This window comes from Saccostrea cucullata, unplaced genomic scaffold, assembly GCF_032062105.1.
Source record: "Saccostrea cucullata isolate Sc308-1 unplaced genomic scaffold, CSIRO_AGI_Scuc_v1 ctg154, whole genome shotgun sequence".
NCBI classification, from domain to species: domain Eukaryota; kingdom Metazoa; phylum Mollusca; class Bivalvia; order Ostreida; family Ostreidae; genus Saccostrea; species Saccostrea cuccullata.
Genome location: NW_026926909.1, coordinates 5,402 through 77,490, shown reverse-complemented (window position 1 = coordinate 77,490; position 72,089 = coordinate 5,402). Strand labels below are relative to the sequence as shown.

The window sequence follows — 72,089 nt, the reverse complement described above, 5'->3', positions numbered from 1 at the left end:
TTTTTTTTGACAGCCCACATTGATTTAATTAATCTTTGGTAGAAAAAAAAAAACAACTAATTACATATGCAGTTTTGCGGAACACTATCGGGGCATTTTATTAGGATATAAATATTGCTGTTGTTCTCTCTCAGATCACGTTCTCATACACATTGTATTTTGCTGACATAACAAATCCATTATCACTACTACCACCTCACAATGATCTTGGGGATATTTTTGAATTTTTTTACTCTGTGTTTGCTACTTACATTTGTTTCAAGATTAAAGTGTTTGCAGTGGACATATTTTCCACACTACCCTGTATCTGAATATCTGGATCCAAGATTTCTTCATCAGAAAGACATAAATGCCACTTCCGGTTCAATCCAGTCAATCGCATTTTACCCCCAACTTCCGGGATTTCCTGTAATATCTCTGCCAGACAATGCAAGGGACAGTTGTTTCCCAAGAATAAAAGCCGCATTTGACCGAGCGTTTCCGGAAATACCCAGGGCAAACCTAAGGACTTCTGATAGTGTAGGTGCTCAACCCAACCCTCGCTTCCTCTCTCAGTTACCAGCGTCCGTACAACCAGTGTATGCAAGGGAAACGGGACCAAACTTTGTTCCTTACAAACTCCCAACTAGCCAATTCCCAATGTATGTTGCTCTCGACAGGGAAACAAATCGACTGCTTTATCCCCAGCTTAAAGTTTTGCTTCCATATGCAAAATTAGCAACCACACAATGGCCATATGGAAGAAAATATGTCATTTACCTTCCATTCCAGCCAGATCCTTTCCGGAACTCTTCATGTGGAGAACCCATTTATATTCCTTTTCCGAGTAGAGATGGAGAATTTTTTATTTATCGCCAATATTCTTTGGATACGACGCAGGCAAATAAACACTTTGGAGGAAGCACATCGATTTCGTCCTATCTTGGTACAATGAAGCACTGACTGTTAGTACCCTAGAATCGACCTCCAAAATACCACTTTACTATATTTCAAGTAAGTTTCCGTTTTCAGATCAGTTCACTCAGATCCTAAGTTTATTCTTTTTCCAAGATTTTCCACGGTGATTAAAAACATTATTTGACAAACCTCTGACTTCTTTATTCCGTAGCCGAGATTGTAGAAGTGTGAATACGGAAAAAATCTCGCATATTTCTGCAACTTAACCTTCTGTTTGTAACTCAATGAATGTGAAAAAAAGAGTGACAGGTTTCCAGCTTACCAACCTGGATTTACTCACATCTGCCATTGGACAACGGAGTGTACGTTTGGTTTTAGAGCAGTCTTGTGAAATAGAATATTGTTACATTGAAGTTTTCAATTTAAGAAATTCCTAATTATCTAGATTGTTATCGATGAAATATGAGAAGATAACGAATAATATTTAAGCTCAAAAGCCCATTCAAGCAGTACAAATCAGGAGCAGAGCAAACGCGGACAGGCATCCCCTGCCGAACGGTCACACCTAACGTGTGCTTCTCGTCATGATCGTGAAATAACGGGAAAATCCGTCAACAATTCACTGTGTTAATAATGGCCTAACAATTCGTATAAAAAAAAATGTCAGCATTCTATCTAATGATAATTTGTATTTGCTGATAATGTCTTTGTATCGACCATATAGCTAACGAAATGACGACTTAAGACGAGACTGCTGATATTCTTGTTTCATCAACTTGTTTGTAAATATTTACCTCTTTTTAGGAATTGTTCATTTGTAGAGCATGCTCTTGCGTATCGAATCAACTGAGATATATAAACTCCGTATAGTAGTGTAACAGTAAACATTTTCCTTTAAAACTTATTAATTAAACTTAGTTTTTTCCCTGCACTTTTAGTCAATCCATATTAACCATTATTCCCAAATCCAAATTAAAAGCTATTTTCTATATATATATGAAAAAGGTCTATTATTTTATTAATGTAGTTTATTACAAAAAGTAGTGTTAGTAAATGTTGTATTGGCAAAAAAAAAAACCCAATCAAACAAACAAGAACTTCTGCAAAGACAAAAGTCAGCATTTTATACAATAGGACAGAATAAATCACGTAGGCTCGAAACTCCCACAAGGCGAGATAGAAATACTAATTTATTGCTGCTTACTTTAAGCTGGTTATGGCGACCAATAAAACACGGTTAAATTGTTTTATTTGAAAGATTTGATTGACGACAATGCGTTCCTGTTGATCTACTTTTTTTTAGTATGAAAGGATTTACAGCAATTCTGTACTTGCATTTAAGACAAAAAATTTTTGCAAAATACCAATGAACTGAACATGAGAACCAAAAAGTAACGTCATAATAATACTTGCAGGGCAAAGTATTGTATGCAATTTCAAGACAAATATCATAATAAATGGGGTTATTTGCATTTGAACTTTTTAGGGATTCTGAAGGCAGTTATGGATCACCATAATTATTGTTAAATAGACCCTCAACAGTAATGAATCTTATAATGACTTTCTTTTATTTTCAGATCATGGGACTTTTGGATATTAATGATACTGCCTAAAAAAAAAGGGGGGGGAAGAAATATTAGCAATTTTATGGAATTGCATCTCAATTGATTTTTTAAATTTTTGAAAATATTATTACATGTAGTTTATTTTAAATCATATGTCAAAATGTTAAAGTTGATAAAGAATAAAGCAATGGAAATATTCATGTTCTCCATCGTTTGTTATTTGGCGGTTTGTTGCCTTGCCTATGTCAGTATTGATCTTCAGGTGTCTACTGATACTGACTGATTTCCATATAGTTACTTGTACTATTAAGTTTTTGTTATGTACTAGCATTCTTAACCTGAACTAGGGTTCCTCTGGCTTTAACTAACCTTGCTTTAATTTCCTTGTTAGCACCGCCATCTGATGTCACTACAAACTTCAGATATGCAAAGTATCACACACACCTTCTATATCTTGTCCATTCAGCTGTATTTTGGGAATTTTTTTCATTCAGGGGCATTATACATCTGTTTTTTAAAGTTGCTGTTTAAACTATTTTTGCTGACTTTTTTGTACCTTGGATGATTTTCTTTGTGACTCCGGATGAGATAGTGGGACCTGGTCATCTGCAAAACCTAAGTCTAGATTGCTGAGAAGAGTTCATCCGATGCCTGTGTTATCTGCCTTACTCATGATTTCACTAAAACAAAACTCATGTGTGAAGAACTACTAAAGGAACATTTCAATTCTGCATAGAATAAAAACCTTAAATATAATTTAAGATATCATTTATTGTTTGGGAAAACAATCATAAATTCGCCTAATTATTGATCTTTACATTATTAAACTGCTCTCGACATTGAAATTGAAATATTTCATTTTGCTATAAAAAGTAAATGTAGATAAAATTACCGTTATAATTTAATGGCATTCTTGAATAATTAAATTGATTCCTAACTTCCAAATTGTTAACATGATAATTACAATTTTTTTCATCTTTTATACTTTTTCCAAACCTAAGAATCCCCATTTTTTTGTAGATTTACAGTTCCCCTCCTTTATGTAGCTATAAAGTGAGTTTGAAATTTTGTTTCATTTTTCAACTGAATCTACAATTTGAACGTTATGATCTGCCCAATAATTAAAAACAAATTAATAATTTGAAGTTCAATTGAAACTCGACCATTTTCAATAAAATATCTTCCAATATAATTCAGATACATTGAGAATAATATTGGAGATAATGTTCCCCCTTGTAGAACACCAGCTGAGTTACGAAATGTATCCTTCAACATTCCCTCATATTTTATACAAGCTCTATCATTCTTATATAGATACTTGATAATACATAAAAAATTTTCTAGTATATCCTTTGCTTGTAAATTGAACATAACTTGTATCTGTTAAATAAATCAAAAACATTTGAATCTACAAAGCGACAGTTTATTTCTTTTTATTTCTCAGGTTAATGCTCTACTTAATGAATTTTGTAGAATGAAACATATGGAGATAACGAACAATAATAAAGATCAAAGTCCATAAAATAATACAAAAGAGGAGCAGAGCAAACACAGACCTCCAAAACATCAGAGGTGGGTTCTAAGCCATGTAGGAATGATCATCCCCTGTCCACCCGCCGTGTGCTCCTTGTCATGATCGGGAAATAACGAGAAAAAAAAACGTCCTCAATTCAGTGTTTTTAAAATAAGGGACTAACAATTAGTATGAAAAACGCCTGTCAGCATTTCACTCAATGATAAATTGTTTTTGCCGACAAGGTCATTGCATCGATTAATATTGCGTCAACTGTACTAAAATTTGGCTTAAAATCAAAATGAGCGTCCTTCATAATCTTAATTTAACAATATATTTTTTCAAAACACACGTAAACAGTTTTGTTTAAAAATTTCAAGCCGCATTAGAAAAATATGAATTATAATCAGAACTACTCAGTATATCCGATTGAAACCAAAAAAAAAAGGAGCAATAGTAATGTGTCTGAATAATTCATGATTTATAGCTAAATTCGCGATACTTTATGGAAATAATCATTAATGTCTTCTTTTTCGCGCCAGGTACACCTCTCTCGTTATCATAAACCGCTGTAATTGACATGTGGTCAAACCGGAACTGCACGATTTTGTCAGGTAGAAGGTTTGTATGACATGCTCACATTTGCTCATACATGTATACATTTTGAATACAAATGTATGTCTGATTCTAACAAAGAATTGTGGGGAAAATTACTGGTAGACATTTCAATTTGATAAAGTGTATTTAGTTTAATAAACCTACCCAAATACTAAGTATAAATTTATATATACATATGGTTTTGAAATCTAAGCAGGAAAGAAAGATTATACCACAAAGTAGAAATTTATTTGGACCTAGTGATTAAAAATAATGTAATACTTCCCCGAAAAAGGAAGTGTCCAATTTGTTTAACTTATATCATTAATTGTTCCACCATTCAAAATTTCGGTGTTGGATTTGGAATCTTTTTTTACGCTGAAATCTTCCATAAATCATTAGTATGGACCCGAAGAACTTATGAAATGATGACTTCAAAGGAGACTGCTGACTGATATCCTTGTTTTATCAACTTGCCAGACAATAAACTACCTTGTTTTAGAAATTGATTATACGTAGAGCATGATCTTGCATATCAAATCGAGAATTACCCGGTATAAACTTCGCATGCAGCTGATGAAGGTACATTGCTGCATACGCAATTATAGGGAAGTTGACGATTGAAAAATTAAAGCCAATTAAACCATCTCGGTTATCATAAAGCTTGGTTCTTTTGCTTTTCAAGAAATTATAATTTCGTTGTGCTGAAGTAAATGTTCTTATCTTGATGTGATATTGCAATGTAAATGTTTATGTATTTGGACTAATGTCGATTAAATACATTTAGAACCCTTTTTGACAGAATTTTTAATGGAAGGAAGTAGGAGTTTGTGAATAAAATCCAATAAAGCCATATCTCTTCAATAAAAGCAGAGACAAATGACAAGATTGTGGTCCAAAAATTTGGGTAATTTCAGTGTTAATGTTTCAACCGTAAAAAAGGCTATAACCCATCTTCGCTAGCCAAGGGTTTCTGATACACTACTCTCCTCATGAACCCTTGGCATACGGTGAAATCAAAAGACGGGATTGTTTTCGTCACATGATCTCGAATCTATCAGGTACGGCACAGATTGCGTCATCTACAGAAATAAAGACGCGTGTTTAAAAAAATTAAATCAAAGTTTTTTTCAAGAATAATTAAGAAGCAATAATTGAGTTATGTTTATTTATTATTTACAGTACAAATCTGAAGCTTCAATATAGGTTCTTAATCACATATTTAGAATATATAGGATGACACCATAGCTATTCATAGAATTGCATGTTATCTTACGGATCGTTGTTTACTTGCATTTTTCATTTCCGAGATTAAAGAATCAAGAAGTATCCCGAACGCAAATATCGTCATTTACAAAAAAAAAAAAAAAAAAAAAAAAAATTGCTGATTGGTCGACCGGGTGTACCGAATCCCAATTAGAACTCGAGGAAAAAAACCTAACTTCTATCAACACCGTATGCCAAGGGATTATGAGGAGAGTAGCGTATCAGAAACCCTTGGCTAGCGAAGATGGCTATAACCGGATAAATGGGAATGGGATTCCATGTTTCATATTCCACCTCATGTTTCTTTGAAGAAAATAATTCAATCTGCAAATTTTCTATCATACATCGAATAGAAGTAATATTTGACCTCCTTCCTCCCTTCAATAGTATTCCTGGAGAGCAACAAGATTTAGATGAAAATACATGATATTTCTTTCCCTGCTTTATAACAGGACCTTAACTCTTCTTAAATAAAATTGTTTTTGTAAATGGGAAAAACGATTTCAAAAGTTCCAATTCTTAGTTATTAAACAGACATATAATTGAAAAATTTAACCAAATCTTTTTGATAATAGATTAAAAAAAAACATGTAGCAACACCACTGTGTCTTTTTATACATATTTTACGATAAAACGCGCTATTGACTGTAATGGTAATGAATTCGTCAATTTCTTTGCCGAGAAATGCGACTCGTGATGGCACGAACCTATGACATTTGACAGATGGTCGAATTGGACGTGGGCTCTGAAGATCAGCGAGTCTTTGCAGTCGGGAATTGCCAGGCATCGTGCAACAGGTAGGGTCTCTTTGTTTCTTAATTCCGTGTGTACTTCCTGCATTAGTTAGCAGGGATGTTAAATCCTCATGGAATTTATTCTAGAATCCAGATAAAATAGCTTTTTGTTAAATTCATCAGGAATTCGTCAGAAACGCCATTGTTTCCGTAAAGAATCACTAGAATAGATTACTTCATCGTTCAAGTTTTATAAATCTGTAATAAAGATGCTGACTTTTTAGAATACACATTATCTTTTCGTATCAAGCAGCTATTGATTAACATATTTTCTGCTTAGGTGAAACAGAAGTCCACAAGCATGTTGGTAGGACTTTTTTGTTCCTTGGCTCTTGGTGTCTTGGGAATTCATGGGATTCCTCGAGGCGATGTAAAAGGGGGACCACCGTTCGTTCTTCCTGAATCATTTGGACATTACAAGACTGGATTTGGAGCTTCTTTTGGAGAATTCATTGCACCTGGTCATAAGCCTGGTCAAGGTCATGGAGCTGCGGCACCTGAACCGGAGCCAGAACCCGAACCATATGCGACAGGGTTTGGTGGAAAATTTGGGGCGTTAGGCGGCGGCGGATTCGGCGCCGGAGGAGGAGATGGTTTTGGCGGCGGTGGGTTCGGTGCCGGAGGAGGAGGATTTGGAGCAGGCGGTGGATTTGGAGCTGGAGGCGGTGGAGGAGGTGGTGGTGGTGGTGGCGGTGGATTTGGAGCCGGAGGAGGATTCGGGGCTGGTGGCGGTGGAGGAGGTGGTGGAGGAGGAGGTGGTGGGGGAGGAGGAGGTGGCGGTGGAGGAGGCGGTGGAGGAGGATTTGGGGCTGGTGGCGGAGGTGGTGGCGGTGGAGGAGGTGGTGGAGGAGGAGGAGGAGGTGGTGGTGGAGGTGGATTTGGAGCCGGAGGAGGATTTGGGGCTGGTGGCGGAGGTGGTGGAGGAGGTGGTGGTGGCGGTGGAGGAGGCGGTGGAGGTGGAGGAGGATTTGGGGCAGGTGGCGGTGGAGGTGGTGGTGGCGGTGGTGGAGGAGGAGGTGGCGGAGGAGGTGGTGGCGGCGCAGGTCTTGCATTTCCTTATATAGGAGTGAATACATTTACAGGAAGAAAAGCATACCAACCCATGTTAAAAAAATTTCCTGAAGTGAGCATCCCTGATCATATTGTTGATCCTTGTTTTGCAAGAACTAAAGCAGCCTTTGCCAAAGCATATCCATCATTACCTAGCAAGCTTTATACACCAAGAGATGTAGTATCAATGCCAGAACCACGATATGTTAAGCAGCTGCCATTATTCGCTTTTCCTACTTATGTAGCAAATGGAATTGCTTACGTTCCTTACAGACTTCCAACTTCAAATTTCCCAATGGGCGTTCCCTTTGTTTATTCAACGGGTAAACTTGCTCTTGATCGGTTCCCTCTGTTGCTACCTTTCCCACAACTCACAGCGAGTCAACATAAATATGATCGGGAATACCCAATTTATCTTCCGTTTATGGGGAGAGAATATAGAGAAAAATCTGGATTTGCTTGTGGGCAAGGTATCTATCTTCCCTTCCCTGGTGGCAAAAAAGAATTTTTCCGATACAGACTCTTTAGTCTGGATCTTCCTGCACCGCGACATGCTCCTGAACCAGCCCCTGGACCTGAACCAGAACCCATTGTCGCCAAAATTGAACCACGCGTCTTTAAACCACTACCTGCACCACTCCCAATTATACCTGAACCCATTCCAATCATGCCTGTGGTTTTACCTCAACCGAAAGTTGTCCCTGTCATACCACAACCAATGCCAGTTATTTCAATGAGCCATCCGATTTCTCTGATAGAGTCTGATTCAGTTTATAGCGCACCTGGAGGGTTTTCATATAAAGGAGAACCTGAAGGGTATGCGCATATGCCGGAGACAATTGTATCCAGACCAGCAATTACATCCGGATCATATGCAGCACCTGCGTTTATGGATTCGGGACCAAGTGTAAATTTTGGAAATCATGGAGCATTTTCATTCGAAGCAGCAGTAGCCCCAATTTCAGACGTAAAATCAGCTCCAATCATAAATATAAATTCCTACGCTTCTGTTTCAACGCCTATATCATCACCTGCCTTATCTAAAGGTAAGAAATTTGAAAGTACTAGTTGTCTGACGTAACGACTTGGTGGATGAGTCGCTCAAGGAAATTTTTATGATTCTTGATCTTAAATATTTCATACTCAGTATATTCCTAATTATCAAATAGTCAGTGCAAGGATTATAGGAATATGCTCACACCCAATAGAGATAAAAGCAAGGAACATCCGGTCCTGCCAACAACCCGAATAACATGTTCATTTATTCACCGCTCGGAATTCAAAATTTCACTGTAACTTGCGGATCAGGCCCATGCTAGCTGCAATAATGTAGCCCTCTCCTTTTTTTGTGTGGAGAGGGCTACAACTCCTTAGGATCTCCGTAATGGTGCAATGCGGCAGCGATTCACTCCCGCACGGATTTCGGCTCAAATTGTCAGTAAACAGCTATTTTATTAATATGTCTTACCTGGACTTCCAAAATGTAGGTATCCCAGACATAGATCGATCCTAAAATATACAGAACAATCCATATATTCGTACTTTCCGAGCATGTCAACATCACAACTTAAATTTATCAGCCATGTTTACTGACCTTGACAGATTTTATTTTGGAACAGCCAATGAGATTAAGGATCTATAAGGAGCGGATTTCTTTGGAATTACCTCATTTTAAGCCTAAATATCGCTGTATACGAAAAAACACATGGAATGATTTTATTTATCGATGTTTTGTGTTACTATTCATCACAGTTATTTATAAACATCGACATTTGCTTTATTGAGTTATTCTAAATTTCAAGCGCAAGTCTCGGTACGTCACGCGTGAACTGTCATGGCTGCTGATAATTAAGGCACACAGATTTATTTTTACATGGTTTTTCGCGTTTAACGGGCTATGGTGTCGACAGTGAATAAAAATTTCGTCTTTTTAGAAGTAAATTGAATGTAAAAACAATTTATTCTGCCTGCAGTCGCCCGTATCTAAAAAATATTTTTGCACCATTACAGAGATGCTGTGGAATTGTAGCCCTCTCCAGAAAACATCAGATAAAAAAATTGGAGAGGGCTACATTATTGCAGCTAGGCCCATGCTTACTTTATTTATAATAAATACATCTTATTTAGATTAATTTTTTATAAAAGAAAGCATTAATGTTTATTTTTTTCAATTTGCAGCGCACTCAATGGCCCCTTTATAGATTATTTGTTTTTCAACAGTGTATTGGTAACTGTATTGATGAAATCCTAGATTTTATCAAAGAAATAAATTTGGATATGGGATGAATATACATGTATCTATATCTAGATCTACCTTTCGAATAAAGACTTTGTTTCTTTCTTGACTGTAATAACGTGGTTCGGCGTTCACATAAACGGTTTTCAGGTCAGCGGGCTATCTGATTCTATAGTTATTTTTTCTCCATATAACGTACATATGTCAATCATATTACTAACTGTATAAGCAGTTTTACGCTTCGGTTATCATAATTACAAATTAATTCAGTATTTGAGGACTGAGATAATTTATGTCCCATATTCATGTTGGAACAAATCGTATTTTTGTGATCATGTGGCTGGCATATGAATTTTTTATTATTCATAAATGATAGACTCACAAATATCAAAGAAGATGGGGGAACAAGGCGGGCAGAATGCCTATAGCCTCCGATATTAAGAAATCATATTCAATATGTGAATTGAGTATTTCAATTAACTTCTAATTATTGAAATTATGAGAAAAAAAACTTTTCTGAGAGAAAAAAAAAATCTCGTAAAAAAATTTTCTTCCATAAAATCAATAGATGGTATTCGTGGGATTCGAACCCCTAGCAAAACAAAAACCCTGACGTATCAATAGCTTACTGCTTTGAGACTAACGCGTTAACCACTATGCTACATCACCCATTACATCACCCATGGTGATTTTGAGCATTTAAATCTTGTTTGTGATATAACCCGCGACTTAATGGACTTGAAGTATTTCTCGGAAAGATGCGAATGTTGTGTCATAAAAGTGTACTTTTAAGGTAAAGTGGGTCTTCGCTCCATGTTTTTGTAAACCAAAAAATGTGTATTTTATTGCAAACTTTTAGGATCATCTTTCAAAAAAATGAAGCGAAGACCCACTCAAATTGGAAAATTTTGTTAAAGTACAAGAGAATGATCGTTTTTGTTCTTTTTAGTGTGTGTAAGCTTTTTCATAGGCAAATATTTTCTGTTTTTGTGAGATTTTTGTAAATTGTAGAGATTTTACATAAAGAATATTTTAATATTAGATGAAATATCAAATAATATTTGGATTTGAGATTAAAATTTTCACTTCTTATCTGTCGCACTATAAGCACCCCCCCCCCCCATTCCTCTTTCTTTTAGCAACTATTCTGATGAAATCTTAGTACCGGGTATTTAAGAATAACATTGTCTCTTTTTTATTATAACAGGAGGCGGGTATTACTAAAATATATCAAGAAAGCTCTGAGATAGACTTCTGTTTGATACACACCCATGTATCTGATTGGCCCATCGAGATGCATCAAAGGAGAAAACATTCATCACGTGATCTTATTTTCAACGTCATGTAATTTATGGCCAGAAAATTGTTGGTTATCTAATAAATTATTTCAAAATGTTGAGTTTTTTTTAATCATATAGGGAAATATTTTAGAATGGCTTTCCTATAAATCGAGTAAATGTTAATGTACAGTATTTAAAATGGATTTCATCGAATCACAAATGAAAGGTGTACTGGATCCGGGCCTCAACAAGAAGGTGAAGGTCAGCAGGCCAACATGTCAACGTGCTAAATGTAGTGAATAGAGGGAATTCACACGCCTAACTTTATTTGACAATGGTAAAAACAGTCAATGTTAAATTATGCATAGAAATGTGTATCAAGAAGATAGGAGCTAATTTGGTTATCTTAAACTATACAAGCAGATTGAGAGCTATTCCGAGAAGGGTTGTTCAAAAGTTTGTGGACATTACTCAAAATTTAAAACAAGCACATTATAATATGTAAAAATATTTGTTTTGTTGATGTTTGAACTTTCCGTCCATTCGATTTAACACAAATAAATTTACTTCATTTTAAAATCAACATGTTTCATGGCGTCAAAGGTCATTTTAAATAACCAAGGACAACGACTTTCAATAACCTCAAGGAATGAATTGAAAAGCAAAGCGGTTTATAAAAAAGAGTAAACTGCTCCAACCCAGGTTATAAGAGTATAGCTTGAATTGCTATTTAATTCATTACTTATAATTTATTTTCTATCATTAAGTATACAAAACAAGACAATTTCTCCCTTACATATGCCTTCAAATTATTCCTATTTTAAACGTAACGTCAAGCAGATTTTTGAAGTAAGTTATTGTGAATGAAGCCAAACCAGGACTGAGGTTATTAATTTAAACAATATTTTATTATGAATTAACATAATAGGATCTGACAGCAGACACTTCCTATATAAGTCCTCTCCATAATACAAAGATCAAAGTCATGCATGTACAAGTAAATATTAGCTACAAAACATTGAAAAATATAAATATATACATACATATATTCAATAGAAATGTATATAAAAAGGCAATTTAAGAAGAAAAAAAATTATAAATGAGCTAGTGATATAATTTAAATTTGTATTCTAACATATATGACTGGCAATTATATCAATGTGTATAAATTTGAAAAATTAATAAGAAAACATAAATAGGTTTTGGTTCTGTGGTTTGACAACTGAAAAACAAAAGAAGAAAACAATATCATGCAAGTCTCTTTGTAGTTGCAATAAATTCTTGAACAAGTTTAAATACTGCAATATTTTGGTTGTAAGTAAGATTATTGTCTCCATTTAAAATAAGTTGTAAAGATAAAGGCAGTGGTACATGTAATTGCAAATTATTAAAGTTTTGCATAAGGTTCTGTCTTTGCATACAGTATTTTGGACATTTCATAAAAAAGTGATATGATGTTTCTGAACTTTATCAGCACATGTCACAACTTTTATCTTCCTTTAAAAAATGATTACATAAGGACTGAGGTTTTACAATATAGATTAATTTTTTATCAAATCAAATGATGCGTTACAACCAAAATTAAATTAATCGTATTCAAATATGAATATCAAGGATGGATTTTGTCTCGTTTCTGGTTAATGCAATTCTCAAAGTTGGGTAAATATTTGCAAAAGTGGGTCAAACTCAAAAGTCAAGGCCAAAAGGTCAAAATGTTGATACCCAAAGAAAGTCTTGTCACAAGAAATATACATGTGATATATGAAAGTCATGACTAACCAATCAAAAGTTATGGATGGGATTTTGTTTTCAAAAAAAAAAAACCCAGACAGACAGATAGACGAACGAACAGGGCTAAACCCCTGAATCTTCGATTACGGGTTTTCTCTACTTTGTTTAAAACAACGTGTTAAAATAGGGGGCATATTTTTATTAATCACAAGTTCAAAATCCCCACAAATGCTGTTTATACCCTCAATTTCGAAAATAAGGGGTATATAATTTTTTGTCCTGTTCATCTGTCTGTCCTTAACTTTGCCCATAACCTTTAAATAGGTGGGGCTCTGTCTTACATATTTTAAAGGTGTGTTGGAAGACCTTTTTTGGGGGGTTTCATCAAATTTGACCCCTTGACCTTGGAAATTCACCCACATTTACCTATTTTAACCTTGGCTATAATTTTTGTACAGTTGATTCTTGGACTTTCATACTTCACAAGTGTAATATTTTTGACAAGACCTGTGTAATTATTGTGACAAGACCTATCAAAAGTATTAATATTTTTACTCTTTCACCTTGATCTGAGAGTTTGACCCACTTTGATAAAAACCTTAACATTGGCCATTACTTCTGTACAGTAAGCACTAGGGCCTTCATATTTCACAGGTGTATTCCTTGTGGCAAGACCTTCTTTTGGATATTAACAATTATGACCTTTTGACCTTGACCTTTGGAGTTTGACTTGCATTTAAGAAACTTTAGACCTCACCATAAGCTGCCATATGGGGACATCAGTGTTTCACAAACACATCTTGTTTATGACTAACATCATCAATGATTAAATCATTATTATAATATGTACTCATTATATCACACTATTTGATGACCTGAGTAAACAATGGAGATCCTTGGTGGCTGCAGGGTCCTGGTGGTAACGCTCTATGGTATAGACAGACCATAAATTTACACTGGTTCAGCTTGTCAATCCCTCTGTGTCCCTTTGACGCTTACTTTTCCTTCAATGACAAAATAAACCTTAAACTCCCTTAAACCGGACCAGGCATTTATGAAGGTAAGACGGATCGGATAATTTTGACTTTTATATCATCTTACATACGTTCAGTAGAGGCACTGTTGATATCTATAAATAAACAAACTTAATTGTTATAGTAATGGACAATATATGACATATAAGATGAATTTCTACTACTTTCTTCTTGTTTTTTTTTTATATACGTGTTACGTGTTCATCATACTTCATTGTGAGATTATTGAATAAGACTTCATAATTTAAAAAAAAAGTCTCCACAACATGCATAAACTAGTCTCACGATCGTTTCGAAGAAAGTGGTTCTTCAAACCTTAAACTGGTCACTGGCCATTTTATAAATGTCCGTCAAAGAAACCCTTGCATCAGAAAATTAAATTAAACTGTACTTTAAATTCTATCTTTCTCTCGATTGGACCTAATAATTGTTTTACGTAGTACCTTTCTTCGAAAATTAGAAAGTTCCTTCCATTGTAAGTTTTATACATTCTATATACATATGTATTTCAATTCATTTATTGTCAACCATTTGATTGTTTTTACAAAACGTTATAAATGAATCTTATAAGAAATGGTACATGTAAATCGCTGTATGTGCAAAGCGGACGAAAAGGGCACAACAAGAAGAAAGCACAACAGCACATAAATCAACCAATGTCATCAAAATGGCCAACAATGAACAGTTTAATGCCTCATGTGGTAAAATATTACAGTAAAATTACGCTGATCTGACCATATTCTTCTGCATATAAAATCACACAAGAGTATGTGGATCTAATGTTCATGATTATTATCCAAGCTCTGATCTTTCCCGCATTGTAAAAATTTCATGCAAAGAAAAAGTTAGTTTTTTTCGTATATTAATTTATATTTTCTGTAAATATTCATATTGTTATTTTCTTTCAAAAATATAATGTAAAATCATCAAAAGTAAACGTAACATAACCTCATTAAAGTTGCTTGACCCCTCTGTCTTTTGGTTGTCTTAACCGAACTTTTTTCCCCTTTATGTTAATCATGCAGTTCAACTTCTGTAGCCAACTGCTCTAAAGACAAAAATCAGACTGGCTTGCTGCAAGTCACTTTGAAACTTGTTCTGATATTTTTTTGTTTATTTCAACAGGAAACATGCGACCGTTAGCTTACTTTGTCTTGGTTATCAGCATATTCCATGTGTGCATCTCTCAGACAGACATTAGAACGATCGAATGGACATCAAGTGGATCTTCTTCCAGACAAAGGTCAGGGATTGTCTCGGACTCCATTGTACCTTATAGAATTTTAAACAGTGAAGTGATAGAAACGCCAATACAAATTGAGTCACTACCGGACGTGTTAGCAAATGAAGCACGTGGTACAAATAGAATCCAAAACGAGGCACTTGCATCTTTGTTAAATTTAAGACAAACAAACGGAGATCGGAATTCGGTGTTTTATTCTCAGTATCAGGGATTTCAGCCCGTTAGTTTGTCATTGACAGGTGCAGACTCTTGCTATACAAGGATAAAGGCAGAATTTGATCGAGCATATCCCAGACTTCCATCTCTTGTGCCGGATATTACGTCAGTAAATACCATGTTTGACCCAGTGCCACAACGTATATCCGAGCTTCCTCGGGGGATATCTCCAATATATGTACTATCTAGACGAACAGACCCTATTGCCTATGTCCCGTACAGACTTGACGGTACTGGGGCTCCCTTGAGGGTTCCCTTCCACAGGCGAACAAGGAGACTGGCCTATCCTGATTTTCCCCTCCTCATACCCTACACGCAACTTTCAATCAATAATCGGCCTAGAAACAGAAATTACGTCATTTTTATTCCATTTCAACCAGACGTCAATAGGATTCAGAACAATTGTCTACCTGTTTCAGTTCCCGTCACCTCTAGGAGGGAGAATTTCCCGAAATATGTTCCCTACCGAGTCAGATTTAGCAGAATGCAACCAACCAGTGTGACAATTCAGTTTTAGGAACATCGAGAGTGTTATGTATTTTGAGGACTTAAAAATACTTTTGCTTCAGCTTTCGTCTTTTAAACTGAAGCTTAAACTAAATGACTAAATGAATTAGTTATTTCCACATTTCCAGTAGATTTTTTAATCCGTGAGCCACGTCTCCATAAAATGTTTAAAAAGTCAATAGACGTTGTACTTTTGAGGAAAAGTTTCATAAACCTTATTTCCTTAAATAAATATCTACAAAATCTGAAATGTTCAACTCTTTGAACGTTTTTGATACTGAAATGTATTGAAATGTTCCATCCCAGAGATATAAAGTGTTGGGGATACATGTTTTGTTGAAACATTAACTGATGAGTCCATTTCTTCAACTGCATTAACAAGCAAATTCAAAAGAATTGTGGTCCCCCGCTTTCGGTGTCTTTGTGGGTGAGATGTTATTTTTCATTACAAATTGTGTCTAATATGAGCACCCTATTATATGTCATTTATTTAGAAATCATCACTGAAGTTGATTTTTTTTTTTAAAATAAGGTCAATCGTGAAGGTCAAGGTCAAGGGGTAAGAAATCATAGCATGCTCGGAATTATCTTGTCACAGGTAATGCACATGTCAAATATGAAAGCCCTATCTTTTCTCAATATAAGGAACAAGATGTGTTTGTGAAACACTGATGACCCCGTATGGCAACTTTTCTTAAATGCAAATTAAAATTATTATTACCCAGAGTAGGGTTTTTCTCACAAGAAATACGATTGTGAAATAAAAAATCCCTAGCACGCATGTTCAAAAGCTAAAGCCGAGGATAAATATTTGAAAGGTAGGTCAAACTCCAAGGTGAAAGGGTCTGAGTTTTTGGTTTCTTAAGAAAGGTCTTATCACAAGTAATACATATGTGAAGGATGAAAACCCTAACCCTAACCGTTCAAAAGTTATGACCAAGGTGTTAAAGTTTTTCAAAAGTAGGTCAACTCCAAAATCAAGGTCAAAGGGTTAAAGTTCTTTGTATTCAATGAAAGATTTTCTCACAAGAATTGCATATGTAAAGTATGAAAGCCCTAGTCCTTACCTTTCAAAAGTTATGTCCAAAGTTAAAGTTTTTTCATAAGTACGGAAATCTCCAAGGTCAAGGTCAAAAGGTCAAAGTTGTTGGTATCAATGAAAGGTCTTGCTACAAAGAATGCATATGTGAAATTTGAAAGTCCTAGTACCTACCATTCAAAAGTTATGGCCAAATTTAAAGTTTGGAATTTTTGTGTAAAAGTGGGCAAACTCCAAGGTCAAGGTCAAAAGGTCAAATTTGGTGGTACCCAAAGAAAGGTCTTGTCACAAGGAATACACATGTGAAATATGAAAGTCATAGCTCCACTAAATCAAAAGTTATGGGCAAGGTTAAAGTTTTTGTGACGAACGGACAGACTGACGGACAGATGAATGAGATTTAATGTTCCCTCGCTTTCGCCAAAGCGGGGGACAATAAGGAATGAGTTTTAGTTCCACATCTCGTAATCTACATTTGCTAGTCAAGGGTTTTTGATACGCTACTCTTCTTATGAGAAGAGTATCGTATCAAAAACCCTTGGCTAGCGAAGATGCTCGTAATCCAACCTATACTCTCAGTCCCCTTCAATAGATGCAATACTCAAAGCTAGTTATTATGCGCCCGAATCGAAAGATCCGAGGCGTATATTGTTTTTGTCCTGTCTGTCCGTCTGTCTGTCTGTTTGTCTGCAAACTTTAACCTTTGCCATAACTTTTGAATCATGAATGTTTGAGACTTCATATTTGGTATGCATACTTTACTAATTAAGCTCTTTCAAATGACCTTGTGACCCTGACTGTGACCTATATGCTAAAAATAGTTTTTTCTGCAAACTTTAACCTTCGCCTTAACTTTTGAACTGTAAAAGATAGAGACTTCATATTTGGTATGCATACACCACCGATTAAGCTCTTTTAAATGATACCATGGTCAATGGCCTTGTTACCTTGACTGTGACCTATACGCTAAATATAGCTTTTTTGTCGGCAAACTTTAACCTTTGCCATAACTTTTTGAAAGAAGAAAGATAGAGACTTAATATTTGGCATATATTCTCCACTTATTAAGCTCGTTCACATGACACCAAGGTCAATGACCTTGTGACCTTGACTGTGTCCTATATGCTAAAATAGCTTTTTAGAACCTTCACCATAACTATTGAACCATGAGAGAGAGAGACTTAATATTTGGTATGCATACTTCACTACTTAAGTTCTTTCAAGTGACACAAAGATAAATGACCTTGTGACCTTGACTGTGACCTATATGCTAAAAATATGGTTTTTTTTAAATTTTGTTGCCGCCGGGTGCATAGTGTTTCTCAAACACATCTTGTTATAAATACGTTTATCATTCCAATCAACGGAGTTTTATTTTACGTACATGTGTACTCTGGATTTTCAAATCTTCGAAGAATTCATTGCAAAGATATTATTAGGGTCCAGTAAATGTTCAACAAAGCCCTTATTCTTACTTACTCTTAAAATATTATAGTGCACCCAGGAATTATTGAGAATTTCATCGTAAAATGTTTTGGTTTTTTTATGTTTAAACAAGATGTGTTTGTGAAACACTGATGCCCCTGTATGGCAATATAGTGAAGATTAAACTTTTCTTAAATGCAAATTTATATATTGGTACCCAAAGTAGGGTCTCCTAAGTGGAAATTCAATTGAGAAATATGAAAGCCCTATCACCATCTGTTCCCGAGTTATGGTTAGGTTAAAGTTTTTTCATAAGTACAGAAATCTTGAATATCAATGTCAGAAGGTCAAGGTTATTGGTATCCAATGAAAGGTCTTGCCACAAAGAATACATCTGTGAAGTATGGAAGCCATAGCCCTAACCGTTAAAAAATTATGGCCAAGGTTAAAAAAGATTTTAAAAGTAGGTCAAACTCCAAGATCAAGGTCAGAAGGTCAAGGTTATTGGTATTCAATGGAAGGTCTTGTCACATGGATTACATATGTGAAGTATGAAAGCCCAAGCCCTTACCGTTCAAAAATTATTGCCAAGGTTAATGGTTTTTTTTATAAATCCGGAAATCTCTAAGTCAAGGTTATTGGTATCCAGTAAAAGGTCTTGCCACCAAGAATACAAATGTGAAGTATGCAAGCACTAGCCCTAAGTGTTAAAAAGTAATTGCCAAGGTTAACGTTTTCGAACTGACACCATGATGCATATTTTGTACCCCTAAGACAGCTGTGGCGTTCCATAGAAAAATATTTGGAATTCCCTTGGGTGCCAATTGCACCCCGTTACAAACAGACTTATTTTTGTATTCAAATAAAGCAAAATTTATTCAAAACTTATCCAGGGGAAGAAAAAATGCTTGCTTTAGCCATCAACTCGACATTTAGATGCAACTACTACTGATTTTTGTTGTTTCAATCGGCTCCTGAATTTTTTTATAAGCTTATTGGTCTTTATCTCCATATTTCGTGCTTTAATTTCTCATTTACAATATATTAATAGTTTGGGTTTTTTAAAAACATGTATGAATAATAATTATCCATTGTGCACGTGCAACCTAGAAGAGCATATACATTTTAAGAAACTATATATATCTAATAAAAGCCCAATCTTTTTGCTAAGTGCAAAATTTGTTTCAATTAATTAAAAAAAATTTTATTTCCAATCTGAAAAATACTTTGCTGCAGATCTGTAGCTTTCTACTTTATCAGGTACTCTCGTAGTTGACATCTGCACGAAGCGTGTTAGACCGAATTATCTTGCAAACCAAAATGGCAGAATAAGTAGACGAAATTTTCGATGATCTCGATTTCAGGCCCAGGTGGGCTATTAACAACAGTTATAAGGAATGTTTTCTTGTCGAAACAGTGAAAGAATATGTTAGAAACACACCGTTAGTAATATTTTGAGGGAGAGTTTTAAAAACATGGAGAAATAAATCGAGAAACAGCGCACTTTTTTGTGCGCAATAAATACTAGTATACAGTTTTTTTTCAATGGGTGGCACTGTAGCTCTCCGGTCTGTCAATATTTTTTTTTTTCGGAGAACTACAGTTCTGCAGCTAAAAAATACTTTAATATTCTTTTTGTTATTATTTTTCTAAATCCTGTATGTCATTGTTATACAATTCAGATTAATTTGTTATTTAGGTAAAATTATACTTCCTGTTTATATATTTCCTTTTGTAGAATTTCTTTCTTTCTTTTTCTATTTTTCATTGATATTTTTGATATGAGTTTTATTGCCAACTGCAAAAAAGTGTTACATAGTCTTCGACAAAATATATGTGAGAGCACTGCACTTCATCATTGTACAGACTTTTAAAAATTTGATATCGCCATTTATTGTAGAGTACAATCTAATTAGATTTAGATCCTTGATCCGCCCCGACTAGATCGCTACACAAAGTTTAGCGATCTAGTTGGAGCGGATCAAAGATCTAATTTTAATAAGATTGCAGTAGAATACTACGAAAAATAATCCAAACTATTTCTTTAAGACATACTTAGGGAATAGAATTATCTATGAATGGAAAAAAATCTTTGGGCTACTTTCTATGATTACACGTGTCACTTTAAATTAACTTAAAATTGGTTACATATTTTTTTTAATGTCGTTGCAATTCAATTTACACATAAAGAATTTGAATAAATTTAAGAATTAAAAAAAAAAAACTAGATGTACTGTGAGCAATGAGCTCACTAAATGATATCCCCCCCCGCTTCCCATATGATTATAATGGCAAAGTCCATGTTTTGCTGTGGCCAGGAAACCCAAAATATGTGTCGGATCAAAAAGTAAAATAGGAGGTGCACAATATGTAATAAAAATTCTCTGAAAGTTTCATTAAATTTCACTCAGTGGTATAAGAGGAGTTGCGGATAAGAGATGGGTACCCCAAAGCGTAACAGACAGACGGACGGACAGACGGACATACTGAATACAGTATACCCTCCCACTTTTCAAGCGGGGGTGTAATAATCTGTCCTGACCTCGCTAATTGTTGGACTGTGGTCAGAGTTACTCCGCTTTGGTCAATTCAGCCAGTGTTCTTGAGCGTTAACCATAAATGGTAAATGAACGCATGCTATCAATGATCAGAATCAATGGGTTTATATTTCTCCATTGATTTGATACGCAAGTGCTTCGAGTGTGATCAATTTCTAAATGAGGTAATTTATTGACAAACAAGTTGATGAAACAAGAATATCAACAGTTTCGTTTAAAGTGAAACTGGAAAGGGAGAAAAATATATATGGCTGGACCGGGAATTGAACCCAGGGCCCAAACCATTACAAAAGTCAACATTTCATAAATTATATCGTCGATACACAATGATCTTGTCAGCAAATAGAACCTTTCATTTAGTAAAATGCTGACTGGCGTTTTAGACCATTATTTATACACTGAATTGTCATCGGATTTTTTCAATGTCTTCATAACGTTACATGGAGGGGAAAAAAAAACAACGAAGAATATTTCAAGCACTTATAAGTTTTGTCTGGTTCTTCTGACCGATATTTTGTTATTGTGTACATAATATTTACAGACATAATTATTATTGTAGTGGTCTTTTCCGCTACTTAAAATCACTGAGTAACAAATAACAAAAAGTAGCTCACATCAGGCCGCGATCAGGAAAAGGTGCAAGATGCTAAACTGTATCTGAGAACTTCCTGTACGCTCACTGGCGTATTTCAGCAATGTTGTAAGGTGAGGCCAAAGTCAACATAGCTGATCTGACAATGAAGTGGCCAGATCCACATGCTCACTCTGAAATAATTCATTGTCATATTCCATTGTATGTCAGATACACCATTCAGATGAATCCTGAGTACCAGTAGTAACCAATTAAAATGTCTGAAATTATCCCAACCATTCTTCCGAACATTTTCTGCCCAACAATTTAAGAATTTTGTGCCAGATTGTTGTAAAGATACATGTACTTTAAAATCCTATTTAGGTCTAAGGTACACCAATCACTAACTGAGAACAACACAATGATAATTTGGCATGATGATTGATGGAACATTCGGATTGAATTTAGGATAAAAAAAAAACTAGCTAATCAGAGTAATTGTTCCTTGCTTACTTGAGGATAGAGTGGAAAGACATATGCATATGGACAGAAAAAAGTCAACATTAACCTTTCCTCTATTAACTTTAAGTCATGAGGAGTCTCTTTAAAGTTTAATGTTCAAAGCAAAATTCAAGACCTAGGAAACACTGATAAAATTATTACTGTGACCGAGATTTTGGAATACTACTTTTGTGTAGTAAAAATAAAATTTTCAGATGTGTAGTCCTTTTTATGCCCCCGTAAACGAAGTTTCGGAGGCATATAGTCCGTCTGTCTTGCTGTCTCTCTGTCTGTCTGTCTGCAAAAACTTTAACCTTGCCCATAAATTTTGATTTAGTGAAGCTATGACTTTCATATTTCAAATGTGTAATCCTTGTGGGAAGACCTTTCTTTGGGTACCACCAAATTTGACCTTTTGACCTTAGAGTTTGACCTACTTTTACACAAAAATTCAAAACTTTTACTTTGGCCACATCTTTTGAACGGCAGATACTAGGACTTTTATACTTCATATATGTATTTTTTGTGGCAGGATCTATCATTGGATACCAACAGCTTTGACCTTTTGACCTTGACCCTGGAGATTTCGGTACTTATGGAAAAACTTTAATCTTGGCCATAATTTTGAACTGTAAGGGCTAGGGCTTTCATACTTCATATATGCAATTCTTATGACAAGACCATTCTTAAGAAACCAACAACTTTGACCCTTTGACCTTGGAGTTTGACCTACTTTTAAAAAACACCTTGACAATAACTTTTGAATGGTTACGGCTGGGGCTTTCATACTTCATATATTTAATCCTTGTGACAAGACCTTTCATTGGATTGCAAGAACTTTGACCCTTTGACCTTGCCCTTGGAGTTTGACCTACTTTTAAAAAGCAAACCTTGACCATACCATTACTTTTAAAGGGTTAGGGCTCGTGCTTTCATACTTTATATATTTCATTTCTTGTGAAAAAACATTTTCTTTGATATAAATAATTTTGACCCTTTGACCTTGACATTGGAGTTTGACGTTCTTTTTAATAGTTTTTACCTTGGCCATTACTTTTGAAGGATTAGGGCTAGGGCTTCCATACTTCACATATGTATTTTTTGGCACGAACTTTAATTGGATACCAATTACCTTGACCTTTTAACCTTGACATTGGAGATTTCTGTACTTGGGTATAACTTTTGAATTATAAAGCTTATACTTCACATATGTAATCCTTGTGAAAAGACCCTTAATTGGATGCCAAAAACTTTTACCCTTTGACCTTGACCTTGGATTTTTGACTTATTAAAAAAAAACAAATCTTGACCATAACTTTTGAAGGGTTAGGTCTAGTGCTTTTATACTTTTTATATTTAATCCCCTTGACAAGACCTTCATTAGATATCAAGAATTTGATCTTTTGACCTTTGAGTCTGACCTACTTTTCGAAAATTTTAATCTTGGCCATAACTTTTGAAGGGTTAGGGATAGTGCTTTCATACTTTTTATAAATCCTTGTGACAAGACCTTTCATTCGATATCAAGAATTTTGACCCTTTGGCCTTGACGTTTGACCTAATTTTCAAAAATTTTAATCTTGGCCATAACTTTTGAAGGATTAGGGCTAGTGCTTCCATACTTCATATATGTATTTTTTGTAGCACGATCTTTCATTGTTTTTGACCTTGAAGATTTCAGTACTTCAGTTTGACCTACTTTTAAAAGACACCTTGACCAAAACTTTTGAAGGGTTATGGCTAGGGCTTTCATACTTCATATATTTAATCCTTGTGACAAGGTCTTTTATTGGATGGCAACAACTTAGACCCTTTGACCTTGCCCTTGGAGTTTGACCTACTTTTTAAAAACCTTAACCTTGGCCATAACTTTTAAACGGCAAGGGCTAGGGCTTTCATATATGTAATTTCTTGTGAGAAGATCTTTCATCGGATACTAAAAACTTTTACCCTTTCACATTGGAGTTTGACCTACTTTTAAAAAATACCTTGACCATAAGTTTTGAACGGTAAGGGCTAGGGCTTTCATACTTCACATATGTAATACTTATGACAAGACCTTTCCTAAGAAACCAACAACCTAGACCCTTTGACCTTGGAGTTTGGCCTACCTTTCAAAAACTTAACATATGAACAGGTGGTGCTAGGGCTTACATATTTCAAAATCGTATTTCTTGTGAGAAAACCTTACTTTGGGTAGCAATATATTAAAATTGCATTTAAGAAAAGTTTAATCTTTGCTTCATGTACATGTATGTTGCCATACAGTGTCATCAGTGTTTCACAAACACATCTTGTTCCTTATAACATTTTAATGAGAAGAAATAGGGCTTTCATATTTGACATGTACATTACTGACAAGATATATCCGAGCATGCTTTAATTTCTGACCCCTTGACCTGACCTTCACGATTGACCTTCTTTTTGAAAATTTAAATTCTGGCAATAATTTCTAAATGACATATGATAGGGCGTTCATATTTGAGACAATATGTCATAAAAAAAATTACATCTCACCCACAAAGACACCGAAAGCGGTGGATCACAATGCTTTAAATTTGCTTGTTTATTCTTTGTTTAATAATACATTTTCTGAATGTCGGATATTTGACACTTTAAGATCTTTGAATATCCTACCAATGGGCAGTTGAACATTTTTGAAATATCCTACTGATGGAAGTAAAATCTTTACATATCCATTTAGTACTATTTGAATAAGCAAAATATATTAAATATATAATTTTGTTAATATTGTTTTAAAAATTTTCGCAACAGTGGACTTATTTTTAAAAGTTTTTAACGGAATTTTCCAGAGCAAAACATGGACTCTGCCATAATACTCAAATGGAAGCGGGGTTTAATTTTGTTTGCTCAGATATCTTGTTTTTCTTCCATAAGTAAACGTCAGGTCATATTGAATGTCTAATTTTACAATTTTTCTTCCATATAAACTTCTTTATCTAAATTCTTTTTCTTCCTTTTTTTTTTATCTTTTTTTATGTACATGATTCCGTCTGAACATTACACGTTTTTATCTTTTAAGCTTCCTGTAATTACATGCTTTTCCATTTGTGGGACTGTGTTCGATTTTGTGTGATCGGTTCACCATATGCATTACATCGTTATCTTCTGTATTTGGTGTTAATGTTTCTGAACTTATTCAATACTCACGCTCTGAGTACGATCAATTTTTAAACCGAAACAAAAGGGGATCCTTACTTCACCCAGGCACCTGATCCCACCTCTGAAATTCCCGAAAGTCCATTAAGATATAAGGCTAAAATATTTTGATTATTGAATGTAATAAAAAAAATCACTCAGTTTTCCATTATTTCAATTTTGAAGTCCGTTTTGTATAAATTATCCCACGTTTCCAACTATCGCTGAAGTCTCGTCATAAGTAAATAAAAAATGCCTATATTAATTTTTCTATTAAGGTTATTCCATCTTCGCATGTCAATGGTTCATAACAAAAGGCCCATGGGCCACAGCGCTCACCTGAGTAACTTTGACCATGCTGTTCTTCCGCATCCCCCCTTTGTGTTACCTTATGTGACCCAAATAAATATGCATTGGGGGGGGGTCATGATTTAAAAATTAAGAATCTACACTACCCCAGGATGTTTTCTGGCCCAATGGTTCTTGAGAAGAAAAGTTTTTAAAGATTTTCCTTTATATTTCAATGTAAAACTTGGATTCCCTAGGTGGTCCCGCCCTACCCGTGTGGGGCCTGACTTGGACAATGTAGAATCTACATTCCCACACTATGCATCCACTTAAGTTTCAGCTTTAATGGTACAATGTTTTTTGAAAAGAATTTTAAAAGATTTTTCCTGTTTATTTTAATGTAAAACTTGGATTCCCTACTGTAGCCCCGCCCTACCTCCAGGGGCCATGATTTGAACAAAATAAGAACCTACACTTCCTCAGGATGCTTCCTCATAAGTTTCAGCTTTCCTGGTCCAGGGGCTCTTAAGAAGAAGATTTTTAAAAAATTGTTCCCATATATTTCAATGTCAGATTTTGATTCCCTATTGTGGTCCCCGCTCTACTCCCGTGTGGCATGACTTGAACAATTTAGACTCTACACTACCCCAGGATGCTTCCACTTAAGTTTCAGCTTTCCTGGAACAGTGGTTCTTGAGAAAAAAATTCCTATTTATCTCAATATAAAACTTGGATTCTCTATTGTGCCCTACCTCTGCGGTCATGATTTGAAAAATTAATAAGAATCTACACTTCCCTAGGATGCTTTCACCTAAGTTTCAGCTTTCCTGGTCTAGTGGTTCTGGAGAAGAAGATTTGTTAATGACCCCTCCCTATTTTCGTCTTTTATTGGTTATATCCCTTGGAAGGGGGCTTGGTCCTACATTTTATTAATTCAAACGTTCCTTTACCAAGTATGATTTATGCCAAGTTTGGTTTAAATTGACCTAGTGGTTCTTAAGAAGAAGTTGAAAATGTGAAAAGTTTACCGACGGACAGACAGACGGAAAGAACTATATGCGGTATATTGCATAAGTTTGCCCCCACAAAAGTCAAATTTTGAAAACTTCCTGAAATGTGCTGAATTCAATAAATTGTACGAGAAATATAAGTTAACAGAAAATATTATAGTTCCAGAGCAGTGTATTCACAATTTCTGTTTTTATGACGTCACAAACTATTTTTATATCCTTTTTCAAAAGAGGACAAAATGGACAAAATTTCAACAATTTAAGCTTTAGAATTTATAGAGCGCATGTGTGTTCAGGAACAATATTGACATATTTCATTGATATTATCATTCTACACATTATATCAAAATATTAATCCTGAACACACATGCGCTCGGTGACTTTTATTTAAAATATCGAGAAATATGTACATTTTTCTGCAAAATTCATAAAAAACTGAAATTTACGTCATATTTGTGACGTCATTACGTACATATGACGTCATTACTTATGAAATTATTCAGTGCTTTGAAGTCAGCATATACGCCCCTGTTTAAGGACTTAATTAAATATTACTCCATCAAAGTTTGATTTTGGGGGGCAAATGTTGGTTAATACCGCATATAGTTCTTTGGTGATCAGAAAAGCTCACTAAAGCTTTCATCTCAGGTGAGCCAAAACTGCATTTTTTTCACTGAATACATATGTATACTTAATATTAATTAAAAAATAGCAACAAATGTATAGGTTGTCATATTTTTTAGAAGTAAGAGAAAATATTAATAGAAGTGTTTGTTAGCATTAAAAATTGTTCATTTTAGTAAACATTATAAAGTTTGAGTTGATTAAAATGACTCTGATGTTCCACAGTAATTGCTCCTTTATAAAATACAAGAATTGTGAAAATCATGGAGAGCATTTTACACAATATATACTATTAAGAAAATGTCTGAATACATGAGTTACTGTCCTTGGCATTGTTTGATTGAATAATTATTCAATAAAGAAAATATGCATTGTACATTTTTATACTTTTTTAACTTAACAATTATTTGCATCACACCATATTTCAAGTTAAAGACTACGCCTTGTATTTCCTACAAATATACATCGACCATTGCTTCCAAACTTTTCAATTACAAAAACACTTTACATGGCCTGGATATCGACTATCTGAAAAATAATCCCCCTTCGTGTTCATGTTCTTCTTCGCCCTATAACTATAGTCCTGCTGGACACATTATTACAGGTGACGTTAAAATAGTTCGTAATGAGAACCTTAGATCACTTATTTTAAAAGGTCCTAAATATAGGAAACCCCGATCCTTCAACTGGCGACGGAATTTCATAAATATTATGGATTCTGTTGAAAATTACGCCAGACGATGGGCTAGATATGAAAAAGAAGATATTGACACCTTGTCAGAATGGATTAAATGTATCAGATCCATGTTAAAGTCACGTATTAAAAGATTGAGGGGCAAAATGAAAACCATCTATCCTTCTGTGTTCAATAAACCAGAAGTGAAAAAGGAATTAGATAGATTACACGTTCAGTACGTACTTGTTCCTGCCGACAAAGCAGGTAACAACATTCATTATATGAATTGCATTCTAGAAGAACTTGGATTTAATTCTACAAGTGGTAATCCTACTTATACATATACTTCTCTTTCTAAGGAAGAAATTCTTCAAAATCAGCTGTCAGTTTTGAATACTTTTAATATTCCACAGAGCCAAAATGAATTTGAACTACCTTATATATATTGGATTCCGAAACTTCATAAGAATCCTTACAAAGATACATTGCAGGTTCCAGTAAATGTTCAACCAAGCCTCTTTCGTTACTTCTCACTAAAATATTGACAGAAGTGAAGGAAAAACTTCAAGAGTACTGTACAACTATATATTCAAGAAGTGGTGTAAATCAGATGTGGATCCAAATTCTAAAGAACTTTTGGACAATTTGAAATCACAAGACTTAACAAAAATCAACAGCATAAAAACTTACGACTTTTCAACTTTATACACAACAATTCCCCACGACAAATTAAAATCCAGGCTTTTTGATATCATTGACAGCTGCTTCTTCAACAAAAATGGAACTCGTAAGTTTACTTACCTCGTCATTGGTCATTTGAAAAATTATTTTGTTAAAACAGATTCTGATTGCACACATAAGTACTCTGAAGTTGACATCAAGAAGATGCTTGAGTTTCTGATTGACAATATCTATGTGGTTTTTGGAGACCAGGTATTCCAACAATCTATTGGAATTCCCATGGGTACAAATTGCGCTCCGTTATTAGCAGACTTATTTTTATATTCATATGAAGCAGAATTTATGCAAAATCTTTTGCGTGAAAAGAAGAAAACACTTGCTGTGGCCTTCAACTCGACATTTAGATATATCGACGACGTATTGTCAATTAATAATGATAATTTCCATTCCTACGTCGACACGATATATCCTGGTGAGCTTGAGATAAAAGATACCACAGAGTCCGACACTTCTGCTTCATACTTGGATATTTTACTTGAAAAAGACACTAATGGTAATCTAACAACCAAGCTATATGATAAACGTGATGACTTTAACTTTTCTATCGTCAACTTCCCTTACTTATGCAGCAATATACCTTCATCACCTGCATACGGAGTATTTATATCTCAGTTGATTCGATACGCAAGAGCATGCTCTACGTATGAACAATTTCTTAAACGAGGTAAATTATTGACAAGCAAGTTGATGAAACAAGAATATCAACAGTCTCGTTTAAAGTCATCATTTCGTAAATTCTATGGTCGATACAATGACCTTGTCAGCAAATACAATTTATCATTGAATGAAATGCTGACTGACGTTTTTCATACCAATTGTTAGTCCATTATTTATACACTGAATTGACCACGGATTTTTTCCGTTATTTCCTGATTATGACAACGAGCACACGGCGGGTGATGCTCACTCCTCCATGGCACCTGATCCCACCTCTGATGTTTCGGAGGTCCGTGTTTGCTCTGCTCTTATTTTGTATATTTGTTTAAAGGACGTTGAGATTGAATACTGTTCGTTATTTCCATATCCTTCTTCATCACACCTATTGAAAAGCATTCATCCAAAAGATATTTTTAAGAGCATTTTTTGGCAAAAACCTATGACGCTAAAACTTGTACATTTCATATGTTCAAAACTATTATTTATTAAAAAAAAACCCTCTTTTGAAAGTGTATATACCAACAGAATTAATCACGTTGACCTTTAACCTCAAGATCAATGTAGCGGTCTCCTATAGGCCATAGGGAGTCGTTATGTAAAATTTCATTTTAAACGCTTGGGACCTACCTGGTATATCTTGCGAAACGAAAGTGTGACAGACAGAAAGACAGACGGACGGACAGACAGGCCGAAATTAATATCCCCTACTTCCCTGAAAGAGAGCCGAGGGGCCGAGAGTGCTATGTGAAAAGTTATATTTTAAAAATAGAAAAGCTAAGTTCTTAAAACCAATTTCAGTAAATGAGTGTATGTTATGATATTAATGCATATTTTATATCAAAGATATTCTTATCTATGAAGGACTTCCTAAAAAAAATGCCTTATTGCTTCCTTCCAAATCATCAGGATGCAGAAAGTATATTATTTCCTCTTAGTCAACATAAGTGCTAAGATTATTCCTTTTTTATATCTCTTAATTATTTTCCTTAAATCACTAATGATAGAACGACACGATTTTCAGGCAACAAAAATCCACCGCGCCTCTTTATCTTCACTTGCACACTTTGCTCCAACAAGAGCGCTTTGTCTTTAGCCGTTTTTTATAGTCTCGATATATTGAATACTTATTGCATACAAGCTGATTTGTCAACGCCATCATGCACTCATGGCATATTAATCATATTTACCTATCAATATTTAAGACAAAAATCATAAATAAAGCGCCACTGTCGGAGACATTAGGCCTATATGTGGCTTGTCAAATGAGGTGGACCTTAAAAGTGACAGAAATTGCAGGTAACACGTGCGCATTTCATCACAAAACCCCCTAGATGCCCCACTATAAACTGCATGTCAAAGGAGGCCGGTTCTTTTCAGATTCGCTATAGGTTCCCAGTAAGGTAAGACTTGCAAATGACCTTTGCTTCATTATACTCACTGCAACATCTGCAGACATTAATGAGTCTCTTGAGAGTTTCGGAAACTTTTTACCTACATTTATTTCCTTTATATTGAAATGCATTCTCTTTTGCAGAAAATGGACTTATTTTGGCTTGCAACCTTTGCTCTGTGCATTCATTGTGGATTTACACAGAATATTGGAGCAAACCAGATAAGGTTCGGAAGACCTCGGCCGTTTCCGATGGGTCCTGGCCCTGTCCGATTTTCAAGGACACCATTTGTTAGACCAATTCCACCCAACAGACAAATGAACTTTATTCCTCAACCGTTACCCTCCCGTCGACAAATTCTCTTCCCAAATGCTGCAAACTCATTTGCACCAGCGATGCCAACAACTTCAACCCTTTTGTCTGGGTCAGTGTCAAATCTAAACTTCGGCAGCGTTAACTCACAAGGTCAAGGTCTTGTGACCGAGCCAAGCGTTTCAGTGGATGTAGGAAATTTGGATTTTGGAGCCGTTGCGGAATCTGTGATGACGGATATGTTTAGAGAAACGATGGCTGGGGACAATCCCTTGAGGAACAACAACGGGCTGAATACAAACGGTCAGGCATTCAGTCAAGGACAAACAAATTCAGTGTTGCCTCCAGTTAACAGCGGCTCCTCCTTGGGAAGCAATGTTTTACAAAATAATCCAGTCTCAAATAATTGGAACGCAAATCCAGATTCGCGGCCGCCAATTGGTTCAGAACTTAGACCAATACATTTACTGAATGGAGAGGATCCTTTAAGCAACAGAGTGAATACAAACGTTGGACCTGAAATAAGACAAGCACCATTACTTAATGGTGCTGGTGAATCTGCAGGAAATAGACTTAATATTAATTTCAGAGCAGAAAACAGACCGAATTCAAACAGTATTAATGGACTAAATGTTCCTCAGACACAACAAAATGCTTCGGCCGCGGTGACCTTAGCACCGGCCTTTCCCGGTTTTGCTCCCTTACAGTTTCCGGATTTAGGGGAGGATTCTTGGTTTTCTTACCTTAAGGGTCTTTTAGACCGCACAAGTCCTAACCTTCAGATATTTTCAAATTCAACGGGAGGTGGAATGTATCCTATTCCTCAACGGCTAGCGGACCTTCCGAGAGGCACTATGCCAATCTATATTAAAAATTTCCGGAGCAACCCTGCCTATGTTCCGTTTCAACTTTCTGGACAACCATTTAACTTACTCATTCCCTTTAACAGAGATAACCGTGAAATGATGTACCCATATTTGCCTCTTTATATTCCATATCCAAACGTAGGAATTGATGTACCGGAAGTTGGCATGCGTTTCGTAGCGTATCTTCCTTTTCAGCCTGACAGATTCAGGACGTCAAGAGAGGGCGCTGGTGTCATATTTCCACAACTTTCTACCCCTGGGTCGTTTCCGGTGTATGTTGATCGACGACCTGTGCTTGGAAACTTAATGCAACGGGTACGTTGACAACTGTTCAATATCAAGGAATATGGATGCAACTCCATAATGTCATTTTGAGTGCGGTAGAGAATTTGTAAATTTGAGGTTAAAGTAAATATAGGAGAATAACATTATACCATTAGGATTAAAATACTAGTTCAAACAGAGGATAAATTACTTAATATTGAATTTGCTTATCAAACGCATGTTCGTTCTAACTTGTTTATTTAGATTTGTTAGATTCTAAAATTTAATTTTATATGAAGAGTATATATATGTACCTGTAATTTTTTTTTTTCGTGTTTTCAATAGCAGGTTTTCGTATTTGTGGATATAATTGCAATTCATACACATTGTTTTTGGAAAGGCACAAAACGAAATAAACTGGTTTAATGTTATGGTATGATCATGTATAATTTTATATCATTTTTCCAGATGGGATGAAGTTCACTGCATGGAACCTCCCACGACCTAATTAGGATGATATCAGAGTCTACAAAACATTTGTACATACTGTCTTCCAAACAATGACTTGCAATGATTAGTACTTGAAAGACAAGAAGATTCGTACCAGAAACATTTGTGGGACCGTGTTTGATTTTTTTTATCGGTTCGCCATAACTGTCCATCCATTTGGTTACCCCTTGACAGCAGTCCTGCAGTAAATCAGCTCTGGAATGTTGCGACACTGACATTTGTATGCTCCGTGTCTGCGATAAAACAAAACTCGGCCCGGACTTTGAAGTTAATTTTCTATTGACAGCTCTGGTATTTATTTTTTTTTTTTAAAACTTGTATTTTTTGTATATTTATATTGTTGTTTTTGTTTTCTATCTGTCTTAAGATTAATTTTAAAAAAATATAAGGAAACAGGAAAATAGAAAAAAGAATATTAGAAAATACAGAAGACAAAAATGAGTGGCACTTCAGCTTTGAACGACGTTCAGCGTCAGCTATATTTATTCATTAAAAGAGAGAACATGTGTGCCTTTTTTTTCTTTGTGACTACCGGGTATTAATAGCCTCGATCACCAGTTCTACGTTACTCTTACTGCAGATTAAGTGTATACCCTGCAATTTTGTATATTTTTAGTCGGCATAATTAATGATCTTGTGATTCTAATGAGCAAAATGTTTTCGATTTCTTTTTGAAAAATCCTTTATATTTAGTCAAGGTTTATCCTTAACATCATTATACGCGTTTTTATATGATAATAAGAATACAGTGTATTTGGTAAAGAATGGTAGCGAAAGGAAACATAAAACCTCTTACCATAAATTATTAACACTTTCAAACAATCAAAGACACTTTATTTGATTAGATTCAAACTTGAGTATTTGGTTTAAATCAGATCTTATTCCCACTGCCATGACCTTGTATTAAGCCAAGATCCTGATAAATTTTAAGGACATCAGTAACAACGTCCTTAAACATCTTTGAATTCCTTCAACTGAATATTTTAACCCGGATATGATTTAAAAGTAATGGCCAAGTGACCGTAACCTTTTTTGGTGTGACTTTGTTCACAGTCATGTCAGACCTGTAGATCATAAGAAACACATATTTACATTTGAAAACAATCCAATCCTGTATTTAAGATGTATAACCAGAACATAAATTTGCCCAATGCTCAACCCTAGCCTTTAGCATATGACTTTAAATGAGTATCATGACACGCCCTCAGGTCAAGGTCAACAACGTACAAAACTGCTTAAGAGGGTTGCTTGGTCATTTTCAGACTATATTGATCTCCTTTAGATGAAGAGCTCCATAAAAGATATACAAAAATGTTAAAAACTAAAATTTTTGAAATTTTTCTTTTCCAATGATAGTTGACAGCTTAAGATATCATATCTAAAAAATTAAATTATTTATAATGGTCAACTTGCTGCCTCCAGCCTCCTTAAGTTTGAAAAGAATTAGAAATGCTTGAGTTATCCTAGACATTGCTAGACAGACACTCATACCGGAACCAGTATTTCCTCGTCTGCTTTGAGATACACGTCGTATCAATAACCTAAATCAAAAGTTTAGATTCCCATCAAAAAACTGAAAAAACTGAGTGTATTTTATGCAGCGAACAATTACAAATAGCCATTAAACAGCTGTTAAAGCAATAGAGACTCGAGACAAACGCTCTCAACAATTGTTGATTCTAACCGTTTGTGTCTTTTTCTCACATAGTTAAATAAAAGTGTTGAGTTCCCCACAATGTGACAACGCACTCTGAACTGTTGAAAGGTTAATCAGTGTTAACAACTAGTATTAGTATGGCCTGAATTGATTCAACAAATTACATATACACAAAATGTCCCTCTAGGTCATCTTATATTGGGCCGTGTTCAACTTACATTCTTATCTTGCATGTTTGGTCATAATATCTGACAAATTGACACGTTAAATGCGGTAACCTTTCAATCTTGAACTCCTGTGCCGGTGGTCCACGTGTCTTAACGAGGGATTATTGATTCCCGGATTATATAATTAGATTACCGTCTTTCATCTGACCCCAGTTCACACCTGCAGTGTTTATCCGTCAATTTACATCTGGTTCCGGTTTACAACAGGTGAAACGCACCAGTGCGTGAAGTTGATAAATATTAATATCGCAGTTCGGCCTCGGTCAGATATCAGGCTTATGAACTGTCCAGTTTACAGTAAGGACCAGCCAACCCCCCGTTTTTTGCCCATACAGAAGGGTAGAAGCCCCAATAAAGTGGTAGAAGCCCCGTAAAATTGAATGAAATGGGGTGCATAAAACCCTACGGTGATGTTTAAATGAATGATATCGATATCTGTAAATTTTTATAGCCAATTTTACCTCAGAGTCGACAGAAATCGGGCGCCATTACTGGTTTACCGTACACCACGCCCGATCTAATTTCGAATAGCTGCTGTTTATCATCGTAAAGATAAAGTTAAAATTATTCATTTTAATTTTAATATGTTTGTTATGCAAGATATATATCAAATATTATGTAATAAATATATTTTTTTAAAATTAAGAACGTTAGCCATTAAGATAATTTAAGATTTTTTTTTTTATTTTTGAGATTTTAGAGAAATTCATAATTTAGAGATATGATTATATCCAAAAGCTTCAAAGCAACAATAATAATAATAATAAAAAGCAATGATAATTAATTAATAATTACTTATATGTTTCAAAGAGAACAAAAAAATAAATAAATTTCAAAATATGAAAATACTGAATTTATTTTTGAGATTTTAGACAAATTATGAATTTAGAAAATTAATATAAAAATATGAAATTCAAAGGTTCAAAGCAATAATAATAATAATTAAATTTTAAAAATGAAAATAATAATTACTTATATGTTAAAAGAGAACAAAAAGTAAATCAATGTCAAAATATGAAACTACTGAAACCTGGAAAGAAATAGTAAATTAAAAGAATATATCAATTTTCAAATATATAGATATTTTATTTCAAAGTAACCTTTTTATGTTCTTTTCTTAGAAAAAAAATCAGATGTTTTAAATATTTTACATCAGTTAATGTTTACATTTTGAATTGTCTTTAAATTAAAACAAATATGAATTTAAAAAAAAGTAAAGTAAAAAAACCACACCACAAAATAAAATATAATGGAATTTTTGATTGAATTTTAACTACGAAAAAATCTCAGTCTGGTTAAGTGAACTGAAAATCTTTTATCATCTCAAAGCATAGGTATTTTATGTAATTTTACATTTCATTGCCAGTTGAATCTGTCGACTTAAAATTTCCATTGCTTCTCTGTTCAAACTAATCCCATCTTCACGCCAAATGTTTTTATTTGAATTCATTAAACCCCTACGTCTCCAAAATATCACATTCTGAGAATTCCCATATTTCCTTCGTAGTGTGTTATTTTTGTCAAAAACAATAGAATTGTACTTTCCTGGATCCATGGTTCCACAAATCATTTGCCTAAACAGACTTCCAATAAATATTTTCTGCACCGAATCATTTCTTAACAGTTTTTCAATAATGTTTTCGATTCCTAACACTATATCTGACAGAGAAGATGAATTTATATCGTTTTCTCCCACTTGCAGAAACACTTTTAAACCAGTCTTAAACCATTAAAACCCAAAAATGTTTTTAAAATTGTATATTTATTATTTATTCTAGAGTAGGGTTAGTATCAGGCAGTATTCTTCCCCCGCCAGACGGGTGCAGACCAGTGAATACTGTTTGGTGTTGTGTTAGATTAGGTTAGGTTAGGAACATATTTTTTTTTAATGTTGCTAATTAAATTATAAATTCCTTTCTATGAATTTTTTTTATAATGTTATTTAATTTTATGTCAATTTCTTTCATTTGGCTGTAATAATATGTTTATACATGAACAAAAGATTGACTAGGAATAATGATAAAGTATCTTTAATAAAATAAGTCTTTTTTAATTTTTTTTAATTTTCTTTTAATCTTTCGGTCATCTTTCGGTCCTTTGACTTTAATATTTTTCTAGCTGTTTCAAAATTCAAATCATGGCTCTACAATTAAGGAGGCCTCCACGTGGCTAGAGCTGGGAATATAAGGAAACTATGAATATTTTCCAGGTATTACTAATTTAAAAGGTCTTTATTAATTTATCATTATTAATATTAGTATCAAAATTATCAAATTCATATTTTCCTTATTTTCCTTATGTGTGTGCTAACGTCCTTAAACTGAAAATTTGTATTTAAAGCATATTACCATTTCATATCAACATTATTTTTTAAAAAAAGATTATATTACAAAATCATTTATTTTACAATTTGATAATGAAAGTCAAGAACAATTGAGCATAGTCAAGGTTCAGTGTATATATACACATGCCCTGCCATAGGGGGGTTGGTCAGACTAGCTGAGAACAGGTGTTTGATCAAAAGAAGTTTATTGTCAACTTGACCAAGTGTCAACAGCTGTGTATATATTGCATGTACACACACAGGGGTGCCTCTCTATCCCAGTACATAACAACACAGCTAGCTGATGTGTAAATAATATTCTCACCATATTCTCATAATACCCACTTTACAAGTGTTTGCATATGCAATTATGCACATTTGATTCATTTTTTATGTAACTTTTTTATTTCCTGGACCTGGATTCTAATAATTTCATTCTAATGGATACATATTGCTTTCTAATATCAATGAGTATAATTTGTTCTATTACATGAACAAAAAAAAAAATTGATAAAAAAAAAACCTCCCCCAAATAAAACAGAACCAAAAAAAAAATTACAACAAGTGACTGGAAAATAATAATGAATGCATGAATACTGAATTTCAAATATAAATAAACAATTGGAAGAAAAAGAAACCAAAACAAATACCTTTGAAATTAAATAAATTAACAACTTAAATCACTTTATTCATTAATTTATTTAACTTAATTTTATATTATAAATGATTGGAATTTTAAAAAAGGAACTGTATTAATTATTAATTGCCTAGTTAAATTCATTTAAAACACCCAATCAATTAGTATTTTCACTGTTACAGTAATCTCTATCAACAGGTTAAATCTCAATGTTTTTATGTAACAGTACACATCATCTATACAAATATTTTCATATTTTCAATAATGATTTTCTATTTTCGATATAAAATTCTTTTTGGTAGGTACAAACCAGTGTGGATAAAAGTATTCAAGTAGGCCATGAAATATGTTCATAATTAATATTTTATTTCATTTAGGAAATATATAAATATTTAATGCTTCATTTATATTCTTAACTTTCCTTTCATATATTTTTTTTAAAATAAAAATCATATATTATATTATTCACTTTTGATCAAGATAATGGTAATGATTTTCACGGATCACTCTAAACGACTTCAGCGATCGCGATTTTAGATCGGGCGTGGTGTACGGTATATGAAGACAAGAAGAAATGGCGCCCGATTTCTGTCGATTCTGAGGCAAAATTGGCTATAAAAATTTACGGTTATCAATATCATTCATTTAAACATCACCTTAGGGTTTCATGTACCCCATTTCATTCAATTTTATGGGGCTTCTACCACTTTATTGGGGCTTCTACCCTTCTGTACGGGTATTCTCCAAAAAACGGGGGGCTTCTGGAATTTCCAGTTACCGGTAAGGACCAGCCAACTGCAAGACACCCCTCCTTCTTAATAAAAAAAAATACATATATACAATCGTTTTAAATCATATATGGATGAAACTTAAATCTAAAATACAACAGGATACTTTTGAATTGCTAAGAAAATATACTAAAAATGTTTAATAAATATTGTTCCTGTGCTTAAATTAGAAATATTTGCATTGCAGCTAAATAACTATAAATACATAAAAACATGAGTAGTATTGCTTCAGTAATACATAGGGCATTCCATTGCATGGTCTGAGAGTGAATAAACAACCAAACAAAAACAAAATTATCCTATTTTATAGACACATTGTGTCAAATTTCTCTTCTTTGCCTATTTGTCTGGTATTTTTTTAAGAATCACTTTTTTAAAAAAAAATCTAAAGTATTCAAGAATGTACCCTACGTGCTTTACAAAAGATTGCATTGTATTGAGGAAAAATGATTAACACGCTGTATTGTTACATAAAACAAAAATACCTTATAATTTATAGAAGCTAGGAGATTACACAGCATAGCCAATGAATGTTTTAGAATTATACACATTCTTTTTTTTTTTGGATGTGTCTCAGATAAAGTTTTAAGAATATTCATTACAATTTTAGATATTCAAATTATGTTACTTATGCCAGTTAAAAGTCTTGTTGCAATGTAGACTTTAAATAAAGCTTGTCGTATCAACTTATTTATCTGTAGCTTTTTCTCGGTTTAATTTTGTTTTTAATTTCTGTCTTTGGTCACCGGAAGATTGCCGATGTTAAATAACTACATTCTAACTTACACTCCTCGCCCCTTGAAATTCGGGGTTCTACATAGTATATTTTGTAATGTACTGCACATAGTATAAGAAATACCATAACTTTGGCAAAAAGGAAAAGTGTGTCCAAAGATTTTTTCACCTGTTAAAGTAAACAAAAGTTGGTGACCATATCCCTTTGACCCATTGTAAAAGCAAATTGGATTTTTGTACAGATCGTGTTAGGGTTTGGTCTACAATTCGTTTGGATCTGAAACTCAGTGGCAGGGCAATTAATTACCAGAAAGTCAAGATAAAGTTACAGAAAATGCAGTAATTCCGGACATAAAAAATTCATAGGCTAATGTATGTATTGTTCAGATAAGCAAGGTGTAAGTACTAGATCAAACAATTCTCAACAGAATCGATTTTGCAAAATGAGAAAGAGAGCGAGAGAGAGAGAAGAAACAGGATCAGTATTTGATGTTTCGGTAACTTGCTTTTGTGGGCTTGGTGATTACTATTGTTATTGATTGTGATAAAATTTTCAAGAAAAGTATTTTTCCCAATTGCTGGGTCTGGCTAGGTTCCAGAATAGCCAATATTGACGTTTTCTGTCGTTATTCACAAAAATATGACGAAAACCAATATTAATGTTTCTTATTTAATACATTATATAAAAAAAACATGGAAAACATTGTAATATCATTGAAGTCGATGAAACGTTGTTTTTTTTCCGTATAAAAGCTAAGCAACAAAAAAAAGTAGGCGTGTAGACAGAATTGCAGAATATGTCTCTGTATAAAATAACATAAGAATATTGATCCAAAGACTGCATCACACTCTTAATATCAAGTCATTCTCTTATTTCAATAACTCTGCATTATGCAGTCTGCATAAAATCCGACTTTTCGTTGTGTTTCCTAGAAACGAATTAAACTGACCAGTGTTTTAATCGATAGCTGGTAACAAGAGAGCAACAATACTGATGAAGATGGTATGAAACACGTTAGGTATAACATAAATTTTGATTACACTCAACAGATTACAGTTATCACTGCCCAAGCTTGGATGAGCTGGTCCCCATTGTAGATGTAATCTGGTTCGGAACTCCCAGACTTAGAACTCCAGCAGAGTGCTGGCATTAACTTCCGTTCCGTTGGCCTTGATCAGTCCGTTTTGTTCCGTTTTGAGAAGATTTCCATTCGGTGCTCTGATTGTCATCTTTGAGTTTCCCATAAATTCAATAATAAACGGAGTTGGTCCGTCCCCATCAAGCATTAACAAATCATTATCGGCAATACTGAAGAACTTCCCATTTGATGCTGCAAAACAGACATTCCTTTGTAAAATACATAAGTAAATGGAAAAAATACAGTTCCGTATTAGGTTTTTAAAAGGAATTTAATCGTTATAACTTATAACTTTCGCTTCTTCTTACCTTTGAGGGTGTATGTCCCATCTTTACATCCCTGTAACTGAATAAGATCATAGGTCACTCTATTACAGCAACACTCCTCAGATTTGACCTTGACCCCAACAAATCCGTACTCACACTTAAGGACCAACAGAGGTCTATTAACGATTCGAATTTTAAACTTTTCCTTTTCGCCAATTGAGTCAGATGCCGCCACTAGACTTCCGGTGGCCTTGTTGAAGATGTAAGATTTGTTACTAGCCTTTAAGGCAACGGTTCCATCACCCTGCCACTCCAGACCAAACAAAGCGTTAGGCGTTCTATAAAAAGAAATTGACAAATTTAGATTTATTTAAGCTTTGAATATTTTTTAATGTTGTAAGAGATTGCCTAGAGTCCAGAGAATTTATACAGATTTTTTAATAATAATATACATGTATCAAGGATCTTTCATCGGAGAATTGTGTAGAAAGAATGGGCTGTCGGACAGATAAGGAGAAGCGCTTTCTTTACAAGTCTCTCAAGTACTTTTATATGTCTCCAAACCAAGCTCTTATATTGGTGTGCATGGTAATATTAAACTATATTAAATACAATTTATTTTTTTTCTCAAGTGACACAAGAATATACATGTATTTGTTATGTGTGTCATGTATCTGAGTAGTCTGCGATAAAAACTACCAGTACGTGGTTTTCTAATATATCACTACTGGTACATGGCTTTCTGCTATCACTACCAGTACTTGATTTTTCTAATATAACTACCAGTACTATCACGTACATGGATGCTGACTTGGCCTGGACGCCGGCACTGGTGGGTTCTAGGGCCCAGTACTTGTTGTCGATCGTGCGGAAGGCCCAGGTGTCGCTGTCACGGTTATACTCCATCTGGAATGTCTCCCTGTCAGTTTCCTCCTCCTGATTGGCTGTGACGTCAATACCTACAAAAAGACAAAACAGAACCCTGATTATTCCTAGTACCGAGTTCCTGTTATATGGAATAGGGATAAAAGCATGTATCCTGTCTCTACTAAGCGGTGTGTTATTCATGTGATAAGATTGAAAAGACGGAAGATTCTTTAAAGCCACTATTAAAAAGCTGAAAATATACTGGGGTTATATGATATACACCATCATGTATATGCAATGCATGAAGGTGTCTTTTACATATTTTTGTTTTTCATGGTTTCTTTTATGCTCCGTTTCTTCGGTATTATGTGTTAAATTTATGTTTTTATTTGAAACAAGTGTAACACATACCAAGAGTTTAACTTACACAGATCGGAAGTATTATGTTTTAATATTTAAGCTTCCGTGAAAAGTAAAAGTTTAAGTCCTTTGTGTCTGTCTACCAGCTCTTTATCGGCACTCTTGCGTCAAGTGGGCAGTTTCCGCAACTAAACAAGTCACTCAACAAAAATACTTTTCTTATCAACAGCTAACAAGCCGTCAAAGAAAGAGACCGCCGCTAAATTTGCAGGGTTAGGAAAACTTCGGTGTACCAGAAGACTGTGATTATTATGAGTAAGGGAGAAAGCATTCGATATTCGATACGCTTAATATAGTCTTATCATGATAAAGGAAAATTGGCTTTAAACAGCGGGGAATTGCGACCGTGGTTTTAATATAAAGCACGTGTAAGCACACAACTCAGAATTACATCATATAATCTCTCTCTCTCTCTCTCTCTCTCTCTGGTGCTTCAATTGAACAAAGTTCAAAAATTAATATATATGTATATTAAGTGTTCTAGAGATTTCAGACACAGCCAGGCTCGAGGTCCAATATCCAATATTGTTTTGACGGCTTTGCTAAAACTGATTTTGACGTATTTCAATTACAAAAGAGAATGGAAGGATGAGAATATTGATCGCCTTTGTTTACAATTATTCACTCGCAACGACACAAGAACATGCTTCTTCTACGCTAAGGGAAATACTTTATTGATGGTTTTGTTCGTTTTTATTTTGATTCGTTTCTTTTGCTGCAAATGCAAAACAGCACGCACAGCGAAACCTAACGATCCTGTAGATCGTCCATGATAAGACGCCGTCTGATCGTGGTTTGCTTCTCTTAAAAAATATTCGGGAAAAAAAATTTGAAAAACGCGTGATTCATAATGGTCTAAATAAGCCATTAATGTCGGGAAGAATAATTTTTAACATACTTTGATCGAAGGTCGAATTAGGAATTACTTCACAAGAAAAGGCAGACGACAAGTTTTGGGGGTTTATGTTGAATTAATGGGTCAAATCCGATTGCTTGCACTTGCTTTTAAGCTGCATCTGTTCAAACACAAAGACCATGAGTCATTTGAAAAGCGAATGGAATGAAATGTCGGGTTTGACAGAAACATTAAAATGTGTGTATTTTTAGCTGTCGCTTAACATTGCCCGATTTTTTTTTCATTATATGTTCACATGAGATGATAATTACACACAGTTTATAGCAAACTCACTCACTGACTGTTGCATCAATTATGAAAACACACAATTACGAGACTGTATGCTTTCTTCTTTCATTCATCATGCATACAGAAGTAATATTTGTCAATACCCTAACCACGTTACCTTGCTTAATTGAGGCTAGTTTCCCATTGTGGGCAATTACGAGTACTTGTGGATGGCTCTCTTCTATTGTGAACAGTTCGTCTTTTGTGACGGCTTTATTTCGACCTTTCATCGAAGCAGTGGAGCCCACCGCCGTCAGATATCGGCCGTCATTATCCTTAAAAGCCAGACCCGAGATCTGTCCCGATTTGATTTCTAGTGTGAATTTACTGGAGTCGTCCAGTGTCTCCACCAAACCCCCATCTTTATGTAGATAACGATTGTCAAAGGTTTTCAGGGCGTACTTTCCCTCCACGAACTCTAGAATGATGAGCGCGTCTTGTCCCCACGGGATGACCTCGGTGCATTGTAGCTCGTCGTCTTTGAGATGACCGTAACGTTTTCGGTTAACATTACGTAAATGAACCTGAGGATGGATCGACAGTTGAACAGTCCAACTCTCGCAGTCCCCAGGGGATTTGGCAAAACATTTGACATTTTCTCCCTGGTTTCCCAAGTAATTCCCATACTGTGTCTGTCGGAACAACCACTTTCCCGTGCCTTTGGCATATTCTATGGCGAATTTCTCCGAGGGTCCGGGTTCTTCAGCTTCACACGTTACATTTCCATATTTATCAGACGACAGATAACGTCCCAAAAAACTACGAATATACACAACTTCCTCATTCAAATCCTGCTCCAGTGTCCAAATCTGCTTATTTTTTAAAGCAGTACCCGACGCATTGACTTTAAATCCAAATTTCTCTGCTGTTAAGTATGTATTGGTACTGGTGACGAGGCCTGCTTTCCATTGCAGTCCTGTCGACTTGTGTCCATTTATTCCGTTAGTCTCCGACATTGCTCCTTTGTGATGGCCTTCGCCTCAGTCTCTCTGCTACAGCGATATGAACACACGGAGCCGCGCCTCGCTCAAGTCAACCGCGACAGTTCAACAGTCAAGCACGGCGCAGCCTGATTGGTCGATCGACGCAATGTGAAAGATACTCAATTTTAAGAATTTTTTTTAATATGTCAAACACAGAACTGCGTGTGGACTTGTACCGTGATGAATGACTTCCCTGTGCCAGAGACCTAACTCAGTGATATCAATAATCAAGTACACATACATAAAATCTATGTGGGAAAAGCAATATTGTAGGTGCGAGGGTATCATATAACGTGCTTTTAACCTATCTTTATCATTACAGCAGGTGAAAGATACACATTTTAGCTGACAGGTGAAATGTACATGTATTCGTGGTAGATAAAGAAATTTTTGTAAAGTAACATGTTACATATGAAAATAGATTTTTAATAATTCTAATTGCGCCACGACGTCATGGAACTAATTAAATTTAGGGGGTTAAAATTCATGAAAATCTGTTCAATATTCATGCAGAATATTGAAAATTAATAATTTTAACAAAATGAGTAAATTAAATTCAATTTATAGTGTATATTTGACGTATGAACTTAACATGTAGACAATGTACGAATAGTCGATACATTATAACTGAAAAAAATTATCAACATTTCAAGTAGTACAACTATTATCTGTAAGTGTCCAAAACTTTTCTGAGCTTTATATTTTAGGGGCTGATAAATGAAAAATGTGATCTATGCATCTTGTGTCCTATGTGTTTGTCTATATATTTGTAATTCATATATGTTAATAATGATGTGCTATAAACTTCAAGATATAATAATTTTACGTTTCCTAAAGATTTTCCTACTTTATAATTTATCATACCATACCAATTTTATTTTATCACCCTATTAAAAAAATTTACCATATAAGGGAGGGGGTGTCCAAACTTGATAAAAATCCGTTTTCATGGGGCTGGGTTATGTAAAAGTAAAAGTTATATATGGGGAAAAAACAGGAAGGGGGCTGTTAAAAAATGTTTGAATATGCTAAGCGAGATAACTCTCAAGATTACTGAAATAAATTCACCCCCTGCAAAATGTAGCAACTCCCTTTTTTTTTTTTTTTTTTTTTTTTTGCAGAGTGGCCCAAAACATCAGATTAAAAAAATCGGAGAGGGATACATTATTGCAGCTACCCCTGAAGTATTACACATTTTTTTCTTACATTCTTTGGTTTCCTTCAACGAATTTCACTATTTTCTAGATTCACCAAGACCAAATACCATAACCTTTTAATCTCGAGGCTAATTGGAACAATTTTTAAAAAAAAAGTTTTCAAACTCATTAACTGAATTCCAGTCTATCATATTAGTGTTCGGTCTCATTAAAATTGTCAAAGTTAACAGTTTCAGAAAATGTAAATATTTCATAAACCGCATTTCTACCCTACAAAATCTCTAGAACCCAGGAGCTTCCGGGGGCTTCGCACCCTGGGCCCCCACCAGGGCTCTGCCCTGGACCCACTGGGGGCCTCAAGGCCGCCACCAGACCCCTTGCCTACTTTTGGCGCCCCCTCTAACTTCAATTCCTGGATCCGCGCCTGGTCCTGTTAGCCCCGGAGGCTAGTATTGACCAAAGCTCAAAGAGCACGGACATTGATTTCCCTTGGGCTGGTGTAGCTGCATCGTCGGAAACCCACGGGTGATCTCGTCTTCTGATAAGTAAAGACGAGATCAGATGTAGCTGTAAAAACTATATCATAGATTGTTTACCGTAACAAACCTTGGTAAGATCAAAAACATTTAAGCATTTTTTCTACCAAATCAAAAGTACTCAAAGTCTAACATGCTACATGTACATGATTGTTAAATTTAAAAATCACATATGCATAACTTTACACCCCCTCAAAGAAAAACGTAATTCGGTCACAGAAAATGAGTTATCCATCTTTGTATATTCTTTCCTCACCTGAAGAATTAGATCTAATTTTTATACCGTCTGATTAAAATTAGATCTTCGTTATACGCTCCGAATTTGAGCTTAACAAAGATCTTAATAATCAGCGACTACTCGACTGTAGGAGCGTAATAAGGTCTGCATGATGTTAATAATCAGATTGATTTTATTACCACGTACTAAGATTTAGATAGTCGGAGTTTGGAGAAGGATTATACATGTACGAGTATATATACATAAACATGTTAGATATATGTCTATGATAACAAGGCCCAAGGGTTTCAGCTTACATGTATTTGATTACATTTCCGAAAATCTTAAAATATTCCTTTCATTTCCGACATTTTTGTTTTTGTTTTCATTTCCGACATTTTAAACCTTTCACCTCCAACATTTATCATAAAGTACTTTTCCGATTTTTTTCCCTCTGACAGTGTTTGGTTAAACACCCAATTTTATGTTAACGCTCCCAAAATCCTGATTCAAAATCAATAATTTACCGCCTGTCAATCATTAAAAAAAACAATAGCTTCTGATTTGATTGACAGTGTCTGTTTGTGTCTTTTGAAAACGATTGCCTGGTCACGCGTCAGACACTTTCATGTAGCCGCTTTGTATACACAGGGGTTAAAAAAAGAATCTTGGTAAAATGTTATTTCAAAAACAATTTGGAGTAGATAATTAAAACATGACTTTGTAAAATATTTGCTTTCAATCTCAACGGCTATATTGTATTTTAGGCGATATTTATCATAAAGTACTTTTCCGATTTTTTTCCCTCTGACAGTGTTTGAAGGAAGCTCTAAACACTGAAGAGCTCTATTTGTAGATTACTTTTTGCCATTAGTGTGATTTGTCCTTAGATGTTATATAGAAAAAATGATGATTTGCAGGTATACAATTTGTGTTGGATTAAAATATTCTTAACATTATATTAAACCAAGAAGAAGTTAACGAATTCATTTAATATTTCCAGTAATTTACGTAATGTAAGTAAACAGTAATTTCTGTGAACACAAACGGTTCATTGTCTGTGAACATTTTACTAGACAGGTACATGTATCCTGTGTTGAAAATGACTTTCGGTATTTATAGGCGGAGGACAAAACTTACTGTAGTAGAGTCGAGAGTTTCTGTCGACAATGAACGAAGTCAACAAAGTTCAATTTATTAAAATGAATTGTTGATTCTACCTTTGAACGTTCAGTGCCTACCCAGCAAATGGACCTTAAAAAATAAATAGAAATCTCGATCAGATAAATGTATTGAATTAATTAAAGTTCACGGCCTGTCCTTTTTCGTTTTGTATTCCTGCTTAGAAATATTATTAACAAGAGGCCCATGGGCCACATCGCTCACCTGAGATGCTTTGATCAAGCTGTTCTTTACCAGATTACCTCCTTGTAATACATATTGTGGCCCTGCCCTACCTCCGGGGGGTCATGATGTGAACAATTTAGAATCTACACTACCCCAGGATGCTATCACATAAGTTTCAGCTTTCCTTTCACAGTGGTTCTTGAGAAGAAGATTTTCAAAGATTTTTCCTATATATTTCTATGCTAAAATCTGATTCCCCATTGCGGCCCCGCCCTACCGCCGGGGGTCATGATGTGAACAATTTAGAATCTACACTATCCCAGGATGTTTTCACATAAGTTTCAGCTTTTCTGGCCCAGTGGTTCTAGAAAAGAAGATTTTAAAAGATTTTTCCTGTATATTTCTATGTAAATATAACAAAGAATTGTCCAAAAGTAAACAAACTGAACAAACTGATTCCCCATTGTGGCCCCGCCCTACCCACGGGGGTCTTGATTTGAACAATTTAGAAACTACACTACCTCAGGATGCTTCCACATAAGTTTCAGCTTTCCTGGCCCAGTGGTTCTTGAGAAGAAGATTTTCAAAGATTTTTCCTATATATTTCTATGTTAAACTTTGATTCCCCATTGTGGCCCGCCCTACCCCCGGAGGATATGATTTGTACAATTTTGAATCTACACTACCTCAGGATGCTTCCACATAAGTTTCAGCTTTTCTAGCCCAGTGCTTCTTGAGAAAAAGATTTTCAAAGATTTTTCCTATATATTTCTATGTAAAACTTTGAACGAATTACCATGTAATAAATTGTCAAATTGATAAGTCAGGTTCAAAATTTAGAATTTATTGTAAGTCCAAAAATATGAATTTCACAAATGCAATTTAGAACAACTGAATTTAACAAAGCATTTTCCTAAAATTTCACAAACTGAGTTTAACAAAGAATTGTCCAAAAGTAAACAAACTGAACAAACTGATTCCCCATTGTCGCCCCGCCCTACCCCCGGGGGGTCATGATTTGAACAATTTAGAATCTACACTACCCCAGGATGCTTCCACGTAAGTTTCAGCTTTTCTGACCCAGTGGTTCTTGAGAAGAAGATTTTTTATTGACCCCACCCTATTTTTGCCTTTTCTTGATTATCTCCCCTTGTGAGGGGACTTGGCCCTTCATTTTAAGAATTTCATTTCCCTTAACCCAAGAATGCTTTGTACCAAGTTTGGTCAAAATTGGCCCAGTGGTTCTTGAGAAGAAATCGAAAATGTGAAAAGTTTACAGACGGACGGACAGACAGACAGACGGACGGACGACGGACAAAATGTGATCAGAAAAGCTCACTTGAGCCTTCGGCTCAGGTGAACTAAAATGTTAATGTTATTTTATACTATTACTTAAATGCAAATCGACTTTTCAAAAAGCTTGCCTGACTAAGGCAATCAAAATCTATAGAATATATAGGCATGGTAGCATATAAATATTTCCGTCCATTTTTTTTTTTTGAAAAGGGGGGGGGTCGAAATATTTCATTACCCTATGTTTGGTAGACATTAATAAAGAAATGTATTTTTTCTTCTTTGTGACTCATCAGAAGAGTTTATAAACCCTTCGACTTGTTACAGTAGCTATAATCCTGTCCTGTCTTGTCGATAAGTTTCATCTTTTGGAAGAACAACATCATTCATTCATTTCATTAAAAAGAACTTTAAAAATTTTAAATATATATATATATATATGTGTGTGTGTGTGATTATACTAAATTCATTTCATTCAGCCTTATCGATATTATATATACGATAAGTATTTTTGTTGAAGTACACCATTTCATTTCTTGATTTGGCTTTTTTCCCCGATTCATTGCTTTGGATAACTACATTAATGTTTTTCTAAATTTAAAGTTATTATAAATTGCTTTAATTTACAGACATTATACTGCCAAGAGACATTTCTAATTCATGCCTAACCAAATACATGTATGAACTTTTGACACATGGCACTGTTTTGAACTTACCCGGCAATATAGTAGATTGAAATAGTTGTTTGAGGTTTGTTCTCTTCTTGACCCCATGGCAAATAAGCTTAGAAAACTTGTTTTCACAATGTGCTTCCTAAACAATTTGCGAGAGCGTGAAATGCGTTTGAAATGTCGGCAAGTATACATTAGTATATGTATAAAAAAAAACACTGTAGATAACCATCAGTATATGAATATATATATATATATATTAGCACTCTAAGTGACCATCAATGACATTTTTACTTTCTATTCTTTTCTTTATCCCGAGAAGGGGATGGGGCGTCCCACAGAATGGATGATTTCTATCGTTCGTGCTTTGTATAAATTCTTTCCATTCGTGATCTCATATCTATTTATTTAGTGGATCCAACATAATAGGATATACAGTGCGAAAGTTTCGCGTTCTAACGCGAAAAAATTAATTTTGAAATTTTTATTTTTTAACATACGAAAGTACATGTAAGAACAATGGCGTAAATATCTAACGAAAGCTAATTGAGCTCATTTTCATAGGTTAAAAATACATGTTTTAAAATTAATATACAATATATTAATTATTTTAATTTTAATATAAGTTATATTAATTAGTAGGGTTTTTGAAATAAAATGCAAAAATATGAAGACCTATATCTATCATAATTATTCTCGCACCATTTCTCCTTTACATCTTCTGAGGAAAGATCATTTATAAATTCCTAGAAGTCCCCGTCTGCGTTCATGTTTTATATCTGTCAGTCAAGATCAAAGATCTCTGACTAACGTTACTATATACCATAGAAGTTAGGTCTATGTATATACTCAGTATACATAAAATTTCGCGAAATAACGCGCAAGTTTTGCATTAGAACGCGAAAGTTTCGCGTTAATTCGGGAAAGATACGCATTATAACGGAAAAGTTAGTAAACGCGTTTATTCGCAAAAAGTTTCGCGTTATGACGCGATCATTTCGCTTTCGTTCGCGAGAGTTTTGCGTAATTACGCAAAAAAGGTATTTTTAACCTACGAAAATGAGCTCAATGGGCGTTCGTGTTCAGTGATGTAAGAGCGTAAGTAATTGTTAGCAAATCGAACACAGCCGGTAAAATGTAAACATAAACAAGAAAGAAGCAGAACATGTGTTTATAATTTATAAAAGAACTTTATTGTTATTTAGTTTTGGGGATTTTTGTGTTAGTTTACGTCTCATTGAATTGAGGTGGTCTTATATGAAACAAAATGCCTATAATGGAAGTGCGTCTTTGTCACTTAAAAGGACTTAAGAGAGAGAGTTTCCACAAATGTTTGTCAATGTCTGCAGGTATGAGACACAGGCACCTGAAGTTACTTATTTTTCTTTTAATAAAAGAAAATATACCCATAACTCATAATAAAAAAGGTGTTTATTTTTAGTTATGGGTATATATTTTTTTTATTAAAAGAAAAATAAGTAACGTCAGGTGCCTGTGGTATGAGAGTTTTTGATGTTGCCTATGTCCACAAAACAACTGTAATAACAATTAGCAGGTAGTTTTGGGTTTGAAAGGGGGAGAAAAGTTTGATAAAATAGGAGATTGACCAAAAAAAAAAATCTCATTCCGTAAGGACATATGTTTCTCAGCTTCTTATCAGCCTTTAAATGAACATTTTCAGTAGTAAAAGTAAATGTTTCGAGAGAAAAAAGTAGGACTCCTCCTCCCCCCAACCCCGATACCACGTGACTCTAGAAGAAATCTAGGTCAGCTGAGGACTGTCCAAGAGCAATAAGACCAAAAAACTTATAGCAAGATACACCCTACGTCAGGATGCGACAGATTTCTACAAACTCCCATCACCATTGCTAATGATCCTAATCGATTGAAGAATCGCAAAGATAGAAGAGCGCGGGGTTTTGACTTTCTTTTGAAACCATCTGAAGTGGTCTCTGCAGTGCGCAAGGAAAACGGACAAGATACTAGAATTTAACCATTCGTTAGACAGCAAACTTGTTCCAGCATACAATATATACAAAATAAAGTGGCAATCGTTCAAAAATTATTTACCACTTCATTTATTTTCCACTCTTTAATTTTGAAAATAAGAAGATGTTTTAGAATGTTGTTTAACTTTTTTTTGACGTAGTGCATCAATGGTTTGGCAGTAGTGACCTGCACTTTATACATTACAAACATGTACTAAAAACGTTCTTCCTTTCCTTCTTTTCTCCTACGAGTTGTAGAGATCTTGTCAATTTTATTTATCTGTTTAATTTTTTTTCTACATTTTCACATTTTTTATTGGTTAACACACACAAAAAACCCATCTTTCAATGTGCTTTAAGTATGCCTGACTTGCAGCCAAACAAACATTTAGATTTGGTTGTCTTAATGTTTAAGTCAGTTTTTTTTAATCAACTTCAAATATCAGTTCTAATTTTTCTACTTTCCGAGTTTTATTGTCATAAGAGAAACAGCCTTAGGGTATGTCCACTTAACCGAGCTTTCTACGTACTTGCGAGCATTGATACCTGGAACGAATTGTTCTGATTTTTAGCTCACCTGTCAAGTGAGCTTTTCTGATCACATTTTGTCCGTCAGTTTTGTTTGTCGTAAACTTATCACATTTTCATCTTCTTCTCAAGATAATTTCAACCAAACTTGGCACAAAGTATCCTTGGGTAAAAGGGATTCAAGTTTGTTCAAATGAAGGGCCACGCCCTTTTCCAAGGGGAGATAATCATGATTTAGAGAAAAATTATTGGCATTTTTAAAAAATCTTCTCCTCAAGAACCACTGGGCCAGGAAAGATGAAACTCATGTGGAATCATCCTCAGGTAGAGTAGATTCAAGTTTGTTCAAGTCATGACCCCCGGGGGTAGGGCGGGGCCAAAATGGCCGATCAAAGTTTTACATAGGAATATATAGGAAAAATCTTTAAAAATCTTCTTCTCAAGAACCACTGGGCCAGGAAAGATGAAACTCATGTGGAATCATCCTCAGGTAGTGTAGATTCAAGTTTGTTCCAGTCATGACCCCCGGGGGTAGGGCGGGGCCAAAAGGCCGATCAAAGTTTTACATAGGAATACATGTATATAGGAAAAATCTTTAAAAATCTTCTTCTCAAGAACCACTGGGCCAGGAAAGATGAAACTCATGTGGAATCATCCTCAGGTAGAGTAGATTCAAGTTTGTTCAAGTCATGACCCCGGGGTAAGGGTGTGGCCAAAATGGCCGATTTTATATAGAAATATATAGGGAAACCTTTTTAAATCTTCTTTTCAAGTACTTCAAAGCCAGGATTAGTAATATCTGTATGGAATCATCCTCAGGTAATGTAGATTCTAGTTCGTTCAAATTATGATCCCCTTGGGGGTTAAAATTCAACCCCACCCCCCACCCCCAACTTAAATTAAATTTCAGTTCTGATCTTATGTGTTTTTTCCTAGCTGATGTGCTCAGGTGAGCGCTGTGGCCCCTGGGCCTCTTGTTCTTGAAGTCATGAAATTGGGTATGTATGATAAAATGCAGGTAAGTCATGTGACCAAGCTTATAAAGTCTATTAATTGAGATATACGAGTTATAATTATTTTGACAGGTGGCCAGGCAAGGTAAGCAGATACTTTTAAATCATTTTTTCTTACATATAGTCTATTTAAATGTTGAATTTTATTTATGATTTATTCCAGTTGTTAATGCACTAATAAAAATTTATAAGAAAAAATAGCTTTCTTGGAAGAGACATATAGAAAATTTGTGACTTTATAAATACTAGTATTATTTAAAGTGTTTCCATCTTGTTTCAAATTTTAGTTTAAATTTAATTTCGTTTTCCCCGATTTTTATATATAATAATTATGTATAATTAGGTACCTGAAAAAAATTATTTGTGTTTATGTACTAGTTATTTCAGCTTTAAAATATTTTTTAAAAATATTTTTAACTATCTACATTTTCACTTCAAATAGCTGGTTCTTATTTCGTGTTTATTTTTAAATTGTCTTTTTCTGAAATTTTTCATTTTCAAACTGGAGGGGGTTTGATCTAGCTGTAGAACCGTAGCTCTCCGAAAAAATATATTGACAGACCTTTTTTTCGGAGAGCTACAGTTCTGCAGCTAGGTTTAATCTTGCCTGTGTTTGCCCTGTTTTATTTTACTTATCTATTCTATTTGTTTTTTCTGTTCTAATCTATTTTCTTTATGTTAATTTTATTATTATCATTTTTTAAATGGATTTTTCCAGATGACCAGTTCCGTATTATTTCCAGTCGTTTTGTTGATGACCCTACACGCCCCCGTTAAGGGGACGACAGAGGGGCTGTCGGCGGAGGAGAGGGATCAGTTCTATAACAACCAGGTCAACGGAGGGACAGTCACGGTCACGGAGTATACCGACAAGTAAGGACTTACCTCTATCAGATTTCCTGCTGCATTTTATTTCCGAAAATCTGCATAGCATTTCCGACATTTTTAAATTTCATTTCCGACCTTTTTTAAAAATTATTTTCATGAATTTACCTATGCGGCAAAAAGTGCATTTTAGTGCAATATATTGATTAAAAATATAAAAATCCACCTATCATACATTCCTCATCCAGCACTAATTAAGAATTAAGTGTAATGAGAGCTATTAAAAATTTCGAATTGCATTATGCTCAAAATTTAGAATGCATATATACAAAATATACAGCTTAATTGATTATAATATATATACAGTGTATAAGTAGGCCTACAGAAAGTGTATAAGTACCGAAAGACAATAACAACATGTCCATCAGCAAAGCTTGAAAAGATAAATTAGAAAATAATAGTACGCTCTAAGTTCAAAATATACAACATACTTAATTATAAGATATACATGTACATTGTATCAGTAGCAAACAACAATCACAAAATGTCCATCAGCACAGCCTTAAAAGATAAATAATAAAATATTAGTATGCTATAAGTATCATTTGGTTCATACGTATGATATGATATGTGTGAATATACAAATGTTGTAAGCTTTTTTTCACGCCTGGTCATATGTGTAACTATTCATTTCTGTTCCAGTGACTACCGAGTATTGAACCTCTAATTAAATTTGGTCAATTAGAAAAGAAAAATTAACCTTTATTTAAAAAAAAAAAAAATTTGATAATTTACGTCGCATCCTTAGCTTGCTATATCATACGGAAGCGTATTAGTGCCACGGAATATTTTTTTAAGTTGGTAATTCCAACTCTAATGTTGGAAATTCCAACTTTAATCTTGGCTTTTCCAACTTTAAAGTTGGCAATTCCATTTAAAGTTGGAAATTCCAACTTTAATCTTGGATTCCAACTTTGATCTTGGCTTTTCCAACTTTAAAGTTGGTAATTCCAACTTTAAAGTTGGAAATTCCAAAATCTTGGCTTTTCCAACTTTAAAGTTGATAATTCCAACTTTAATCTTGGCTTTTCCAACTTTAATCTTGGTTTTTCCAACTTTAATTTTGGCTTTTCCAACTTTTTTTGGCTTTTCCAACTTTGACTTTTGACTTTAAAGTTGGAAATTCCAACTTTAATCTTGGCTTTTCCAACTTTAAAGTTGATAATTCCAACTTTAATTCTTTTCCAACTTTAAGGTTGGTAATTCAACTTTAAAAGTTGGAAATTCCAAATTTAATCTTGGCTTTTCCAGCTTTAATCTTGGTTTTTCCAACTTTAATTTTGGCTTTTCCAACTTTGACTTTTGACGTTTTAAGAAGGATTTTATTATGTTTTTACTTATTAATTTTTTGCTTGTCAACATATTTCTGGGTGCCTGAGCGCCATGGAATTGATACATTTTGTATATAATTTAGTAGAAAATGTTTCATTTGATTAAATAAAATATATAATATCTGTAATTGGTTAAGTTGAAATCCTGTCATGTACGGAATACTTTGTCCATAATTTATAGGAAGTTATTCTCAAATTACACAAGAGAACTTAAAGGAATATAAGTAAAAGTTGGAAGTTTTATGTAAAGGCCCTGTCACACCAAGCTGCGTTCACACGGAGTTATTACGGCGTTGTCGAATTTTTAAAATCGCCGTGGAATCGCAGGAAAATTGCACAAATTTCTGTAAAACTTTCACAATATGAAGATGTCACGGCGTCCCTACGGCGACGGACGCGATTCTACGGCGATCTCACGGCGTTCTACTGTGTTTCCAAGGAGATCTCTCGGCGATATTCCGCGGAGTTTTAACGGCGCGTTAGGAACACCTCGTGTTCACGGCGTTCTCACTGCGCTGGCTTTCACAATACGTATGCACTCTAAACTCAGTAAATATTCTTAATAATTAAAAATGTTCTATATTTAAATAATTTAAAAATTATTAATAGTTTTATGATTAAAATCTTTTTTTTTTAATTTCATTGGTTCAAAATTTTCTTTATTTTATTATGAATTTAAAAAAAAAAATAAACACACCGAAAAGTTTTCTAAAAAATTTAAGTGAAACACAGAACAAGTTCTAGTGTAATTTTCTCTTCCATTTTTTCAAATGCTTCAACTAATACGTTGTTATTGCTATCAAATATGATCCCATTGCTCTTGTTTTGTGACAACGCTCTAACAACGCCGTGAAAGCGCATTGTGATCGCCAACGGACGCTGTAGAAACGCCGTGGGAGCGCAATGATCGCAGTGACAACTCCGTGCTGTCGTCGTGTAATCGCAGTCGAAAAAATCATAAGACGATAAATCTCATTAGAAGCGCCGTAAAAACGCGATGGAAACGCAGTGACATCTCCAAGGACTCCGTGACATCTCCGTGAGGTCTCCGTGGAAGCGCATTTACTATCACTGCGTTCGTGCCGCGATCATATGCGTCTTCACGGCGTTCGTACGGAGCTATACGTTGTTGGAGATCCCACCGCGCTGCAGCGGCGATCAAACGTTTCTACTGCGTTCTGATCAGAATCACAATATGCCCAAAGTGATCGCCGTCCCCTGGCGTTCTTGGAGACCCTACGCGACCCTACGGCGTTCAGTGGAGATCTCGCCACTTTGTCACGGCGCTGCAGGAGATCATCATCACCTCGGCGTTTTGCATTTTTTAAAGACGCCGTGCAGTCGCCGTGAGGACGCAGCCCTGGTGTGACAGGGGTTTAACGTAATAAGGAAGGTCAAGAAAAATAATAAAACAAACACAGATAAAAAGAGTTCAACAATTTATTCTAATGTGCTAATATTTATTTTCCATTGTAAAAGTGCCATATTATAACTCCCCATAATCCCGTCCGCTCTTCTACCCCCCCCCCCATTCGGTACCCCTAGATTGCAATGATAAATTGCCAACAAATCTATTTCAGTGTGTTATTTTCACTTTAATTAAGTTTGTGATACTTTTAACAAAAGAAAAAAACTAAGAAAAGTGGGTAGAAAAGCCAGTATTAAAGTTGGAATGTGTTTGAAAAGCCAAGATTAAAGTTGGAATTACCAACTTTAAAGCTGGAAAAGCCAAGATTAATGTTGAAATTTCCAACTTTTAAAGTTGGAATTACCAACTTTAAAGTTGGAAAAGCCAAGATTTAAATTTAAAGTTGGAAAAGCCAAGATTAAAGTTGGAATTACCAACTTAACTTTAAAGTTGGAAAAGCCAAGATTAAAGTTGGAATTTCCAATTTTAAAGTGTTTCCATTTAAAGTTGGAATTTCCAACTTTTAAAGTTGGAATTACCAACTTTAAAGTTGGAAAAGCCAAATTAAAAATTTCTTTAAAGTTGGAAAAGCCAAGATTAAAGTTGGAATTAAAAACTTTAAAGTTGGTATTAAACTTTATAAAAAATATTGCGTGGCACTAATACGCTTCCGTAATGTCAATGCTGCCGTTGCATTTTCAAAAAAATAAAGTGTAATCTTCGTGACCCCTCATTTTTTCAAAACAGGATTCTTCCGTAAAATTGAATAAATTCATGCACACCATATGGATAAATAACTTTAGAGGTTAGTAATTTTACAATTCAGTCAGGGTGCCTGAGGATGTTTTCAATATTCTTGATTCATTACACCACTACCTGAAATCAGAGAAAATGATAACTATCTATCCTATCTTATACATCTTATAATGCATTCAACTGTTATTTCAGTTTTGTCGTCGAAGCAAATGGACTTCCTGACCATACTATGAGCAGGAACACGGTATCCCAAAACTTCCAGTTCACGTTCTACAAGCAACTAGAGTTTGCCTGCACTCCCGGGAGTTTACCGAAGGGGATAATTGCACTCACAAAGACTGGTGTCGCCATCTATAACCCGCTTACCAGTGATAATTTAAATGCTGGTGATTTTTTTTGCTTAAGATGTTTTAAAGAAAAATTTAAAAACAATATAATAAAAATTCAGCTCTCGAATCGTTACTTTGCTGAAAAAATCTTACCAATAAACAAATTCTTTTAAAGATTTTATAATTGCTCTTAGAAAATAAAATGGCGGATCAAATTAACCAGAGTTAAGACAGTATGAGTTTCCCTATTAACATCTTAATTACTAGATTTTGTCAACAAACCAATGAATGAGGGCAGTTTTGTTTGATGATTCGATTTCACTTTTTTTCTTCATGCAGTGGAGGGCGGCAATGTAGAGACATTTGACCGATGTAATGGGCACGCTGACGCCAATGGAGTTTACCACTACCACCAGTCACCAGGCTCAGATGACTGTGGAGATACCAACACAGAAGACTATGACCAGTTTATTGGTAACTAATTCTACTTATTCAATGGTCCGTTTTAATTATGTACATTGTATATGCGACAAAATGTTTCTGGGATAAAACACTACTGATGAAAATACATGTAATGTTTCTTGAAGGTGTTGCCCTGGATGGATTTCCAATTTACGGTCCCTACGCTTCCGACAAGGGTTCGGAGCCACTGACTGCAGATGACCTTGACATTTGTCATGGTCGAATGGTGGACGGAAAGTACCGATACCATTTGACCTCTGACTTTCCGTACGTCCTGGGGTGCTACTGGGGAGCTGATGCCAGAAATAACTCAAACAGAGTGTCTTATTCATGTGATCTAAATGTTGGAACAGGTGAGCACTGAGCAAACATCAGCGTATAGCAGTATTCATGCTTACCTATTTACACACAAGGGGCGATGAGGGGGGGGTTAACTACTTCGTTTGGGTTACGTGATCCTCATATTTTTACAGAAAGGTTCCTTAGTATCCATAGTAAATCAAGCAAAATATGTTACCGTTCCTTATGAAGTATTATACTATAAAAGTAAAAGAAAGTTTAAAGTAAAAAAAAAAAGAATTTTTAAATTTGACAAGCATGGATTTCTCTCCTCCTTCCCGATTATTTTTTTTTCAACATTTGCAAAAGCGAATGATCGTACATTAGTTTCGTCTCAATGCCTTACAGATCTGCCAGAATACGGATACCTATGTTGCAATGTCGACCAGCGCAATGTGGACTCCACTGTCTGTTCCAGTTACCCCGGAACGGTGGACGTGACGACAGATGACGGTGGTACAGATGCCCCCACCCAGGCGCCCACCACTGCCGCCCCCACCACCGCAGCCACTACAACACAAGCCCCCAGAACCCGACGACCTAAGGGTGGACGTAGATCCAGGGTAAACAAACCCGACCCAGCTAGAGAGGCTCACCTCAAAAAGTGGCTCCGACAGCTTCTTAAGGAGACCAAATAATTGTTTTTGTACATAAAATGTCAGATCTGTATCAGTGAGACCTAAGCTATAGAGTACATGTACATTTTTATTCCATGTACATTTTTATTCCTAATAGATCAGCTCTAGATACATTACTTTGCCTGCAGATTGAATATAATAAAGATTTTTTTACTTCTCTGATTAAATGGGTCTAACAAGTGAATTTCTTTTTGGTTTTGGTGTTAATTTTTTTTTTTTCATTTTTCTTATTACACATACTTCATTCTTTGGAATCTCCAAGCATCTAAAAAAAATCATAACTTTTAGCAAAAAGTTTTCAAAAATTTTAAACTTTAATATTTGTTAGAAATAGTTATTATAGCATTAATGAAAAATATATACAGATGTATATATAATAATTAGCTACACCAGCATGCGTTGTAAAATATGATAGGCTTTCACCAATATAAGAGTTGTAATATTCCGCTAACACCTGCAGTCTCCCATACATCTCTCAACTTGTATTTATACTCAAGAGCATGCTCCAGCTACGATAAATTCCTTAAACAGAGATAGTACAGGCTACTGACATGCTAAAAACGACGGTAGTGACCGGTATAGCGGGTTATTTCTCCCAGGCACCCACTCCCACCTCTGGGATTTCCAGACACCCGTGTATTTTATGCCCTCTTGAAAGATCTGTAATGTGCTTTTTTTTTTAATTGATAAGTGTTCGTAATCTTCGAGTTATTCATCTATATCGAGGGATATAAACTCTTGTTTCAAGGAAATCGATACAGATACATGTCACGTTCATGGAAATGCACTGTATGATGCAAAATTGGCAATATCAACTGTTTATAAGAAAGGTAGGAAAAAAATGCAAGATGTGAAAGACTACGGCACTAAGAGGGTTAAAAATTTGTTTCTATACAAATTTATGCAAAATATTCTAACATTTCTAATGTTTTATTGAGCGGTCGGGGGAAAATCGATGTTTGACCGCTGAGTGAGATGTTGGACCTGTCGCTGAGATGTTAGGCCGCTTACTTCGCACATAGGGGGAAGTTTAATCTCATCTGCATCCACTGGTGTTCTATACAGTGGCAGAAATTGACCGAGTTTTCCCTCAGGTTACATGACGGAAGAGAACTACAAGATACATGCAAAAACTAGAGCTACTGTTAGCAATGAGCTCACTAAATAATACCCCCCCCCCCCCCGCCTTCCATATGATTACAATGGCAAAGTTCATGTTTTGCTGTGGTCGGGAAACCCAAAATATGTGTCGGATCAAAAAACAGAATAGAAGGTGCACAATGGCAATATGTAATAAAGATTCTGTGAAAGTTTCATTAAATTTCACTCAGAGGTATAAGAGGAGTTGCGGATAAGAGATGGGTATCCCAAAGCGTAACAGACAGACGGACGGACATACCTATTACAGTATATCCTCCCACTTTTCAAGCGGGGGGTATAATAATAAGCTGTGTAAATTTTGATAACAAAAGCTCAAATACATCTCGAGATATCGCTTTAAAAAAAACGAAAGCGTTACGCACAGACAGAACTTCAGACGGACGGACAAACAGACCAAAATTAATATACACCACTTTCAGCGGGGATGGGGGATATCAATCGATGAAAAATCTTGTATAATTCAAGGTAAACTAGAGGTACTGTGTGCAATGAGCTCACTAAATGATACCCCCTGCCTCCCATCTGATTATAATGGAAAAGTCCATGTTTTGCTATGGCCTGGAAACCCAAAATATGTGTCGGATCAAAAAGTAAAGTAGAAGGTGCACAATGGCAATATGTAATAAAGATTCTGTGAAAGTTTCATTAAATTTCACTCAGTGGTATAAGAGGAGTTGGGGATAAGAGCTAGGTACTCCAAAGCGTAACAGACGGACGGACTTTTCAAGCGGGGGGTATAAATATACATGTACAGGAATAAGTGTACAACAGTATAAATAGAATTCGGACGGAATTAACGATTACTATATACCCTCCCGCTTTTCAAGCGGGGGGTATAATGAAGCACACAGTTCAAGGCTTAGTGGAGCATTTGAACTGAACTCTACATCTCCATGGAAAAAGACAAATAAGTTCAAACTACGTGGCATATGTCCTCAATTGTGTGTAAAGCCTAGTGATGTATGAAGATTGAAGAACTGTTTTAAGGACCCTCTCTACACATGTGCAAAATTTTTTTGGACATTGAGGAAAATATGTTGTATAAAGAATTTAATATTGAGCTTATCTATTCAATTTTCATAGTATGGTGCGTGGCATTTACCCCCGGGGAAAATGTTCAAAGACAACACAATATCAGTGAATAGAAATCACTGTTAATTACTCCAATAGAGAAACTAGAGGTACTGTGAGCGATATGAGCGCCTCCCATATGGTTATAACTGGTGAAAAAGTCCATGTTTTCCTGTGGCCGGGAAACCCAAATTATGTGTCGGATCAAAAAGTAAACTAGTGCTAATTGTAACGGGGACCGTTACAGATGTTCCCCAAACGCTCCCCAACTCCCTTTTGGTGCCATATTCCCTGTTATCTCTATTAAATAAGAAATACTTTATGGAATTTAGACTTAATCAAGGTCTTCCAAGAAAATTACAAAATATATTTTAAAAAAATAGGCATTGCACGCGTGTTTATGTGCGTAACGACCATATTATCTTGTCTACACTATCTAAAATTTTAATAATATCAAAGCATTTAATCCAAAAGTATTAAAAAATGCACTCATTCGAGTGTATTTTTTATTTTACTCATTTCACGTGCACGCACGTGCATAATGACTACACCTTCTTGTAGGAGTCCCTTATATTTATCCAAGTTCTAAATCCCATCCTGTTTGGTTGAAAAACAAGAGAGTTATAGCCATTTGAAGTTTCAGCCAATCAGATTGCAGCACACGTGCATGCGCGTGATTTCATGAATATTTTCTATATCATATTTTAGGATATCGTAATGCATGACTATGTTTTAAATTTCAAAGCATTTCGTCAAAAAACAAAGGAGATATAGCCATTTAAAGTTTTAGCCAATCAGATTACAGCACGCGCGCATGCGCATGCTTTTATTAAAATTTTAATATATCATGCTGTAGATCTTCATAATGTAGGACCATGTTCAAAATTTCAAAAGATTATGACAAGAAACAAGAAAGATATTGAGACTTTAGTTTCAGCCAATCAGAGCAAAGCGCACGTGCATGCGCGTGAGATCTTGCTATTTTGACCATGCCATCTTGTCTATACTACTAATGTATCCTTACATTATGAGTTTCAAAGCATTTTATCAAAAAATAGAAAAGTTCCGACTATATCTATTATATTGGTTATTTCAAGTGTTGCACGTGCGCGCTCTTGCAAGCACGTGCGCGCAAAATGACCTTGATTCCGCAAATCTGCATAACATGTCTACTTACCCTAAAAAGGTTTTACCTACCTCGGACGAACAGTTTACAAGATCATTCCCGGACAAAAAAGTACCCAGGAAGAAGAAGAAGAAAAACTAGTGCTAATTGTAACGGGGACCGTTACAGATGTTCCCCAAACGCTCCCCAACTCCCTTTTGGTGCCATATTCCCTGTAAGCTTCATTAAATAAGACAAACTCTATGCATCTGAGATTTTAACAACATTTACAAAGAAGTGTACAAAAATCATTTAAACTTTAGCATTGCACGCGTGCACATGTGAATGCATTTGCGTCATGACCATATCATCTTGTCTACACAATCTATATTTTTAATATACTGAATATTAAAGTATTTAATCCAAAATTATTTTAAAAAATACGCTCATTCAAGTGTATGTTTGATTTTACTCATTTCACGTGCACGCACGTGCATACATGAGCATGGTGACCATACCTTCTTGTAGAAGTCCATTACATCTATCTATGTTCTAAATTCCACCCCGTTTGGGTGAAAACTAAGGGAGTTATAGCTGTTTAAAGTTTCAGCCAATCAGATTGCAGCACATGTACACGCACGTGTATGCATGTGCATGGTGACCATACCTACTTGTAGAAGTCTATTATATCTATCTATGTATCAAATCCCATCCTGTTTGGTTGAAAACCAAGGGAGTTATAGCTGTTTAAAGTTTCAGCCAATCAGATTGCAGCTCACGTGCATGCACGTGTTTTCATGATAATTGCTTTATTTCATGTTGTAGGATATCCTAATGCATGGCTATGTTCAAAATTTCAAAGGATTTCGTCAAAAAACAAGAAAGATATTGAGACTTTAGTTGCAGCCAATCAGAGCGAAGTGCACGTGCATGCGCGTGAGATCTTGCTATTTTCACCATGTCGTCATGTCTATACTACTAATATATCCTCACATTATGAGTTTCAAAGCATTTCATCTAAAAATAGAACAGTTGTGGCTATATCTATTATATTGGTCATTTCACGTGTTGCACGTGCACGCTCTTGCAAGCACGTGCGCGCAAAATGACCTTGATTCCGCAAATCTACATAACATGTCTACTAACCCTAAAAAGGTTTTACCTACATCGGACGAACAGTTTACAAGATCATTCCCGGACAAAAAAGTTCCAGGAAGAAGAAGAAGAAGAAAAATAATAATAATAATAAGAAACAGAGTAAAAACAATATGTTCCCCAACTTCGTTTGGGGAACATAATAACAGAGTAGTTCCCCAAAACATAACTGTCTGCTATTGCAAGCAATAGCATATGTCGCCCCGTATTAGACAAGACTTTCATTTTTATCATCACTAAAACAAAAGTCCATAAGCTAAGTTTGAAAACCTTTGAGTTATATCAGTCCTTTCCATTGGAAACGGAAGACCTTATATACATCCCTCTCATTATTTTTAGAATCGGTAGGAGAAGAAAGTAGTGCAGGAAAATTACAAGTTCCTCAATTTGCAGACTTGCATAAACGAAATCTGGCAGATGTACTGAACTGAGCCTCATACTTGTTAATTGGCAGTATCTTTCCTATCATAAAAGCTTGGGAAATGTAATTTATGAAGAAGATCAGCCGAATTATTTTGTGTATTGTAACGCCAGTGGGAACTTGAAATTTCCCTCTTTTCACTTTCATTTTAGAGGTTCACGCAAAACGAATCTGACATGCCTCCATCAATTCGAGCATTTCTGCATTGTAGAGAGCTGATGTGTGTTATGTTCTAAATCATGTGTGAACTTTGGTTGAAAAACAAGGGATTTTCGCCGAGATGAAAGTTTTGTATACAGTGGTGATCAAGGCTTTGCGAACCATCAGTGCATGCGCGAATGTTTTCACGTACCAATTTTTTATATTTATACTTGCACTATCTAATGTATGAATAATATATTTGATAGATTTACAAGAAAACGCGAAATGATAAAAATGCAGCTGACAAGATATTTTTTTTTTTATATAGATAAAATAAAATATTTATAAATTCAAGAGACAAAACAGAAGGAGAACGAATGATGGCAAAATATCACATGACGGGAACTGAATTTTATGAATGAAATTTTAAAAAGTTACTTGTAAGTTGTAAATGTTATATCTGTGTATTCTACTTGGCTGTGTGCTTCAAAAAAAAGCGCGGGGGGGTGTCATTGACAATTATTATATATCATAACGTTTGAACGGTAAGTACTAGGGCTTTCGTATTTCAAATATGTAATCCTTGTGAAAAGAACTTTTAAGATACGACGAACTTTGACCCTTTGACCTAGACCTTGGAGAACACATGTGTACATCTGAATCTTTTTTTCTGTTTCGTTTCTATGGCAACTGTGAGCGACTCATTACAATTATTTTGAAAGTAGAAATCACTTTGACACATTATAATAAACATTGAAAGTTTCAAAACGATTGCCTGAGTAGTTATTGAGAAAATCGAAATTAAAATTATTTCACCTATTTCCATGGCAATAATCGATTATATGAAAATTTTAAATCACGAGTTGCAGAACTACAGTACTAATCCTTAAAATAAGAAAAATGACCTTCGTTTAAGGGACCAGAGAGAACACTCTACACAACACACCTATTAACCCTAAAAAGGTTTTAGCTTAGTTGGGTGAACACCTCACTGCACAACTACAACCAAAAATCGTCCTTTGAACAAATTTCAGAAAGAAAATAATAATAATAATAATAATAAAAAAAACATGAGTAAAATATCAATATGTTCCCAACTCCGTTTGGGGCGAACATAATAACTAGTGCTAATTGTAACGGGGACCGTTACAGATGTTCCCCAAACGCTCCCCAAATCCCTTTTGTGCATATTCCTGTAAGACAATTAAATAAGACAAACTCTATGCATTTCGAAGATTTCATCAAAGAATTACCCAAAAGTGTACTATGTTCATAAAATATTATCATTGCACACTTGTATGCATGTGAATGCATGTACATGTAATGATCATATCATATTGTCTACACAATCATATATTTTAATATGCTAAATATTAAATAAAGTATTTAATAAAAGTGATAAAAAAAAACAATGCTCATTTTAAGTGTATTTTTAAATTTTACCATTTTGCATTTCGTGCACGAAGTGCATACATGAGCATTCAATTTTACCTTCTTGTATAATTCCATTACATCTATCATATTATAAATTTTATCCCGTTTGGTTCAAAACTAAGAAAGTTATAGACATTTGAATTTTCATCCAATCAGATTGCAGCACACGTACATGCACATGCTTTTGCATGATATTCTTATATACCTTCAGTAGATCTTTATATATGTCTAGCTGTTCAAAATTTCCAATCCTGTTTGTTGAAAACCAAGGGAGTTATTGAAGCTGTTTAAAGTTTCAGCCAATCAGAGCGAAGCGCACGTACACGCACGTGAGATGCTTGCTATGGTGACCATGTCCTTCTTGTAGAAGTCCATATATATATATCTATGTTTCAAATCATTTCATCAAAAATTTAAATAGTTACGGAGTTATATTATATTGGACATTTCAGCCAATCGCGATTGCAGTGCACGTGCATACACGTGTTTTCATGGTAATTCTTTATATATCAGGTTGTAAGATATCGTAATGTATGACTATGTTCAAAATTTCAAAGGATTTTATCAAAAAACAAGAAAGATATTGAGACTTTAGTTTCAGCCAATCAGAATGCAAAGTGCACGTGCATGCGCGTGAGATCTTGCTATTTTGACCATGTCATCTTGTCTATGCTACTAATATATCATTACAATATGAGTTTCAACGCATTTCATCAAAAATTGAGAAAGTAAGTCTATATCAATTATATTGAACATTTCTTGTGTTGCACGTGCGCGCTCTTGCAAGCACGTGCGCGCAAAATGACCTTGACTAGGCAAATCTACATAACATGTCTACTAACCCTAAAAAGGTTTTACCTACATCGGATGAACAGTTTACAAGATCATTCCCGGACAAAAAAGTACCCAGGAAGAAGAAGAAAAATAATAATAATAATAAACAGAGTAATTGTAAAAATATGTTCCCCAAACTCCCCAAATTCCTTTTCGGCCATATTCCCTGTAAGCTTTATTAAAAAAATATGTTCCCAACTCTATGGGGAACATTAATAATAACTTGTGCTAATTTTCCCAGAAGTATACCAAGTATATTCAGATTTTAAACATAGCACGCGTGTTCATTTGGTAATGATGATATCCCCTTGTATATTCATTAAATGAGATATACTCTAAATATTTGAATCACTTTAATCCAAAAGTTTACCCAATACACTGTATTCAAGTTCATTTTTAATTTTATCATTGCACGTGCACGCACGTGCATGCATGTGCATAATGACCATATCATTTTGTAGGAGTCTATATATTTCAATATACTAAATATCCAAATAATTAATCCTGTTTGGTATGAAAAACAAGGGAGTTAAGCCATTTAAAGTTTACCAATCAGATTGCAGCGCACGTGCATGTGCATGATTTCATGGTTGACCATATCTTATTGTAGGAATCTAAATGCTGCCTATGTTCAAATTTCCACCATTTCGTCAAAAAACAAAAAGATAATGCTGTTTAAAGTTTCAGCCAATGAGATTGCAGCACACGTGCACGCACGTGCATGCATGTGCATGGTGACCATGCCTTCTTGTAGAGGTCCATCATGACCTGACTATGTTCTAAATCCCACCCTGTTTCGTTGAAAATCAAGGGAGTTATAGCTATTTAAAGTTTAAGCCAATCAGATTGCAGCGCACGTGCATGCACGTGTTTTCATGATAATTGCTATATATCATATTGTAGGATATTCTAATGTATGGCTATATTCAAAATTTCAAAGGATTTCGTCAAGAAACAAGAAAGATATTGAGACTTTAGTTTCAGCCAATCAGAGCGAAGCGCACGTGCATGCGCGTGAGTTCTTGCTATTTTGACCATGTTATATTGTCTATGCTATTAATATATCCTTATATTATGAGTTTCAAAGCATTTCATCAAAAAATGTGAAAAGTTACGCCTATATTAATTAAATCAGTCATTTCACGTGTTGCACGTGCACGCTCTTGCAAGCACGTGCGCGCAAAATGACCTTCGTTCCGCAAATCTACATAACACCTACTGACCCTAAAAAGGTTTTACCTTAGTCGGATGAACAGTTTACAAGATCACTCGTGGACAAAAAAGTACCGGGAAGAAGAAAAAAAATAATAATAATAATAATAATTGTAACGGGAACCGTTAAAAATGTTCCCAAATCCCCGTTTCCCTTTTTTGCTAATTGTAAGCTTGATTAAATAAGAAAACCGTTTTACAGATGTTCCAAAGTTTTACCAACTCCCTTTTAGTGCCATTTCCTGTAAGTTTCATTAAAATAGGCAGAATGACCATATGCATTTAAGACTTATAATAACATTGCATTTAGCGTAATGACTATATCATCTTGTCTATTTAATTTTACTCATTGCACGTGCACGCACATGTGCATGATGACCATACCTTCTTGTAGGAGTCCATTATGCCTGTCTATGTTCTTAATCCCATCTTGTTTGGTTGAAAAACAAGGGAGTTATAGCCATTTAAAGTTTAAGCCAATCAGATTGCAGCGCACGTGCATGCGCGTGTTTTCATGACAATTATTATATATCATATTGTAGGACATCTTAAAGTATGCCTATGTTTTAAATTTCAAAGCATTTTGTCAAAAAACAGAAAAGATATTGAGATTTTTGTTTCAGCCAATCAGAGCAAAGTGCACGTGCAAGCACGTGCATGCATGTGGATGGTGACCATACCATCTTGTAGGAGTCCTTTATGTCTATCTATGTTCTAAATCCCATCATGTTTGGTTGGAAACCAAGGGAGTTATAGTCATTTAAAGTTTCAGCCAATCAGATTGCAGCGCACGTGCATGCACGTGATTTCACGAAAATTTTTATATATCATATTGTAGGGAATCCTAATGTATGACTATGTTATAAATTTCAAAGCATTTCATCGAAAAACAAAAAAGATATTGAGGATTTTGTTTCAGCCAATCAGAGCAAAGCGCACGTGCATGCGCGTGAGTTCATGCAAATTTGACCATGTAATCATATCTACACATCTTATATATCCTTATATAATGAGTTTCAAAACATTTCATCAAAAAATATAGAAGTTACATCCATATTAAATATATCAGTCAATTCACTCATTTCACGCGCACGCACGTGCATGCGTATGCGCGCAAAATGACCTTCGTTCCGCACACCTACACTACACACCTATTAACCCTAAAAAGGTTTTAGCTCAGTTGGGTGAACAGTTTCTGAGAACACTCGCGGACAAAAAAAGTACCGGAGAAGAAATAAGAAAAAAAATAATAATAGTGCTAATAATGTAACGGGGACCGTTACAGATGTTCCCCAAACGCTCCCCAACTCCCTTTTGGTGCCATATTCCCTGTAAGCTTCATTAAATAAGACAAACTCTGTGCATTTTTTACTTTAACAACGTTTTTCCAGAAGTATACCAATTATATTTCAATTTTAGCATTGCACGCCTGCGCATGTGAATGCATGTGCGTAATGACCATATCATCTTGTCTACACTTTCTATATATTTTAATATACAAATATTAAAGCATTTATTCCAAAAATATTTTTAAAAAATCGCTCATTCAAGTGTATTTTTTATTTTTCTCATTTCACGTGCACGCACGTGCATGCATGTGCATGATGACCATACCTTCTTGTAGGAGTCCCTTATATCTATCTATGTTCTAAATCCCATCCTGTTTGGTTGAAAACAAGGGAGTTATAGCCATTTAAAGTTTAAGCCAATCAGATTGCAGCACACGTACATGCACGTGATTTGATGAAAAATATTATGTATCAAAGCATATTGTAGGTTTCAGCCAATAGATCTTATATGCTTTCATGACTATATTCATGCTGTAATATCAAATGCTATGTTTTGCAAAGGATTATGAAAAAACAAAAAAGATATTAAGATTTTCGTTTCAGCCAATCAGAGCAAAGTACTCGCACGTGCTTGCATGTGCATACTGACCATACCCTCTTGTAGGAGTCTTTATGTCTTTTGTCTATGTTCTAATATATACTTATAATATGAGTTTCAAAGCATTTCATCAATAATTTAAATAGTTACGTTTGCCAATTATATTGGACATTTTATATTGCAGCGCACGTGCATGCACATGTTTTAATGATAATTGCTATATATCATGTTGTAGGACATCGAAATGCATGGCTATGTTCAAAATTTCAAAGGATTTCGTCAAAAAACAAGAAAGATATTGAGACTTTAGTTTCAGCCAATCAGAGCAAAGCGCACGTGCATGCGCGTGAGATTTTGCTATTTTGACCATATCATCTTGTCTACGCTACTAATATATCCTTACTTTGTAAATTTCAAAAGATTTCATCAAAAAATAGAAAAGTTACGGCTATATCCATTACATTGGTCATTTCACATGTTGCACGTGCGCGCTCTTGCAAGCACGTTCGCGCAAAATGACCTTCATCTTATCTACATTTATCAAATCTATATATTCATAACATGCATACTTAATAAAAACATTTCACCTAAGTCGGATGTGTAGTTTACAAGCACGTGCGCGCAAAATGACCTTCCCGGGCCTACACTAGCCCTTAGGAAATTTTACAAGAAGAAAAAAATAATAATAATAATAATAAGAAACAGAGTAAAAACAATATGTTCCCCAACTTCGTTTGGGGAACATAACTAGGGCTAATTGTAACGGGAACCGTTACAGATGTTCCCCAAACGCTCCCCAACTCCCTTTTGGTGCCTTAAGACGAACTCTTTGCCTTTTAGACTATAACAATGTTTTCCCAGAAGTATATTCAGTATATTCAAATTTATGCATTGCACGCATGCGCATTTGAATGCATGTGCGTAATGACCATATCATATTGTCTACACTATTTATATACTAGAAATTACAGCGTTTTATCCAAAAGTATTAAAAAATACGTTTTAATCTAGTGTATTTGTAATTTTGCTCATTTCACGTGCACGCACGTGCAAGCATGTGCCTGTCGACTGTATCTTCTTGTAGGAGTCTGTTATGTTTGTCTATGTACTAAATCCCATCCTGTTTGGTTGAAAAACGAGGAAGTTATAGCAATTTTAAGTTTAAGCCAATCAGATTGCAGCGCACGTGTATGCGCATGTTTTCACGACAACTGTTATATATCATATTGTAGGACATCCTAATGCATGATTATGTTTAAAATTTTAAAGCATTTCGTCAAAAATTAAAAAAAGATATTGCGATTTTTGTTTCAGCGAATCACAGCAAAGCACACGTGCATGCACGTGCATGCATGTGCATGACGACCATACCTCCTTGTGGGAGTCCATTATGTTTGTCTATGTTCTAAATCCCATACTGTTTCGTTGAAAAACAAGGGAGTTATAGCCATTTAAAGTTTAAGCCAATCAGATTGCAGCGCACGTGCATGCGCGTGTTTACATGACAATTGTTATATATCATATTGTAGTACATCCTAAAGTATGCCTATATTTTAAATTTCATAGCATTTCGTCAAAAAACAGAAAAGATATTGAGATTTTTGTTGCAGCCAATCAGAGCGAAGCGCACGTGCATGCGCGTGAGTTCGTGCTAATTTGACAGTGTCACATTATCTACACTATTAATATATCCTTATTGAATGAGTTTTAAAATATTTCATCGAAAAATGTTAAAGTTATAGCTATATAAAGTATATCCGTCATTTCACTCATTTCACGCGCCCGCACGTGCATGTGTATGCGCGCAATATAACCTTCGTGTTGCACACCTACACTACACACCTATTAACCCTAAAAAGGTTTTAGCTCAGTTGGGTGAACAGTTTCTGAGAACACTCGCGGACAAAAAAAGTACTGGAGAACAAAGAAGAAAAAAAAGAATAATAATAATAATAATAATAATAATAAGAAACCGAGTAAAAACAATATGTTCCCAAACTCCGTTTGGGGAACATAATAATAAGAAACCGAGTAAAAACAATATGTTCCCAAACTCCGTTTGGGGAACATAATAAGAAGAAACAGAGTAAAAACAATATGTTCCCCAACTTCGTTTGGGGAACATAATAAGAAACCGAGTAAAAACAATATGTTCCCAAACTCCGTTTGGGGAACATAACTAGATACGATCTCGTTGCGAGCAACGAGTGGGTCTTCCGTCCTATTCTTGATGAGATGAGATAAAATTTTGATTGAGATTTTCGTTCTAAAATAATGATTTTCCATAATCTGTTAAAAAACATTGAACATTAAAGACTTTAAAAAATCAGCTTTAGGCCCCTCACAGCCCCTAATTTTAGGATTCAGCCCTTTTTATTCATATCATCTTAAAGCTCTAACAATTTTGATCATTTTTTGTTCAACAACTATTCAGAGATTCTTTTTCGTTGTCGAGTTATTTGCATAAGAAATATTTAGGGGCCAACCCTTCAACTCCTTAATGGGGTCGTTTAACGAAAAATGAAAGGTTGCATATTGTTCAAACTATTATTTTGAACATCTTTTGTTCAATATTATTTCATAAAATATTCCCAACTTTTGAGATATAAAACGTCAAAGATTTAGCATTCTGGCCCCTTCTGGCCCCTAATTATGTAACATACGACATTAAAATCATAATATATAGCTGTAGATTGTTGAGATAAACAATTTTGCTTCAGTAATGTATAACAAAATATTGACTGATAAAGAGTTATCGATTGAAGACTTCTGGCCCCATCTTGGCCCCTAATTTGAGTGCCCAGCCCCTTTTTCTTGATTTTGCCTTAAAGTTCTTAGGATATTGAACACTTTTTGTTCAACAACTATTCCGAAATTCTTTTTAGTTTTAGAGTTATTTGCAAAAGAAATATTTAGGGGCCAACCCTTCAACTCCTTAATGGGGTCGTTTAGCATAAAATAATAGGTTGCATATTGTTCAGAGCATTATTTTGAACATCTTTTGTTCAATATTACTTATCAAAA

The 72,089-nt window shown here is 34.9% G+C and overlaps 5 protein-coding genes across 6 annotated transcripts; 4 read left to right on the top strand and 1 right to left on the bottom strand.

Annotated features, from left to right (window-relative positions):
* The first annotated feature begins 56 nt into the window (after positions 1-56).
* On the top strand, positions 57-1,087 carry LOC134272872 (uncharacterized). Its single transcript, XM_062755041.1, has one exon. It carries the CDS (start codon positions 202-204, stop codon positions 940-942), a length of 741 nt encoding a protein of 246 aa, XP_062611025.1. The 5' UTR covers positions 57-201; the 3' UTR covers positions 943-1,087.
* Positions 1,088-14,507: 13,420 nt separating this feature from the next.
* LOC134272876 (uncharacterized) lies at positions 14,508-15,939 on the top strand. Its single transcript, XM_062755045.1, has 2 exons — positions 14,508-14,664; positions 15,089-15,939. Exons 1-2 carry the CDS (start codon positions 14,631-14,633, stop codon positions 15,937-15,939), a joined length of 885 nt encoding a protein of 294 aa, XP_062611029.1. The 5' UTR covers positions 14,508-14,630.
* A 14,143-nt stretch (positions 15,940-30,082) lies between these two features.
* On the top strand, positions 30,083-33,027 carry LOC134272880 (uncharacterized). 2 transcript variants are annotated; one of them, XM_062755051.1, is made up of 3 exons: positions 30,083-30,474; positions 30,713-32,062; positions 32,480-33,027. In XM_062755051.1, the coding sequence occupies exons 2-3, from the start codon at positions 30,716-30,718 to the stop codon at positions 32,486-32,488; spliced, it is 1,356 nt and encodes a 451-aa protein (XP_062611035.1). In that variant the 5' UTR covers positions 30,083-30,474; positions 30,713-30,715; the 3' UTR covers positions 32,489-33,027. The 2 variants fall into 2 exon arrangements, with proteins under 2 accessions (XP_062611035.1, XP_062611034.1); XM_062755050.1 differs by having other exon boundaries at positions 30,083-30,578.
* Positions 33,028-39,544: 6,517 nt separating this feature from the next.
* Positions 39,545-43,829, bottom strand: LOC134272881 (fascin-like). Its single transcript, XM_062755052.1, has 4 exons — positions 42,882-43,829; positions 41,093-41,252; positions 40,336-40,631; positions 39,545-40,219 (listed from the first exon to the last, which is right to left on the bottom strand). The coding sequence occupies exons 1-4, from the start codon at positions 43,717-43,719 to the stop codon at positions 40,014-40,016; spliced, it is 1,500 nt and encodes a 499-aa protein (XP_062611036.1). The 5' UTR covers positions 43,720-43,829; the 3' UTR covers positions 39,545-40,013.
* A 9,390-nt stretch (positions 43,830-53,219) lies between these two features.
* Positions 53,220-58,789, top strand: LOC134272871 (uncharacterized). The gene is made up of 5 exons (XM_062755039.1): positions 53,220-53,369; positions 57,069-57,262; positions 57,545-57,679; positions 57,793-58,020; positions 58,355-58,789. Exons 1-5 carry the CDS (start codon positions 53,251-53,253, stop codon positions 58,642-58,644), a joined length of 966 nt encoding a protein of 321 aa, XP_062611023.1. The 5' UTR covers positions 53,220-53,250; the 3' UTR covers positions 58,645-58,789.
* The last annotated feature ends 13,300 nt before the right edge of the window (positions 58,790-72,089 follow it).

Excerpts from the sequence above, each read along its gene's own strand:
- LOC134272872 (XM_062755041.1), top strand. The coding sequence starts at position 202 with ATGATCTTGGGGATATTTTTGAATTTTTTTACTCTGTGTTTGCTACTT.
- LOC134272876 (XM_062755045.1), top strand. The coding sequence starts at position 14,631 with ATGGCCAACAATGAACAGTTTAATGCCTCATGTG. Across the intron at positions 14,665-15,088 it reads ACAGTTTAATGCCTCATGTG|GAAACATGCGACCGTTAGCT; the intron begins GTAAAATATTAC and ends TTATTTCAACAG.
- LOC134272880 (XM_062755051.1), top strand. The coding sequence starts at position 30,716 with ATGGACTTATTTTGGCTTGCAACCTTTGCTCTGTGCATTCATTGTGGA.
- LOC134272881 (XM_062755052.1), bottom strand. The coding sequence starts at position 43,719 with ATGTCGGAGACTAACGGAATAAATGGACACAAGTCGACAGGACTGCAA. Across the intron at positions 41,253-42,881 it reads ACTAGCCTCAATTAAGCAAG|GTATTGACGTCACAGCCAAT; the intron begins GTAACGTGGTTA and ends GTCTTTTTGTAG. Across the intron at positions 40,220-40,335 it reads TGGGACATACACCCTCAAAG|CATCAAATGGGAAGTTCTTC; the intron begins GTAAGAAGAAGC and ends TCTGTTTTGCAG.
- LOC134272871 (XM_062755039.1), top strand. The coding sequence starts at position 53,251 with ATGACCCTACACGCCCCCGTTAAGGGGACGACAGAGGGGCTGTCGGCG. Across the intron at positions 57,680-57,792 it reads AGACTATGACCAGTTTATTG|GTGTTGCCCTGGATGGATTT; the intron begins GTAACTAATTCT and ends TGTTTCTTGAAG. Across the intron at positions 58,021-58,354 it reads TGATCTAAATGTTGGAACAG|ATCTGCCAGAATACGGATAC; the intron begins GTGAGCACTGAG and ends AATGCCTTACAG.